Source organism: Nicotiana tabacum, chromosome 6, assembly GCF_000715075.1.
Source record: "Nicotiana tabacum cultivar K326 chromosome 6, ASM71507v2, whole genome shotgun sequence".
In the NCBI taxonomy this organism is placed as follows: Eukaryota; Viridiplantae; Streptophyta; class Magnoliopsida; order Solanales; family Solanaceae; genus Nicotiana; species Nicotiana tabacum.
The window spans coordinates 192,876,379-192,948,250 of NC_134085.1; the positions used below are offsets into that span (position 1 = coordinate 192,876,379).

Sequence of the window (71,872 nt, forward strand, 5' to 3'; positions counted from 1 at the left end):
AAACACAAACTACTTCTCACCAAAAAATACTTTTAAGAAAAGCACTTCTTAAAATAAATTAATTTTAGAAGCTTGGCCAAACGAACTATTAGTCGTTTCCACGGAATCTTACATTCCGAACTTCTTTGATCAAATGGACATGTGCATTAGTCCTTGAACCCCAAGTTAAGTAACTATAACTTGATATTAATAACTATATACCATATCCAATTAAGTAAAGATTAAGTGACTTGTTAAATGCGCTTTGATTGTTAATCACGTTCGATAATATTTTGAAAAGATATAGGTATGTACTTTTATAGTTTTTATTTTGTCAAAATAAAATCAATGTTCTTAATTATATCAAATAACCTTTAAAATCACTTATTTCCGCATTGAACACTAAGTTATACGATTTAAGAAATAAATAAAAGTGAATCAATAGCAAACCAATTACAAGACTGATTTATATACCAAAATCCTATTGTATGTGTCAGTGACGTCACGAGATTGGCATCAAGATCGAGGCATCGAAGGATTGAGAATCAAATCGTTTCTTATCATTTTATTCTAAGAAATGCGGGGACTATCAGTATACAGTCAAAATCATATGCCTCTGATTTTGTAGGCTCGAGAAGTTGCATCGAGGACAAAAGTTCGATATAGACCAAGCTCGAGCTCGAAGGTAGAATAAGAGGCTCGAAGACCTAAGTGCTCGAGGAACATCGGAGCCAAGTACGACTGACTCCGAGACAGTGCCGTTATGAGTTTGTTACAGAAGGACAAGATTCCCGCCACGTCCCCAAGATAATGACGTAAATGCTGGAATAGATTTGTACGAATTAATATAAATCCATACTAGGCGGTTATACATCTGTCCCAATAAGATTCTTTACTGTAACTGGAAATGTACCTTACGTAGGATTTCCCCTATTATACAAAGGGGACCTCAATCATTTGTAAGATGATCTAATCATTGGAAAAAAATATACTATTCTACTTTCTCGCTCATTGTTCATCAGAATTGTCCTTTAGCTTTAATGTTCTTGCTTTATTGGTCTTACCTTACTGCTCTTAACCCATCTAGAGGTCACTGTGCTCGAGGTCGATATTACTTAAGTAACACTGGTTTGATTCACTCATTTCGTTTATTTACACTTTATACTTCTTGATTATTAATTGGTATTGAACTAAATCACATATTTTTATAACCACAAATCAAGTTTAATTGTTACTCGTATTTTCGAGGTAAACATACATACATATATATATATATATATATATTATTTGCAAGTTGTTCATAGATTATATAGTGGCAGAATGTAGACTAATTAGAAAAAAGTGAACAATGAATATGATAAGCATTTTCGGTAAAGATTCCAACAATTTATTCGTGTCGAAGGAGGGACTAGAAGAGTGGAATAGGAAAAAGATAATAAAAATAAGCAAGAAATTAATTTTAACCTAAAATAGTAGTAGTAGTTAATAGTCGGTGATATTTATTGTTTATTTTTTCTAGTCATATATATAAATTTATACATAGTTATATATATATAATATATAATTTATGCATATATTATATTTCAACAGGCTATTTTTAATTTAAGGGGCTATTTGACTTAATTCTGGTGGTTGGAAATTCGAAACCAAAAGGCAAAAAGAGGGGAAAAAATATAGGAAGAAGAAAAACAACAAAAAGAAAAGGGCAAAGGAGGAAAAGCAAAAAAGGAGAAGGTGCGCGGTGCGTGGGTATAAATAAAAAGGGCAATGGCCTGGCGTTGAGAATGAAGGTGAGTGTTTGGAAGAAGGGGAATTATGGAAAATTTACATGATTCCAGCAGCAAAATAGAGCAAGAGTACCGGACGCTTCCTCCTCTTTATTTCATTTTGACGTTAATTTGGTTCGTCTCCGTCTGTTCCTGGACTTTCAACACTTGCAAAAACCGCCATTTTCAGGTCAATTTCCTTTTCTTTCTTTCCAGTCTCACTTGAATTAGTTTCTTATGCTTGTGGCAGCTTAATTTTTGGTGTTACAATATTCGTTGAGTACAGTATTTCGTCAGTCATGAATTTGTTCGTTCTTTATATTATTAAGCTCCTCGAAAGGATGTGTTGCGTATATGATTTGCCGAGGTTTAATTTAACGTCGTTAATCAATTTCTCTGAGTTATGCTCCTTTTTTTTTGGCAGTTTTTTTTTTCTGAAAAATTTATCAGTTTTATTTATCTTTTGGTGTCGAGCTATGGAATTTGTTTCTATAATCTTGTTGTTTATGTGCACTAGAACAGACGAACAGATTGCAATGGACGCTGGCTTCTGTTCCACTGATCAAAACTCTGCAACTTACCCTATCTTTCCTCTTCTGGTAAGGCCTTTTTGCCATTTTTCTAATATTTGGGATAAATAAAGCCTTTCGCCAAATTTGACAGTTTGATGCAAATTTATGAAACAAGTATTCAATCCGATGTCTGCTATTAGGAAATGCATTTTAACTACTTAATCTGCATTTTAACTACTTAATAATGGCCTGCTAAGGTCTCTTAAGAGCAGTATGGTAGAATTTCCTAACATATTAAAAGTTTTTAGATTTAACACCTTAGTTTATATTCTCTAGCTATTTCATGAATAAAACAGCTGTGTATATATATACACAACAATAACAACAACAACCCAATGAAATCCCACTAGTGGGGTCGGGGAGGATTAGTATGTACGCAGACTTTACTCCTATCTCGAGGGGCTAGAAAGGCTATTTCCGAAAGACCCCGGCTCAAGAAGACGTGTATATATATATATATTCATTCTGAAGTTAAACTTGCTCATCAGATGTTCTTTTTTTTTTCCTTTTTCTTATTGTTCTTCTATTTGATGTTGTCTTGCAGGTATTCATGCTTTTATAATCACGTATGCTCTCTGTGGATATCATTTGGTGTCTATGTTACCGGAGTTCTCTTCCAAACAGTAACTTTTGTTTCATTCCTGCTCATTTCTTATGGATACTGCATCACGTGTGAGCGTCTTTCAATACAAGAGCGCCGCATGACAGCTGCTCTCGGATCTATTTTCTACTTGACTCTTGTCGGCTACAGAGCTTCTGTACCCTATTTTTCTGTGAGTCCACTAGGTTGTTACCACTTGAAAGAGTGTGCGGCATTGCCTACTGAATTATTGTTTTTTTTTTCTTTTCGTTATTGTTTACACCTGATATTAATGTTCCATAACTGTGTATAATACAGGTACTTCTCACACTTAGCTATTTCATTTCATTTTATGTAATATTCAACCACATATCACAGAACTTAGTAGTTCTGCAAGAACAATTGACCTTTATAGAAGATGAGGAAATCTCTGCAATGCATGAAGCAATCTACACAAAGTACATAATGCTCAAGTATGCAATATTCACTAAGTTTCATATGGTCCTCTACATTGCTGGATTCAGTGTTTCATGAATTATTGAGCTTTAATTTTTTATCTGTGTGATTGTACAGAAAATTTCAAAATGCAATGCTTATGATGGCAGTGGCAGAACTGGCGGTATGAACACCCACCTTTAATGTTCTAGTAGTCACTTTCTTCTCTAAAAACTTGTAATAATCAGGTATCTTAATTGCCAGATTCTGATAAATGTGGACAATTCAATACATAACTACTGGCTCCGATTGTTGGTTCGAGAATGGGCGCAGTTCTCTATAATCTCTTACATTGGGTAAGTGAAAATTTGAGCCAATTTTCTGGTTATTTTAGTAGGAGGGCTGCCTTCTCAACTTGTATCCTGAGAGAATACATTAAACTTTTGTATATCTCAGGTGGACCTTCAGGTCAAAAGACTTGGCACCACGCTTTTCTGTTATGCCTGTAATAAAGTCTATTGGAGAGAGAATGGTGCCTCCCATCTATAGCATTGTAAGTCTCCCATGATACCAGATTCTAATTGCCTTCTTAGAGTTGACTGATCTTGATGAATATTGTCTATCTTTTGTCTGAGGTTTGATATTAGCAAGGAAAACGGAAATGGAATGAGAAGATCATGATCTCCTTGTTTGATGGAGATAATAAATTTTAAGAAAAGCATAAATGAGAAACTTGATCAGAACATAATGATTTCTCAATGCTCCTTTCTCTTTCCTGATTCCTCGCCCCTTCTCCCACATATTTGCAAGACCTTAGCCAGATCCTTATGCCCGAACATACACCTGCTGACTACCTCCAGCAAGGAGTAACTGCATATAGAATAAATGACTGTTGCCCAGTTCCTCTTTTCATTTTCAGTGCAAATTTTTATTTGGAATGTCTCGTGTGCAGCCTTCTTTTTGTAGTTTCCATAGCTTCGTGTTTTGCTATTTAACTTTAAGTAACTCGGGACATGAGTTAATGAGACTTCAACATAGACATTTGGTTTGTCTAGTTGCTGGGTTAAGGTGTATATCTCATAGTATCTACTTACACGCATACAGCTATATGATTCCCCAAATCTCTGATCTTTAGTTGTGCTACTGCAGGAAATGGATGCAACTACTTTTAAAGACTTTAGTAGTCATGGATGGCACATAGGGGTGGTGAGTATTCATTTGCCTGCAGGCTAGAATTGTTCTCAAGTTTCCCCTACCCCACATCAGGCTCCAGAACTTCTTTGTACTAATGTTATTAATTGACTCCCAGTTAGAACTTGATTTGAGTTTCTTCAATTTCAACAAGTCAATTCCTTCATATATATTTCTTGGCAGAATGGTTCTTGATATTTGTCGCATTATTTTGTTTCAGCTGGTTATATTTGATATCAGTATTCTGTACTAAATCAAATTCGATCTTGCAGCCAACTTCATCCAAGAAAGGAAGCTTAAAGAGTTCAGTTTTAGTGGTAGTTCAGCATCCCCATATGTGTAGGTTGACACCACTTGACACTCATTCTCATAGAGTAGCTTAGCTACTTATGCTGCAGATGTATATTATTCAATTGTTGCCAATCGGAACAGAAGCAAGTTTCCGGACATGTGGCAGATCAACATCCATCTACTATAGGAGCAGTATTACGACCAGTATTTTCTGTAAATCCTTGTACACATTTCTTCTGAGGAAACCTAAGAAGTTTTCGGCTGTAAACTGTACATTGGTCCCTGGATATTGCCTGCTTCAGGAATCCATTTTTGGGGGTAGAAAAGCTTTTGCTTTGCTGCAAACACACCGTCCCTCTAGTTTGCAGCTTTGTAGTTTCTTATTTTCGTTACTGCTATTTTAGTTCCTATGAAAAGAAAGGAACATTGACTGATTCAAGTGATGAATATTCCTCAAGTGTCTGGACCGTGAAGTGCAGAGCTGTATTTCCAATAATTAGAACATCGACCAAGAGTTTGCAATGCGACCTTGCAAATCTCTATATGCAAGACAGCAAGAACATTTCTTGTTTTCATGAAACTGATTACACATTCCTGGATGCAATGCTAAGGACTAAAATGGAGAATGATGTCAAATTTGATTACAATTTTTCCATTAGGCATTTGTGCTGTCATTTTACCCGTCTGTTTGTTTCTAGGAAATATTGATAAACGTTCTGGAATTTGGGAAGACACTGAAGAGAGAATTTAGTGTTCCGTTTCTTTTTGGGTGTGAAAGAATGAGAAAATGATTTGAAGATTTCCTTCTTTTGTATTTTGAATAATATGCTGTATTAAGTGTACAAGCCTAAGATTATATACAGAAGGAATGTTTCTAGGGCTACGTACTATATTGCCAAGTGGCAATGTCCTATTAGCTAGCATAAAGTTGTACATAAAATAAATACAAGGATAGAGCAAATAATTAAAATACAAAAGTACGGGGAAAATAAGTAAAATATAGAGTAACATGTGCTATGCACTATGTTCCTAATAGTGATGGACAGGGCAAACCCATAAGTGGGCTAGGGGTAAGCAGGCCTAATTCTTTGAGCATTGATGACCCAAAATTAGGCCCAAGGCCCAAAACCGAGTGGCCTCATATGTGTGCTAATTCAGATCTGTTAATCAGATCATTTCATCTTCATCGACTCCAACACCCCCCCTTAAGTTGGAGGGGATAGTGTCACACATCCTTTTTTCTACACCCCTAGAAGGTTATATATAAGGGAGTTTTTTCCAACTTAAAGTGACAATCGAAACAGGATTATTTATTTATTAAATTCAGAGTCGCCACTTGGGATTATTTTATGGTGTCCCAAATCACTAGTTCAAATCCCGAATCGAGGAAAAGATTGACTCCGTATTACAGTCCGCGAACATAGAAATCCGGGTAAAGAATTCTGTTAACCCGGGAGAAGGTGTTAGGCATTCCCGAACTCTGTGGTTCTAGTACGGTCGCTCAACTGTTATAATTGGCCTATTATCCGATTTATTACATGTTTTAAACCTATTGTGCATTTTTACTTTAAAACCGCTTTTATTTATTTTAAGGAAGATTTTAACGTCGTCTAAAACATGTCTTTGGACCGCGCCACATGAAATGCACCCGCAATCCGAAATACATTTTTGTTCAACGTTATTAAGGTTTGGATTTGGGTCACATGAAATGCACACCCAAGTTTAGGAATGTAAATTGTTAAAATAACGCGCCTAAAGCAACTACGCGTTTTTAACTTTACGAGGGCCATGAAAAATTCGCTAAACGACGCGCCTCGAGTTCTAAAAATTTTAAAAGAAATAATTAAGCGAGGGTCACGCAATTGTCATTTTTGTTTGGCATGGCGCACCTCAATTCTAATTTTAAAGGGTATTCAAACTAGATTTAGGAGGGCCATAAACTATTTTATTGTCTAATACGGCGCACCTCCAATCTACTTTGTGACAGTCTAGCTTAATTAAAGATAAAGCCTAATTGAATTCAAAAGGGTGATTTGTGTTAAAGCTTAAACCCAGAAAACGGAATAAGTAAACAAAGGGTTCATTTCTTTTAGAACCTGAACCCAAGAACTTGCGGTGACAAATGAACAATTGATTTCAAAAATGATTTGGGCCAATCCTCGATAGCAGGCCCAATTCGTAAACATTGCAACGGAAAAACAGAGACTTAGGATCGAATCCTTGTGAGTCCATATCAACTCACATAGAAGTTAGGTTCCCCATTATTACGCCAACTCTGAATATTCATCAACTGATACCACACTGGAAACATTGAGATTGATTTAACAAAAAAAGAAACTTTTGTTTTTATTTTTAAAACGGTCAGACCCCAGCCACTTACATGATTTCTAATTCAACCAATTATCCAATTAACAATTTCAAAATCAGTCTTCACATATTTTAGCATGACTCTCAACTTTAACATCGGAACGGATCATACTTGCGCTTTAATTTCTGAGCTAACTTTCACAAATAAACACAAGGAATTCAAACTTATACAGACCGTTTAAATGGTACTTCTAATTAAGTATAACAATGCAAATCCAAATTGCAGAATAGACAATGCTTCATCATAACAACCCCTAATTTCGAGCTACAGAAAACCAAATGGCATACTCAAGCAATCTACAACATGTTTAACAGTCCATTCACACATGAGCGTCCATTTACAATTACAGAGCCAAGAATCCAAGCATTCATTCCAAATGACCAAACAACCCTAAACCATTGAGCATGAATAAATAGACTAACATATTTGAAAGAAAAATACTGAATTATTTCAGAACAGGGGAAATTAAAGACATAAAAGAGCAGGAGCTAATAGAAGTTCAACATTAACCAATGCTTTTGTTCAAATTCCAACTCAATTTCTTAACTCTGTACACAGATTCAGTATGGTTCTAATTTGTAGCACCTCATTTGTTAACAATGGTATGAGGAAATACCCGAAAATTGACAGAGGAAACAAAGGTGAAGAAGCAGTAACTACAGCTGAGCAAAGACAGCAGAAATTAGCAGGAAAAAGGAATAGCACAGTGATTCCCAGCAAAAACCACCTCAATTCCAGAAAATAATGTGCAATAATAATAAAAATCAGCCAGAACTTTAGGTCAAACTCTTAAACCAACCAAAATCAAACCCTTTCAGCCCCCATATGAATTAGAAAATGTTTCAGGGGTTGAAAACTTCAGAAATCACAAAGAGAAGAAGAAATTTCAATGGAACAGTAAAGCTTTAGCCGTTTACTTTTTCTGTATTTTTCTATCTCTGGAAATTCTACCTTGAATGGCAAGGAAAAGATGCCTTTATAGGCAAGAAACCTAGGGAAGCACCAGATAATCAATATTTCCTCTTATGCCTTTTTCAAATTTTTGTTTTTGCTTAGAAAACCTTAGCCAATTTTGTGTTTTGCTCAAAAATCCCCAATTCAAAAGACCTAATTCACTTCAGTCCCCCAGCCAGCTTCTGAAAAGCTTCTATTTTCTGTTACAACAAAGATTCCTCAAACCAAATTCCTAAACTACCCCCCACAACCCCTGAAATTACCCCCAACTATTTACCTGGGTCAAGCTGACCCAATGGCCCAATGCAATATGAACAGGCTGCTCTTTATCAATTGAATCAGAGGCAGCCCAACTTCCAAACAATATACTCAGTTAAAAAATTTGCAAACTCTGAAATGGTTTAACAGATCAAACAAACTAAAACGACTCAATAACTAATTGACTAAACTAACGAATCTAGATTAAACCAATTAACAAACCAAGAACCAGTTAAAACACTAACCTAAAATTAACATGCATGAGAAAGCAATTCGGGAAAACAAAAATAACAGAGGGGTAGAGAAAACGAGAAGAAGCAGAAAAATAGAAAAAGGAAAATGAAAGCTAGATAAAATCAAAGAGAAGAATAGAAAAATACCTACTAAATAAGAGCGATTTGAGGAAAAGAGTCTGAACCCTTGGCTTCTTGAATTTTCTGGCCAACTATGACATTAATCATGTGTTCTTAATAAGAACACACGAATAACAAGTCAGCCCCAAAACTTCAAAACATACCTGAATCGGTAGCCTTTGGGAATTAGGGTTCATCTCTTTGATCTAAGATTCGAAGGATTCGGGAGAGATTCGAGAGAAGTGGGGTTAGAATTTGGAATGAGGGAAGGGAAAGGGTCCTAGGGTGTTAATTTGATGGCATTTGGGATAGGCGTCGCCGGTGGAGTACATTGGGAATTTCAGACGGCTCTAGATTTTTTTTCGGTTCATTTCTGAGATGAGAACGAGGGAGATGAGAGATGGGGGGTGTGGTACTAGATTCAGACTGTTAAGTATTAAAGCCTTCCCCACTTCCCCATCGTTATCTTAGATAACATAGACGGCTTGGATTAGAGATGACCAAACGAGGTCGTTTGGTCATTACCCAGTTTGGACTGGATTTTGGGCTGCTGGGGTGGGTGATTTTGGGCTTCAGGGAATTGAAGGGTAATTGGGCTTGAGAAATTAGAATTAAAGAAGACCCAAAATTGGACTCTCTTCTTCTTTTATTTTCATTTCTTTTCAATTTTCCCAAAAATTCTTTTTTCTTCCTTTTTTTCCAAAATAAAATTAAAATCTAAATTAATTCCTATAACCTAATTAACCAAAAAAATACTAATTAAATCTAAATGATAATTATCACATTTAACAAATTAAAAGAAAAACTACTCAAAATCAAAGTTAAAATTAAAGGTGCAAATTAAACTATTTTTGTGATTTTTCTTTTTTTATAAAATAACTTAATTATTAATTAATTCTTAAAATGCAAAGTTAAATCTTAAATTCACATGCAACATATTTTTTGGATTTTTCATTAATTAAATAAAATAAACGTGCACAGACAAATGCAAACAATTGACAAAAAAATGCCACAAAATTGCAAACAATGGAAAAATTATTTTTGCTTGAATTTGTGGGAGTAATTCATGTAGGGAAAAAATCATGTGCTCACAGCTGTCCCTCTTTGCTCGGAAACACGAAGAGTTTTCGTGCAAAGATAAAGTGAGCGTACACGAGCGATTTTTGCCCGTTTGAATACTCCGTGGGAAGCATTTTTGAAAGATTTGACCCACCCTACTTCCAAGTTTGCCTATATATCCTAGGATAAAAAGGAATCAAGTTAGTGTAGTTCAGAAAATTTTGGTAACTGGAACTACCATGAAGCTGTGATTTCAGTGTTGTTGTTGTTGCTGCTACTGCTTACTGAACCCCTTATTACACCATGACAAAACAAAAGAAGCTAGACTAAACTATGATATATGAATTACAAGAAATCCTATCTATATCTTCAAACTTGCTCTTGTGGTTCTTGTTGCTTTGTTGACTTTTATTCTCCCGATGAAATCCCTTTGTTGCCGACTTGAATTATAATATGAGATGTTTTCCCTTTTCTCCAGGTGGACGCCTGATTGCTGAACTCGAATTGTACTTTGAGATACTTTCCCTTTATCCAGGTGGATGCCTGACTGCTGAACTTGAATTATATTCCCGTGCTCTCCAGTGGGCTTCTGACTGCTGAACTTGAATTGTATTTCCGTGCTCTCCAGGTGGGCGCCTGACTACTAAACTTGAAATGTATTCCCATGCTCTCTAGGTGGGCGCCTAATTGCTGAATTTAAATTGCATTCCCGTGCTCTCCAGGTGGGCGCCTGATTGCTGAACTTGAAATGTATTCCCGTGCTCTCCAGGTGGGCACCAGACTGCTGAACTTGAATTGTATTCTCGTGCTCTCCGGGTGGGTGCTTGATTGTTGAACTTGAATTGTATTCCCGCGCTCTCCAGGTGGGCGCCTGATTGCTGAACTTGAAATGTATTTTCGTGCTCTCCAGGTGGGTGCCTGATTGCTGAACTTGAAATGTATTCCCGTGCTCTCCAGGTGGGCGCCTGACTACTGAACTTGAATTGTATTCCCGTGCTCTCCAGGTGGGCGCCTAATTGCTGAACTTGAATTATATTCCCGCACTCTCTAGGTGGGCGCCTGACTGCTGAACTTGAATTGTATTCCCGTGCTCTCCAGGTGGGCGCCTGATTGCTGAACTTGAATTGTATTCCCGCGCTCTCCAGGTGGGCGCCTGATTGCTGACTTGAAATGTATTCCCTGTTCTTCAGGCGGGCTCCTAATTGCTGAACTTGAAATGTATTCCCTGCTCTCCAGGCGGGCTCCTGACTGCTGAACTTGAACTGCTTCTCCCTATTCTCCAGGTGGGTACCTGATTTCAACAAAAATAGACAAAACAAAGAAAATTTTCTGTCCCAGTTTGGTAATTGGGCACATATGTGAGTGTTAAACTGAATCATATTACCAAATATTACTAAGAATTTGAAAGCTAGATCTCGTTATCTAGGAGGGTCCTGACAGCTCCTAGTTAAACGGCAGTTTTAAATTTAAATTATATCTCCTAAAGGTATTACTTTCGCTATATCTTGTTATCTAAGAAAGTATTAAAGCTACATCTCATTATCCAGGAGGGTCCTAAAAATCGAAAGTCAAGTTTTATCTCAAGAGTGACTATTTTACGGCTAAACTATATTACCCTACACCAGAACTTACGCTAAATTTTGTTATCCAATGAAAATTTTAAAGCTAGGTCCCATTATTCAAGAGGGTCCTCACAACTCTTAATTGAATACTATCACAAACATGCAAACTTTGAAGCCAACTTATATTCCTTGGGGTATGTTTATGCTAGATTTTGCTACTTATGATTGTTTCGATTTTTAAACTATGTCCCATTTTCCAGGAGGGTCCTGAAAATCAAAATCAAACCTGTCTGGTTCTTGTTTTTCCCCTACGGAGGGTTTCCCCGAACAATCGAAAACTTTTTGCCCCTGTTTCAATCAAAGAAAAATCTTGTCAGTTTAAAATGTGGTAGTTAGTTTGTGGCATTCTTGCTGAAAGTGGCCTCCCCGCTGTTGTGCTTTGTTTTGACTGACTTCCCCTGAACTGGACAAGAACCGCTTGACTTCCCGACTGACTTTCAAACCCCCATGACCTTGGATGACCCGAGTGTTCTATACCCAAACCGTTGTATTACATCTCGGACCCATCTGTTTGAACCTCTGCATTTCCCACGAAATTACTAAACCGTTTCACCGATGGAACTTCCACTGACCTTTTATATCCTATTCCACATCCTACTATCTCTAGCAATGCCTTGACCATTCTGTGCCTTGTGCAACTTTGGATGTTGGAAGTAAGCTTTGAAATCCCTTCTTATTTGCTTAAACAAAGCTGACATTGGAACATCTTAGAGAAATAAACCCAAAAGAAATAAAATGCAATGACTTTGAAAGTTAAGGGTAAGAAAAATCCAAAACTGGAAGACTATCTGAAGGGGAAAAAGAAAAGAGACTTATCTGAGTGGAGCAGCTGGCACCATTGATCATGACATGCATTTCGGATTAGTCGGCCAAGTCTGTCCAACCAACCAACTTTCAGTTGTCGTCCTTTGTGCCCCGAGACCTTTGAAACCTAATTTCTTTGCCAAAACCTTGACCTTGTTTGACCTGCGGTGCCCTGAAGGGTTTTCACCAACAGACCTCTCTCATTTGTTCATCTTTCAACTCACTTTCGCCTCAAGGTGCCCGTGAAGGTTTTCACCAACAAAACTCTCTCATTTTTTATTTCTCTCAGCTCCCGCCGTCTTACGGTGCCCGTGAGGGTTTTCACCAATAAGACTCTCTCATTTTTTATTTTTCTCAGCTCTCGTTGCCTTACGGTGACTATGAGGGTTTTCACCAATAAGACTCTCTCATTTTTCATTTTCCTACTTGGACCAGAGTGTTGCCCCTGATATGAATCACTTCTACTTGCTCGACTTGGCATCTCTCAAAAACTGATCAGAAGGTCTTTCTTTGGACCGTAATGTGGGCTTTTAGATAGGGTTAAAAAGAAAGGGTATCACGAAGGCTCAAAACAACTTGAATGGGTTCAAATTTACAACTTTTAGAATTAGATCTTTTACATAGCCACAACTTCTGCCCCAGTTTCTTTGCTTGGGGACTTTTGGATTTTTATTTTGATGGGACTGAACCGTGAGGCTTCCTACGTATCCTTAAAAGGAATCAGGTCAAACGTAGTTTATGTCATATAAATTGCTTTGTTGTGGTGATTTTCTTTCTCTTTCTTTTCCTTTCTTTTTCTGTTGTTTTTTCTTGTTTTTTCCCTTTCTTTTTCACTGTTTTCTTTCTCTTTTCTCTCTTCTCGCATTTCTGAATTTTTCCACTGATTTCGAAAGAACAAAATTCACTGATTAAGGAAAATAAATAAGGCTCAACGGGGTAACAAGGGATAAAGTATTTAGATAGCAGAACAAAATTCCTTCGTCATTCCAATCTTCAAAACATGCCAAGTACAAACAAACACAATTTAAACAAAGAGATCATACATAATATCTTTGGACCGCATCAGAATTGATGGCTATTTCTACACATTTGCCTTCTATATCTGTTAAATACAAAGCATTATTGGACAACACTCTCGTCACGATGAACAGCCCCTGCCAATTTGGGGCGAACTTGCCTTTTGCTTCAGCCTGATGAGGAAGGATACGTTTCAATACTAACTGACCCACTTCAAACCTCCGTGGACGCACCTTCTTGTTATATGCTCTTGCCATTCTCTGTTGATACAACTGACCATGACAAACTGCTGCCAATCTCTTCTCATCAATTAAACTTAACTGTTCCAAGCGAGTTTTGACCCACTCATCGTCATCAATTTCGGCCTCAGCGACAATCCGAAGGGACGGGATTTCAACTTCCGCAGGTATCACCACCTCAGTGCCATATACCAACAAATAAGGAGTTGCCCTTACTGACGTATGAACAATAGTGTCATAATCCAACAATGCAAATGGCAGCTTTTCATGCCATTGCTTGGACCCTTCTACCATTTTCCGAAGTATCTTCTTTATGTTCTTGTTGGCCGCCTCGACTGTTCCATTCGCCTTGGGGCTGTAAGGGGTGGAATTGCGATGTGTAATCTTGAACTACTGACATACCTCTTTCATCAGATGACTATTGATATTAGCACCATTATTTGTAAAGATCACCTTTGGGATCCCAAACCGGCAAATGATATTTGAGTGCACAAAATCGACCATCGCTTTCTTGGTCACAGACTTGAATGTTTTAGCCTCGACCCACTTGGTGAAATAATCGATGGCCACCAGAATGAACCTGTGCCCATTTGATGCTACTGGCTCAATTGGTCCAATGACATCTATGCCCAACGCAACAAAAGGCCATGGTGCAGACATTGTGTGTAATTCAGATAGTGGAGAGTGAATCAAATCTTCGTGCATTTGGCACTGATAACACTTGCGCACGAAGCTGATACAATCTCGCTCCATAGTGAGCCAGTAATAACCTGCTCGGAGAATCTTTTTTGCCAGCATGTACCCACTCTTATGCAGTCTACAGACTCTAGAATGTACTTTGGTCATGATAGATGTGGCATGTCTAGCATCTATGCATCTCAACAATCCAAGATCCGGAGTCCTTTTGTACAAAATCCCTCCGCTGAAGAAAAATCTGCTTACCAACCGCCGAATTGGTCTCTTTTGATCACCTATGGCTTATACTAGATAGACCCCCATCCTGATATATTCCTTGATATCATGAAACCAAGGCTCATCATCAAGTTCTTCTTCCACAACATTACAGTAAGCATGCTGATCATGGACCTGAATATGCAAAGGGTCCACATAAGCCTTATCTAGATGATGTAACATTGATGCTAAGGTAGTCAAAGCATCGGCAACCTCGTTATGGATCCTTGGAATATGCCTAAACTCTACTGATCGAAACCGTTGACAAGATCATGCAAACATTGCCGATACGGTATAAGTTTTAAATCACGTGTTTCCCATTCCCGTTGGATCTGGTGTACTAGAAGGTCCGAGCTCCCAAGACCAAGACTTCCTGGACACCCATGTCTGCAGCCAACCTCAAACCCAAAATGCACGCCTCGTACTAAGCCATCTTGTTAGTACAGTAGAAACGAAGTTGAGCCGTAGCAGGGTAGTGATGCCCTGTTTCAGAGATAAGTACAACCCCTATCCCGACGCCTTTCATGTTAGCAGCTCCATCAAAGAAAAGTTTCCAACCTGGCTCTCCAACTTGTTCCAACTCATCAATATGCATTACCTCTTCATCAAGGAAGTAAGTCTCCAAAGGCTCATATTCTTCATCCATTGGGTTCTCAGCCAAATAATCGGCCAATACCGGGCTTTCATCGCAATCCTAGTCACATAGACGATGTCAAATTATATGAGCAAGATCTTCCACTTTGCGAGCCTCCCTGTAGGCATAGGCTTTTGAAAGATATACTTTAGCAGATCCAAACTAGAGATGAGGTAAGTAGTATAAGATGACAAATAGTGCTTCAACTTTTGTGCTACCCAAGTTAGGGCGCAACATGTCCTCTCAAGGTGAGTGTACTTAACCTCATAAGATGTGAACTTCTTGCTAAGATAATAGATGGTCTACGCCTTCCTACCGGTGATGTCATGCTGACCCAGCACACAACCAAACGAGTTGTCCAAAACCATCAAATACAAAATCAAAGGTCTCCATGGTTCAGGTGGCATCAACACAGGTGGGTTCGACAAATACCCCTTTATCTTATCAAATGTTTCTTGACACTCGTCTGTCCACTTGACTGCAGAATCCTTCTTCAACAGTTTGAAGATAGGCTCACAAGTTGTCGTAAGCTGAGCAATAAACCTGCTGATGTAATTCAACCTCCATAATAAACTCATCACCTCAGTTTTGTTCCTTGGGAGTGGAAATTCTTGGATAGCATTGATCTTTGACAGGTCAAATTCAATACCTCAATGGCTGACTATGAATCCCAACAATTTTCCAGATGGCACACCAAATGCACACTTTGCAGGATTGAGCTTAAGATTGTACCTGCGAAGCCTTTGGAAGAATTTTCTCAAATCTCTGACATGATCAGCCTGCTTTCTAGACTTTATGATTACATCATCCACATAGACCTCGATCTCCTTGTGTATCATGTCGTGGAATATGATTGTCATTGCCCTCATGTAAGTTGCCCCAACATTTTTCAAACTGAAAGGCATGACCCTGTAGCAGTATATTCCCCATGGCGTGATGAATGCCGTTTTTTCTGCATCCTCCCCATCCATTAGGATCTGATGATAGCCCGCATAGCAATCCCCAAAAGACCCAATCTCATGTTTGGCATAATTATCAATCAAAATGTGGATGTTTGGCAGTGGAAAGTTTTCCTTTGGACTTGCCTTGTTGAGATCACGGTAATCAATACACACTCTGGTCTTTCCATCCTTCTTTGGCACAGGCACAATATTGGCTAACCAAGTGGGATACCGTGTGACTCGAATGACCTTTGCCTCGAACTGTTTTGTGACCTCTTCTTTAATCTTTACACTCATGTCAGTTTTAAACTTCCTTAACATCTGTTTGATGGGAGGAAATACCGGGTCAGTGGGCAATTTGTAAACCACCAAGTCAGTGCTTAGACCCCGGCATGTCGTCATATGACCATACAAAGAGGTCTTTGTACTCAAACAACGCGTTGATTATCACTTCCCTGAGTTGTGGTTCAAGATGGATACTTATCTTAGTTTCTCTGATATTATCGGAGTCCCCTAATTGATTGCTTCTGTATCACTCAGGTTAGGCTTGGGTTTTTCTTCAAAATGGCTTAATTCTTTACTAATCTCTTCAAGGGCCTCATTCTCATGATATTCTAATTCATCATCACACTCTATTTCTTGAATTATTATTTCAGTATTAGATTGGCTTTTAAGACTGGGCCGAAGATTCCTCATGCAGGTCATGTCATTGAAACCATCATGAAAAGAACTATACAAGGAAGAAAAAAAACAAAAATAAAACTATCAGGAAGGAAGAAAAAGGGAAATTGCATTTCACTGAAATTAAAGATAACAAGGTTTATACATCCAAATGGACGGAACATAGAATCTGAATTACAACCCTGGAATAGTCCAGATAAACTGAAAGAAAATCAAAGCAAACTACCAAAACTCCCTCCGAGTAGGAAGAGGAGTAGTTTCCCAATGGTTAAGCTTTGCACTAGGCCCAACAAACTGCATATCCGCTTCACTCGAGCCCTCTCCAGCTTCCAACATGTTCACATCGGCGAATATCCTCTCGAACTTTTCAATCAAATCTCTATCCACATCAACCACTGAACTGGGAACCGTCGTCACTGGGCGCTTTCTGGTACCAGGCCTGACAAATGATTTGGAAAGATGCAGGACGGGCTTTGGAAGGGCCCATGCCCTATGTTTCATTTTTCTGGCTCTTCTCACGTCTCCGACTGTGGGCTTGAATCCCAAACCAAATGTATCCAAGTTTTTAGGAAGAGAAACCGGATGTACGATGCCTTGCATAGATACACCCAAACCTTTACCAGGTACAAAACCATTCTTCAATATTTCAAAAGCCACCATGACTGACGTGGCAGTTACCTTTGGAACTGGAACGCCCTTCCCCTCTGGAATTTTCTCAACTGACACTGTGTCAAAGACTTGATATACCCATGGCCCCTTGTCGTCTTCAACTTCAATGAATGGTACAATGGTATTGCTGTGAGCACACAGATTATCTTCATCGTGCACCATAATTTCCTGTCTATCCCATTCAAATTTAACCATTTGGTGCATGGTGGATGGGACCGCTTTGACAGCATGGATCCGAGGTCAACCCAACGACAGATTGTAGGAAATAGCCATATCCAGCACTTGGAATTCCATGGTAAATTCAACTGGCCCTATCGTCAGCTCTAGTACTATATCACCGACTGAATCTTTGCCTCCACCGTCGAACCCCTGAATGCAAATACTGTTCTTGTGAATTCTGTCATCATCCACTTTCAACTTGTTCAACGTGGAGAGAGGGCAAATGTTCGCACTAGACCCATTGTCGACCAAGACCCGAGTAACCATGGAACCTTCACATTTCACTGTAAGATAGAAGGCTCTATTGTGCTCAGTACCCTCCACGGGTAACTTATCATCAGAAAAAGTGACTCGGTTTACCTCAAATATCTTGTTAGCTATCTTTTCCAAGTTGTTTACTGATATTTTGTCAGGAACATGGGCCTCATTCAAGATCTTCATCAAATCCCGATGGTGCTCGTCTGAATACATCAATAATGACAACAGTGAAATCTGAGCAGGTGTCCTCCTCAACTGCTCCACAATAGAATAATCTTGCACTTTCATCTTTCTCAAAAATTCTTTTGCCTCTTCTTCGGTCACAACTTTCTTCACCAGCACTGGGCTATCTTTGGAGGTTTTGGCTTTTCTTAACTCCTCGTGGGCAAAACATCTCCCTGATCGAGTTAAACCATGGGTTTCACAGACTTCCTCTCTAACCTCTTTCCCTTTGTAAGTCACTGTCACCCGCTCATAATTCCATGGGACAACCTTGCTGTTGGCTATTGGTAGATGAGTTACAGGTTTGATAATGACAGGCTATGTGCGAGCACCTTCCACAACTACGATAGGCTTGTTTGCCACCCCTGGTACCACCGTTTTTGATTTTTCTTGTTTTACTGCTACCCTATTTGAGGACCCCTTCTCGACTACCACAGATGGTTTACTGTCTGTTACCTTCAACTTGATCACTGACTCCTCACTTGTTGGCTTTTCAGTCGGCCTGACCTCACTGGACCGAATCATCATGATGGTCTGTGAAGTCTTCTTGGGCTCCCCTCCCCTATGTACTATCTTGATCATATTTGTCTCATGATGGGCCGACAATGGATTCTGGTTGATATTGGGCGCCTCTGGAGCTTGGACCTCAATCCGATGGGTATCAACGAGCTCTTGAATAGTTGTTTTCAATTGCCAGTATTTCTCTGTGTCGTGCCTCGGAGCACCAAAATAATATTCGCAACTCACGAAGTGATCAAGATTTCTCGGAGGAGGATTTGGCAGTTTTGGCTCAATAGGATTCTCCCAACGGAGTGAAGGTTTTCTTCTTATGCAACCTCTCATTCTTGAATGCTTGATTAGGCCAAAAACCTGTTCCAAGGGGATTTCGGTAGGTTCTTGGGGGTGGATAGACATTTTGTGGAGTTGGGTAGGTATTCTGTAGGGTTGGCGCACGCCATTGCGCGTGGGCAGGAGGTTGAGTGTATGTTTGGCATGGTGGACGGAAAAATGGGGGTTTGGTAGTGGGTAGTAGTGTTGTGGTGGGCTATATGGGGTATGAGGGTAGGTTTGGTTGGGGGGCCGAGGATGATGAGAGTAGTGAGGTGAACCCCTGGGTCCGAACCAAGCTCCTGAATCGATCGTTGCTACATCCTCTTTCTTCTTCTTTCCAATTACCCCCCAGTTCCGCTTTGAATGGCCTGGGTGGTTGCCTTAATAGCTGAATAACTCATGATTTTGTTTGTCTTGAGCCCTTCTTCTACCATACCGCCCATCTTTACCACTTCATTGAAGGACTTACCTATAAATGATACCAGATGACCATAATAAGTAGGTTCTAAGGCCTGCAGAAAATAATCCACCATTTCACTTTCTTTTATTGGAGGGTCAACCCTTGTTGCCTGATCTCTCCACCTAAAACCATACTCCCTGAAACTTTCATTGTTCTTTTTCTCAAGTTTCGTCAAAGACAGACGATCCAGAATAATTTCAAGTTTGTACTGGAAGTGACAAGCAAATGCCTGGGCTAGATCATCCCATCTTCTGTGATCCTGCCGAGTATACCATTCCAGCGCTGATCCACTCAGACTCTGATTGAAATATGACATTAGCAGCTCGTCTTTCCCGCCATCTCCCCTCATTTTGCTACAAAAACCTCTCAAATGCGCCACTGGATCATCATGCCCATCATACAAATCAAACTTGGGCATCTTAAACCCTGCCAGCAATTGCACATCTGGAAACAAACATAGGTCTTTGCAGGCCACACTTACTTGGACTCCCAACCCCCGCATGTCTCTGAATGACTGTTCTAGGCTTTTAACTTTCCTGAACATCTCCTCTTGTTTGGGATTTTTAGATGGTTTTTCGGTTTCCGCAGGGAGGTCAAAATGAGGAGTGTAGGAATAGGGTTCGGGAGCCTTGAAAGTGGGCTCCGGGGGTAATACTGGTTGTCGTGAATCTGGAACAGAGACTCACTAGAGAATCGGTATAATGCAGTAGGTGGGGGTGCCACAAAAACAAGAGTGACTGGTGGAGGATGGTACGAGACTTGTTTGGGTGGTGGAGCTGGTGGTGTTTGGGAAGTTGTGCTATGGTAGTGTTGGTAGATGGGAAAGCTCGAGGACGAATCAGTGGCAGGATGATCCTGAGACTGAGCCAGTTGCGGGATGAAGGCAGGGTTGGCGGGGTAAGCTGGTGGTGGTTGCCCTTTTGCCCAGGCCTGGTACATTTCGGCCATCTGCTGCTTCAACTTGTACATCTTTTCTTTCATCGAATTAATATACAACTTTTCCACCTCTCTTGAAGGATTGATGATACTCGCATCAAGTTCCTGATTGGCCATGATCAATTTGTTTTTGGAACGGGTGTTATATGAGTGAGTTGCCAGAATGTCACACAAACTAACCACCTACCTGTTACTTGATGACAACAGTAAACTTGTTAGCGATCAGGGTTTAACAGATAGGCAACCGCACATTTGGGGAATGAATGCAGCTAAGCAGTTAACCGTTTCTATTATGCATTTGATCGGTTGCTTGCATCATCCCGGCTTTTCTTTATTTCTATTTGCAACTTCCTTTTCTCTCTCTCTCTCTCTCTCTTTTTTCATTCTTGCCTTTCTTTGCTTGACTTCTCTTTGTTTTTATTCTCTCATTTCCCTCTCTTGTTTTGCCATTGTTTCCTTCTCACGGTTTCTTATTTTCTCTCCTTTCCTTTTCTTTTCGCCCTTATTTTTTCTCTTTTTTTCTATTTTTATCATTCTTTTGGGTTACGAACGAATCCTATGTAGATTGCCTACGTATCATGACCCCATATAAATCAGACCAAGCGTTGTTCTAGGGGAAATAAATGTAAAAAATGAATAACAAAATATTTTGGAATTTTCGATTTTTCATAAAAAGAAAATGCTTTGATTACAACAACTCAAAACTAACAGACTCGAAAAGGAAACCAACAGACTCCAACAGCAAGATGACAATACAGACTCAAGAACCAACTAACAGACTCCGACAGAAAGAAAATACAGAATCTAAAATAAACTGATAGACTCCAACAGAAAGAAAATACAAACTCAAGTGAAAATCAGGAATACATTAATGCTCCTGGGGCCTGCGGGACTACATGCGAAATCCCCTTGCAACCGCTCCAAATCACTTATTATCTAGCAGATGAAAGTCATCACTGCAGCAAAGAAAGTGGTACGAGTCATGTCCTTGCACGCTTGGCATTTCACGGTAATGTAGTCAGTAATGGTTTTGATCCTCTCTCGGATTCTGCCCTTTTCCTGAAGCAAATGCCCTATCTGCTGATTCCGGGCTTTCAACACCTGAGTATCTTGATGGTTTTGGCTTTGCAACTATTGTATTTCTTCCTCCATTTGAGCCATCAAATCATAACAGTGTTCCCTATAAACTTTAAAATCCTTGGCTTGCTTGGCCGCCTCATTCTCAAGGGTAGTTACTTTTCTCTTCAGATTGGTGATTGTCCCTTCATAGTTTCTTTACATTTGTTGCACAAACTGTGCTCACTCTTCCGCCTTTTTTGGCCATTGTGCCCATACTTTCGCTAGACTGGCCTCAAACTTTTCCAGGTCATCTTGACACTCAAGGGCTTTCTTTTTCAGACCGCTTAAAAGCCTTTCATCCGCTCGGCTTCTTTCCGGGTTTCTATCAGCGATTTTCATCTTCCGGATTTGAGCTTTGAGGGTTTCATTTTCCTGAGTTAGTTTTTTCTTCTCTTCCTCATCTACGGCGGCTTGCAAACCATTTCAAACTGAAGGTCCATGACTTGCTTTTCCAACTTGCTTATGGTAGCCCTGTACTCGTTTTCTTTGGTCAACCAGTCTTATTGCACCTGTGCTCCGTCGGTGAACTGTTGGATATGGGGTCTCTTTGCGGGCCTTTCGGGCTTGTTATGAACTCGAGATCATTTAACATACCAAGCAGTGTAACTAGGCTCCACCTCGCCTCTGTATAGATCTCATACTTGAGTTCTAGGCTCTAAGAATCTGCACTTATGCCAAATCCGACGCACTTTTTCTTCTGGAAAATCGGCTTTTGGTTCCAACTTAATAACCTGCCGACTCAAATCCTCATCGTGTGGGATGGTCTAGTATCGGCCTAACTGACATAGAACTCGGTGCAGAGCATAAGGCTGGATACTCCGAAAACCCATAAACAGCAGAAAACATACCTCAACCGACATATAAATTACTTCACTGACCGAGAGCCACCCGAATGTCCATTAGATCTTATTTGCAGTCAAAGATCTCAAATGAGCATGTCATGCTTCCGTACCATCCGGGAACTTATAACCCTCAACCCGTTTTTCATGTTTTTCAATGCACTCGAGGCCAGTCATGCCACAATTCAAGTATCCGGGACGGTGACAAAGGTGTTCCTCCATCCATAATTGTAACAGCATATTGCACCCTTCAAAGAACTTTCCCCTTTCTCGACAAAGGGTCAGAGCTTGGTAAATTTCTGCCAAAATCATCGGCACTATGGTCTCATTTGCCTTTTCATCATAAAGTCAGCTATCCCCACGAGTCCCAACTCTATGTTCCCGTCTTTTCTGGGGCAAATCAAAATACCCAGAAACGCCATTATAAAAGCTAATCCTCTCCGAGCTTCCCACTTGTCTTGGTTTCTCGCGTGAGTAAGACCGGTATCTGGCGTCTCGAAGCCACGGGGATTCCCGTAACGTCGGTACAAAAAGTAGAAGGTACAGAATCCTTTGGCAAAATTTCCGTCTCGGATGTCCCGACTGATGCTTAACAAGTCCAAAAATTCGTGAGGGGTTACTATTCTCAGTGCTACCAGGTATTGATTTCTAAGATTCCCCTCGAAACCGGCGTAGCCTGCTCTCTCTTCCAATGTAGGAGTTAACTCGAAATCAGCAAAGTGGAATACATTATGTGTTGGGTCCCAAAATGGTATCAAGACCTCAATTATGTCCTTTCTCGGCTTAACCTTCAAGAGCCCGACAAGACCACGCAACGCTTTTGTCACAACTTTTCTACTATTATCCCCCAAATCATGCCACCATATATGTAGCTCCAACGAGATATCTTCACGGACTGAGAAAGGTTCATTTTGAATTGTGCTCATCCTGCACATTTATTAAGGTGATTTTAATTAAAAGAAAACTATGACTCACTTTGACTCAAGAAAAATGACCATTTTTTTCAAAATTTTCACAAAAATATCCGGCTTTGCCAATACGGCCTTTCAGCACTCCGAAAATGAAGATTTTAAGGTTGTGTTCGCTAATCGGCAAAAACCTTAAAAAAGACAAAAGGTGGCTATTCTAGCAAAAAGGGCCTTCCGGCGCCCTTTTGGGGACATTCGACTATTTTAGACAAGAATGACATCACCTTATTTATTTGCATTAAAAATTTTGTTCTTTTTGGGCTATTTTTGCAAAAAGGAAGTTGGACCCGATGGGGTTGCCTATGTATCTCACACCCTGTGAGAATCAAACTGGCGTAATTCGGGCAAATAAAATAAAACCAACTATTTTTCAAAAAAAAAAAACCTTTTTTTTTCATTTTTCTCAAAAAAATTCGGCAGAGTTTCAGTACCATTTGGACATTGATTTTTTCAAAACAGGTGATTTAACTCACTTAACCCTCACATTGTTATTCTCTTTTTTCCAACTTTCTTCCATTATTCAAAAACCGGTCAGCATGCAAATCCAAATCAAATAAATGCACAAGTAGCAAGTAAGATACACCAGGATGGTCTTTTCATTTTTGGTACACCTGTCCTTGACAGACCCAACCCCTGTGTTGAGTCTCCAAAGTCAAATGCACGTGATGCAAACAAACGTTCCTACTAGGGATCCGACATGAGGTCTTGTTATACTAGATTTAAAACCTGGGTTTATTGTTTTAGACCTGGCTTACCCGGGCAGACAGCTCGAGCCGAGGGGGGCAGCGTACCGGGAATACAGAAGCTTCACCGGCTTTGCAACTTGTCCGAACCTCGTTCTAAAATTTGGGATATGACTCTAACAGAAGAGAAGTCACACGAAGTGCACACTCCTCTATGATTTAGAAGACTCAGAGAAAAGAAGGGTTTCGTAGCAGTTTATATACAGTTCACAGAATATCAAAGCGGTAAAAGCAACACTTAGCATATTAGGCCCAAACATGTAACAAAATCAGATAATTAATAAAGCCAACTATAATAATTTATCTAAGCTCAAATTCTGAACCTTGAACCAGAGATTCTGGGTTCGATCCCTAGCGGAGTCGCCAGAGCTGTCACACCTCCTTTTTTCTACACCCCCAGAAGGGTATATATAAAGGAGTTTTTTCCAACTTAATGTGACAATCGAAACGGGATTATTTATTTATTAAATTCAAAATCGCCACTAGGGATAATTTTATGGTGTCCCAAGTTACCCGTTCAAATCCCGAATCGAGGAAAAGATTGACTCTGTATTACAGTCCGCGAACACAGAAATCCGGATAAAGAATTTTGTTAATCCGGGAGAAGGTGTTAGGCATTTCCGAGTTCCATGGTTCTAGCACGGTCGCTCAACTGTTATAATTGGCCTATTATCCGATTTATTACATGTTTTAAACATATTGTGCATTTTTACTTTAAAACCACTTTTATTTATTTTTAGGAATATTTTAACATCGTCTAAAACATGTCTTTGGACCGTGCCACATGAAATGCACCCGCAATCCGAAACATATTTTTGTTCAACGTTATTAAGATTTGGATTTGCGTCACATGAAATGCACACCCGAGTTTAGGAAGGTAAATTGTTAAAATAACGCGCCTAAAACAACTACGCGTTTTTGACTTTGCGAGGGCCATGAAAAATTCGCTAAATGGCGCGCCTCGAGTTCTAAGAATTTTAAAAGAAATAACTAAGCGAAGGCCACGCAATTGTCATTTTTGTTTGACATGGCGCACCTCAATTCTAATTCTAAAGGGTATTCAAACTAAATTTAGGAGGGCCATAAACTATTTTATTGTCTAATACGTGCACCTCCAATCTACTTTGTGACAGTCTAGCTTAATTAAGAAAAAGCCTAATGGAATTCAAAGGGTGTTTTGTGTTAAAGCTTAAACCCAGAAAGCGAAATAAGTAAACAAAGGGTCCATTTCTTTTAGAACCTGAACCCAAGAACTTGCAGTGACAAATGAACCATTGATTTCAAAAATTATTTGGGCCAATCCTCTATAGCAGGCCCAATTCATAAACATTGCAACAGAAAAACAGAGACTGAGGATCGAATTCTTGTGAGTCCATATAAACTCACATAGAAGTTAGGTTCCCCATTATTACGCCAACTCCGAATATTCATCAACTGATACCACACTGGAAACATTGAGATTGATTTAACAAAAAAAGAAACTTTTGTTTTTATTTTTAAAACGGTCAGACCCCCAGCCACTTACATGATTTCTGATTCAACGAATTATCCAATTAACAATTTCAAAATCAGTCTTCACATTTTAGCATGATTCAACTTTAACATCGGAATAGATCATACTTGCGCTTTAATTTCTGAGCTAACTTTCACAAATAAACACAAGGAATTCAAACTTATACAGACCGTTTAAATGGTACTTCTAATTAAGTATAACAATGCAAATCCAAATTGCAGAATAGACAATACTTGATCATAACAGCCCCTAATTTCGAGCTACAGAAAACCAAATGGCATACTCAAGTAATCTACATCATGTTTAACAGTCCATTCACACATGAGCGTCCATTTACAATTACAGAGCCAAGAATCCAAGCATTCATTCCAAATGACCAAACAACCCTAAAGCATTGAACATGAATAAATAGACTAACATATTTGAAAGAAAAATATTGAATTATTTCAGAACAGGGGAAATTAAGGACATAAAACAGTAGGAGCTAATAGAAGTTCAATATTAACCAATGCTTCTGTTCAAATTCCAACTCAAATTCTTAACTCTGTACACAGATTCAGTCTAGTTCTAACTTGTAGCACCTCATTTGTTAACAATGGTATGAGGAAATACCTGAAAATTGATAGAGAAAACAAAGGTGAAGAAGCAGTAACTACAACCGAGCAAAGACAGCAGAAATCAACAAGAAAAAGCAATAGAACAGTGATTCCCAACAAAAACCAGCTCAATTCCAGAAAATAATGTGCAATAATAACAAAAATCAACCAGAACTTCAGGCCAAACTCTTAAACCAACCAAAATCAAACCCTTTCAGCCCCCATATGAATTAGAAAATGTTTCAGGGCATTCAGAAATCGCAAAGAGAAAAAGAAATTTCAATGGAACAGTAAAGCTTTAGCCGTTTGTTTTTCTGTATTTTTCTATCTCTGGAAATTCTGCCTTGAATATCAAGGAAATGATGTCTTTATAGGCAAGGAACCTAGGGCAACACTAGATAATCAGTTTTTCCTCTTGGGCCTTTTTCAAATTTTTGTTTTTGCTTAGAAAACCTTAGTCAATTTTGTGTTTTGCTCAAAAATCCCCAATTCAAAAGACCTAATTCACTTTAGTCCCCCAGCCAGCTTCTGAAAAGCTTCTATTTTCTATTACAACAAAGATTCCTCAAACCAAATTCCTAAATTACCCCCTCCCCCCCCAACCCCTGAAATTACCCCCAGCCATTTACCTGGGTCAAGCTGACCCAATGGCCCAATGCAATATGAACAGGCTGCTCTTTATCAATTAAATCAGAGGCAGCCCAACTTCCAAACAATATACTTAGTTAAAAATTTGCAAACTCTGAAATGGTTTAACAGATCAAACAACCTAAAACGACTCAATAACTAATTGACTAAGCTAACGAATCTAGATTAAACCAATTAACAAATCAAGATCCAGTTAAAACACTAACCTAAAATTAACATGCATGGGAAAGCAATCCGGGAAAACATAAATAACAGAGGGGTTGAGAAAACAAGAAGAAACAGAAATATAGAAAAAGAAAAATGAAAACTGGATAAAATCAAAGCGAATAACAGAAAAATACATACTAAATAAGAGCGATTTGAGGAACAAAGTCTGAACCCTTGGCTTCTTGAATTTCCTGGCCAACTATGACATTAATCATGTGTTCTTAATAAGAACACACGAATAAAATCAAAGTTAGCCCCAAAACTTCAAAACAGACCCGAATCGGTAGCCTTTGGGAATTAGGGTTCATCTCTTCGATCTAAGATTCGAAGGATTCAGGAGAGATTCGAGAGAAGTAGGGTTGGGATTCAGAATGAGGGAAGGGAAGGGTCTTAGGGTGTTAATTTGATGGCCTTTGGGATAGGCGCCACCGGTGGAGAACGGTGGGAATTTCAGGCGGCTCTAATTTTTTTTTCCTATTCATCTTTGAGATGAGAACGAGGGAGATGAGAGATGGGGGAGGGGGGGGGGGGGTACTAGATTCGGACAGTTAAATATTAAAGCCCTCATCACTTCCCCACTGTTAGATTAGATAACATAGACGGCTTGGATTAGAGACGACCAAACGAGGTCGTTTGGTCATTACCCAGTTTGGACCGGATTTTGGGCTACTGGGGCAGGTGATTTTGGGCTTCAAGGAATTGGAGGGGAATTGGGCTTGGGAAATTAGAATTAAAGAAGACCCAAAATTGGACTCTCTTCTTCTTTTGTTTTCATTTCTTTTCAATTTTCCCAAAAATTCTTTTTTCTTCCTTTTTTTCCAAAATTAAATTAAAATCTAAATTAATTCCTAGAACCTAATTAATAAAAAAAACACTAATTAAACCTAAATAATAATTATCACAATTAACAAATTAAAAGAAAAACTACTCAAAATCAAAGTTAAAATTAAAGGTGCAAATTGAACTATTTTTGTGATTTTCCTTTTTTTATAAAATAACTTAATTACTAATTAATTTTTAAAATGCAAAGTTAAATCCTAAATGCACATGCAATATATTTTTTGTATTTTTCATTAATTAAATAAAATAAACGTGTACAGACAAATGCAAACAATTGACAGAAAAATGCCACAAAAATCCACAAAACGACAAACAATGGAAAAATTATTTTTGTTTTGAATTTGTGGGAGTAATTCATGTAGGGCAAAAATCGCGTGCTCACAGGTAGAAAACACACCCAACTTTCCCAAAATATCACGATGAAGAGGCCTGGTGAGTGGTTTGGTGAAGAGATCTGCCAACTGGGCAGAAGATCGAATAAATGATAACGAAATCAGCCCAGCTGGGTATTGGTCGCGCACAAAATGATAGTCGATTTCAACGTGCTTCGTCCGTTCGTGAAAAATAGGGTTTTTGCTATATGAATTTCTGCTTGGCTATCGGAGTGAAGAGTGACTAGAAGAGTAATAGGAATTGACAAATCCTCAAAAAGACGAACCAATCATGTAAGCTCTGCAACCACTCGCCGCATAGATCTGTATTCTACCTCGGTCGAACTGAGCGAGATGGAAGTTTGCTTCTTGGATTTCCAAGAGAACGGAGAGGTACCAAGGGAAATGTAAAAACCACTCACCGACTTCCTCGAGTCCGGGCAGGTGGCCCAATCGGAGTCACAAAAAGCTAGGAGCTTGAAGGAGGAAGAAGCAGACATAACAAGCCCAAGCCCAAGCCCAGGATATATGAGTAGATAGCGAAGCACACGAAGTGCTGCATCTAGGTGTGGTTGTCGAGGGTCATGCATGTACTGGCTGAGGTGCTGGATAGTGAAGGATAAGTCTGGGCGGGTGTGAGTGAGGTAGTTAAGTTTGCCAAGGAGATGACGATACAAGGTGGGATCCTTCACTGGTTCCCCTGTGTGAGTAGACAAACGAGTAGATGAATCGAGTGGATAAGAAACATGTGACAAATGGAGAGAGTCAAATTCTTGGAGAAGGTCTAAAGTGAATTTACGCTGAGAAAGGATGAGTTCATCTGTTTCTCGGATAACTTCCATTCCTAGAAATAAATGTAAGTTCCCGAGATCTTTAATTTGAATTCTTGATTGAGAAATTCTTTCAATGCATGTAGTTCTGCATTGTCATTTCCTGTCAAGAGTATATCATCCACATAGATAGCCAATATAGAAATAGAAGAACCTGACCTTTTTAAAGAACAGGGAATAGTCGTTGAATGAGTGAGTGAATCCCTTAAAATTCAAATCAGTTGTAAGTTTAGCATACTACTAACGAGATACTTGTCGTAGCCCATAAATCGATTTCTTTAACTTGCATGCATGAGTAGGTGAAAGAGGTACAACCCCGGGTGGGAATTTCATGTACACTTCTTCATTTATATCTCCATGTAGGAAAGCGTTATTTACATTGAGCTGGTATAGACCCCATCCTTTCTTTACTGCAGTGGCCAGTATGCATCTGATTGTGGTCATCTTCACCACAGGTGAAAAAGTTTCATTGAAGTCTATTCCCTTTTTCTGTATGTCTCCTCTAATGACCAATCTTGCCTTTAGTCTTTCTACACTCCCATCTGAATGTTGTTTAACCTTATACACCCATTTGCATCGTAAAGCTTTCCTCCTAGGTGGTAATTCAACCACTTCCCAAGTCTTATTAAGTTCAAGTGCCTCAAACTCTTTGTCTATTGCTTCTTGCCACCCTGGGTGATGTGTTACATGTAAATAGTCCGTTCTTGTATATTGGACAATGTGTTTAGCATATGTTGATTGGTAGAAGACAGTCCACTGAAAGATATACAAGTAGGTGTAACTGGTGTGAGAAAGCAAAAGTTGCTAACATATGTGAGTTGGATTGCATTACAAATATAATCCTTGAGATAAGATGGAGTTGTGTGTGGTCTGGTAGACTTCCTAATAAGAACATCCATCATAGAATCAGAATCCAAAGAAGTAAAAACTAGTGCAGATGTATGTGGTTGACTAGATGTTACTGGAGAATCTGGAGAGAACCTAGAAGGAGAGATATATGGAATAGGTATACTAGGATGATTTGAAGAAATGGGGGAAGAACAGAAATCAATTGATGATTCAGTAGGCTCTTGGGAAGCTTTAGTGTGAGGTCTGATAGCAAAAGGTAAAGTTTCAAGAGTTTGGTTACTTGCAGAAACTTTAGCAGTGGGTAAAGAAATCTCAGAAGAAGAATTAGACTTAATAGAAGCAAATGGAAAGAATTCTTCATGAAATACAACATCTCTAGAAATGAAAGGCTTCAAATTCTTGAGGTTCAACACTTTATAACCCTTCTTTCCATGAGGATAACCTAAGAACACACAAGGTGTAGCCCTTGGTTCAAACTTAGTTCTATGATTTGAGAGAGTAGAGGCAAAACATACACCCAAAGCATCTAAGGTTAGAGTAGTTTGGCTTGCTTGTAAAAAAACTTCATAAGGAGTCTTAAGCTTTAAGATACTTGAAGGAAATCTGTTGATCAAATAGGTTGTTGTAAGAAGGCAGTCACCCCAGTATGATATAGCTAGGTGTGATTGGTATAACAAGGCTCTGGATATCTCTAAAAGATGCTTGTACTTTCTTTCCACAACTCCATTTTGTTGTGATGTGGACACACAAGTGGTTTGATGAATAATACCTTGTGACTCAAAAAATTCTAATTGAACTTTACCACTTCCCAATTCAAAAGCATTATCTGACCTTATAGTTTTCACCTTGTTGTTAAACTGTCTTTCTACCATAGCTAGAGAACCTTTTTAGAATAGTGAATGCATTGGGTTTGTTGGTTAGTAGGTAGGTCCATGTGCCTCTACTGAAGTCATCAACAATTGTAAGAAAGTATTTAAATCTATCATATGTAGCACTATTGTATGGTCCCTAGGTATCCACATGAATTAATTCAAACACTTTCTTGGAAGAAATAGAACTAGATGGAAAAGGAAGTTTGGACTGCCTTGCCATAGGACAAATAACACATGGAGTGGAGAATTTGGAACACTTGGATATCGAAACTGATGAAACATTTTTCATATTACTAGAGGGCATATGACCTAATCTGTAGTGCCACAACTTTTCCTTTACAATTGAATCAGAAAAACTAAAACATGAATGTAAACTATGATTGGAAACAGAATTCCTTCTTGGAATAAAAACTCTTCTAAACTTAGGTGAACTCTTAGACACTGGTGTTGTATGTCTGGATCTGAGAATGTAAAGGCCCCCTTCCTCTTTAACAATCTCCAGTGGGCTCTTCATTGAAGGGCCCTATAGAAGAAAACATGAAAAGGGTGTGAATAAAACATATTGCTTGAGTTGTCTGTACAACTTGTGCACAGACAACAGATTATATTTAAAAGATGGAATGTAAAGAACATTTCGAAGAATCGGATTAGGCAAAAGAGAAATAGTTCCTGAATGAGTGACTTTAACTCTGTAAGAGTTTGGGAGTTTTACCATGAGAGGTTTAGCCAAGGTTTTTAAATTTGTGAAAAAATCTTTGTTGAAAGACATATGTTCTGTTGCTCCACTATTCAATATCCAAGACTCATTATTGATTTGAATTAAACAGGCAAAATCTTCAAATAAATTGGTCATACCATCATAGATCACATTTACTGCATCATCAGAGGTTCCTGCACTATTTTGTCCCACTTTCACTTGCTGAAGAAGCTGCAGTAGCTCAGCCACATTTTCCTTGGTGAGATTCTGAACTCCTGATGCACTTTCTGCTCTATGTTCACTTTCCTCATTTAAAAGGAAAGCTTTGTTTGTTGGGCACCTCCCTGAAACCTTTTCTCCTTTGTGAACTTGAAATCAGCTGGAAACTCATGAATTCTATAGCACTTCTGTATGCTATGTCCAGGCCTTTTACAATAGGAACAAATTCCTACATATTTCTTAGATTCAAAACTTGTTTTCTGCATACCGTTCTCATTAAATTTTCTAAAATTTTTTGGTTAGTTTGTAGCAATGAATGAGGCAGATTCCCCTGAGTATGCAGGGGTAGCATGTATCTCCCTCTGTTTCTCATCTTGAATCACAAGAGAGTATGCCTGTCTAATGGAAAGTAAAGGCGATGACAATAAAATGTTGCTCCTTACCCCAATAAATATGTCGTTTAGTCCCATTAGGAACTATAGTAGTGTCTCATCTTGGTGTGCTTTCAAGCTTTTGACTTTTGCCCCACACTCACACTCACAAACACAAGCAGAAAATGTGTTGAGTGCATCTAGTTCATCCCATAGGCTCTTCATTCTGGTGAAGTAAGTTGATACACTTGAATTTCCTTGCACCACTGAACTAAATTCCTTTTGTAATTAGAACAACTTTGCTCCATTTGCCTGTCCAAATCTGTCTTCCAGGTCACTCCATAAATCCTTTGCACTCTGTGAATAGAGCACACTCTCAGCTATCTCTTTGGACAACGAGTTGAGAAGCCATGAAAGTACCATATCATTACACCTACCCCAAGCCTGCTAGATTGCAGAATCAGTCTTAGAGATAAATAAGAGTACCATCGATAAATCCCAACCTGTTCTTTGCAGACAAGGCAATGATAACTGCCCTTCTCCAACTTCCATATCCTTTTCCATCAAAAAATAAGGATACAAGGTTCATCCCTGGATAGTCAGAAGGTAGTAAGGGTGAGTAGAGTCAATCACTCCTGAAGCAATGGTAACTGTAGGTGCATGAACATTGGTGGTGGCATCAGCAGAAGCTAGAGTATCAACCGATTCTGGTGAACTACTCATAGCAGACAAGCTTAAGAGAAGAAGAAAAGTGAGGAAGAAAAACTGATTTATGACTGAGAAAGCAGAAAATGATAGCAGAATTAAACCTGCTATGATACCATGAAAGAATGAGAAAATGATTTGAAGATTTCCTTCTTTTGTATTTTGAATAATCTGTTGTATTAAGTGTACAAGCCTAAGATTATATACAGAAGGGATGTTTCTAGGGCTACATACTATATTGCCAAGTGGCAATATCCTATTAGCTAGCATAAAGTTGTACATAAAATAAATATAAGGATGGAGCAAATAATTAAAATACAAAGGTATGGGGAAAATAAGTAAAATATAGAGTAACATGTGCTATGCACTATGTTCCTAATAGTACTGGACAGGGAAAACCCATAAGTGGGCTAGGGGTAAGCAGGCCCAATTCTTGGAGCATTGATGACCCAAAATTAGGCCCAGGCCCAAAACCGAGTGGCCTCATATGTGTGCTAAGTCAGATCTGTTAATCAGATCATTTCATCTTCATCGACTCCAACACCCCCCTCCCCCAAGTTGGAGGGGGTAGAAAACACATCCAACTTGCCCAAAAGATCACGATGAAGAGGTTAGGTGAGTGGTTTGGTAAAGAGATATACCAACTGGGCAGAAGATCGAGCAAATGATAACGAAATCAGCCCAGCTAGGTATTGGTCGTGTACAAAATGATAGTTGATTTCAACGTGCTTCGTCCATTCGTGAAAAACAGGGTTTTTTGCTATATGAATTGCTGCTTGGCTATCAGAGTGAAGAGTGATTGGAAGAGAAACAGAAATTGACAAATCCTCAAAAAGACGAACCAACCATGTAAGCTCTGCAACCACTCGCCTCATAGATCTGTATTCTGCCTCGGCCGAACTGAGCGAGATGGAAGTTTGCTTCTTGGATTTCCAAGAGATCGGAGAGGTACCAAGGGAAATGTAAAAACCACTTACAGACTTCCTCGAGTCCGGTAGGGGCGGAGCTAGAGTACTGGGAGCGGGTTCGCTGAACCCAATAGCTTTGATTCAAACCTTATATTTGTCTTTAAAAATATATCGAATATGTACAAAATATTAATTTAGAAACCAGTAACTTAAAAAGATTAGAATTCTAAACCCATAAGATTGAAATACTAGCTCCGCCTCTACTGGTCGATGGGGAGAATTTTCAGGGAAAAGCGGTGAAAGTCAAACTTCAATTTTAGCAAAATGAGCTTGACAACATTTCAACTCTAAAGTTTTTTAGCTCATTTTAAGGACTCTTGAGTTTAGTCCCAGTCAGCATATCGATCACAAAGGTTAGGCCAAGGCCACCCTTGAGACCAAATAAAATACTAATATCTTGAATTAAGGATTACAAAGAAAAAAGAATAAAACAAAAAGTTAAAAATATAGACAACGGACCCCGAATTAGAGTTTCAGAATCAGACGTCGCTGGTGGCCTTTGCTCCTTAACAGCCCAAGTCTAATGAGGTCTTAAGTTTTACCTTAAGCATGCTGCTGTTAAAGGTATCTTTGGGTCACCGAATTGGCATATTCTGCATCATGCCTATACAAATCTTTGTTGTAAAACTCAATGTGTTTGTGTTTTGTCAATTATTTTGTTGTATTATATTAAACCTTTCAGAGCTAGACGCTCTACGTGGCCTTTTCTTGCTAAGGGGCTCAGTGGACTTGAAGAGGGGAGAAATTCAAAAATAGCCAAATTTAAAAGTGGTCATTCAAAAATTGTCACAATTTCAAAAATAATTGAAATTTAGTCACTTTTCATGTAAAGATAAATATGAATGAAAACACTATTCAAAATTCGGAAAAATACTTCAGTATAATATAATGGAATTCTAGTATAAGTATACTGGAGCTCCAATATATTATACTGGAATTTTTTAGTATAATATACCAGTCCAGCATAATATACTGGAGATTGGAGTACCGGTGCTCCAATCTCCATTATAATATACCGGAACTTTCCGTTGGAGTTCCAGCATAATATGCTGGAAGTTCATACACATGTGCACCGATCTCCAGTATATTATGTTGGAACTTTCCGTTTTACAACAAAATAGTGGTTGTTTTTCAATGATTTTGCAAACGTTGGCTATTTTTGAATGACCAGTCCGAAAACTGGTTAGTCCGTGCTATTTTTACCTTGAAGAGAGGAGCCTTGTAACTTTGGCCAATCTTTTCAACTCTCGGTGGTTTAAGTTGGTTTTAAACGATAAATTTCTCTGTTCACTTTTATTTGTTCATTATATTAAAAATACAGTTTTACTTTACTTGTTCATTTTAGCAAATCAAGAAAAAGAGAAAGAACGTTTATGTTTTACCTTATCATTAACTGCTCATTCTCCAAATTATTTTTCAAGATTTTTTAAAATACTATCATTAGTATGAGTTTATGGTAAAATTTACAATTCATTTATTCTTTCTTAAGGAGAGTACAAAGTCCATTGCGGACAAGTAAAAGTAAAAAGAGGGAGTGATCGTAAAATGTGCACTTCATTTTTGTGATTCATTTAGTCATATAGTCTTACATTTTTTACTTTTTTATTTTTCAAACATATTTTAAAAATATTTTTCTTGAGCCGAAAGTCTATCGGAAACATCATCTTTAAATTAAAAACTTAAGACGTTTTCTCAAATAAATTTCCTTTTGTCCTAATTCCTTAATTAATCATTTCAAACAAACGTCTCAACTCATAATCTTGTATCGATAAGAATATTTATAGGAATTTTTACCTCCTATAGCAAAGGTTAACACCTTATTTATTTTAAATAAATACCATTTAAAAAAATTATATTCTATAGATACCTTTTAAGGTTTATAGCAAAATATTTAATTTTGGTTTCCTCCTAGCCCTAAACCACTAAATACGCTAATCAATTACACTTTTTTCTTTCTTTCTCTACTTTGATACATCTCATTCTCCCAAAGTTTCGTGGACCTCTTCCACTAATATCAACTCTCTTTACTCCCAAAGTTTCGTGGAGTCCTCTAATTACTCTTTCTTTTTTCCAAAATTCTCATCTTTGATCAAAGAATGAAGATATGAAGAAGAACAGTGCATATGAGAATTCTTGGGCTGATCAGTGGGACTACAATAATACATAACCATATTTCAAAGACACCAAAGAAAGTAATTCTGGTGGCGGCGGAGTGGCAAAGAAGGTGAGAGATTGTGCAATTAAATATAACAGCAGTTTGTTAAGCATGATCTCGCCAGAATTGGAAGAAGTCATCTTGCCAAACAACTCAGAGTGAAATTTTCACGAAGGCGACGCGTTTTCACTATAGGCTTCCGGTGAACGGCGAATTCACCGGAAATTAGGGTTTGTTCTTTAACAAAGACGATGGATTTTGGGGTTGAGCAACTTGATTTTCTGTTAATATATTTCAATGTATTTTCATGTATTTCATTGTATTCATTGTCTTTTTTTTCATTGTAATTCAATGTATCTTGTTGTATTCCATGTATTTCATTTTATTCATTGTCTTTTTTTTCATTATATTTTAATATATCCCGCTGTATTCTATGTATTTCATTGTATTCACTGTCTCGCTATTTGCCATGAATGTATTCATAAGTTTTTTTTTAATTAATATAATTTATGTATTCAGATGTATTATATAATTTCTCTAAATATTGCTATATTTTTGGGGTATTTTTCGGTTGAGAATCTTTTTATAACTGAAAATACAAAATTTGTGTGTTATAATTGAGTTTATTGAGTTATATTCAGAGTCTATTATGTTAATTGATTCACTTTCCGTTGAAAAAAACAGTGTAATCCCCTATTTCACGTTGTGAATAAGGTCGAATACAATAATCTGTCCAGCTGTAATCCCATGTTTCACTCCATGAATACAGTCAAATACACTCGAATACAACAACTGATTAGCTGGACTTCCCTGATTCACACCTATTTTTGCTACTGTATTCATGAATACAATAGCTTAAATACATCAAATGCATCTTATAACCACATAAATATATCTATAATCCGTAATATAGCAAATAGTATCTATAGATGACTAATTACTGCTAAAAGATAGTGGTATGTGAGAATTTAGAAGCAAGACATCATTGAGACCAGCCCATTTTGTTTTTCGGCGGAGTTGGGCCACTAATTGAAGCCCAGTAAAAAGACTTCTTTGTCCACTCGGTAAAGCTTCTCTGCTCCATCTGTTATCAGACTTCCGAACGAAATCACGGTGACTAAAGCAGGATACTACAATCAACGTCTCCGGAATGAGTGCAGGTGATTTTACTCTCTATGTTTACTTCTCTCATTAGATGCCCACCATTTTTATAAGAATTTGTCACGAGTATGTGATTTTTCATTGAGAAGTTATCTTCTTCTTTTTTTCATGGAGAAGATATTTTAAAGAAGCACAAAATTAGCTTTACTGTATTTTGCACTCACCTACTTAGTAAGTGATGTAACAAAATTCATGTCAAGTGGATTACGATGGCATACTTAAGTCCAGAGTATGTTTGATTGAATTCTGTTTCAATTTTACTTGGGTTCTTTCGGTGTTCCTTTAGTTCGACAGAATGAATACTACGGACCGTTTGCGCGGGGCGGGACGGTTAAAAACAGCAAATGTTGATTTGCGGGGCGGGGCGGGTTGAAGTCTTCGCAGGTTTGCCCCGCAACCACACTGCCCTGCACCATTTGCCATCCCTATAATGGCTATTGTCTACGGTATATCTGATCTTTATAACATACCGGGAAAACTTATTGATATGTATGGTGTGTGTGTGTATGTTGCCAAACCTATGAAACTTCTTGGAACCAAATTCTAAAGAAAAGTTGCATATGTTGCCAAACCTATTTGATGTCTGAAGTTTATATGATAATCAGCTTCTTATAACTAAACAGACGTGCATCGAGTAAATTCTCTTTTCTCTTTTGAGCTAGTGATTAATGTAACTGGATGTACCATAGAAGACTAGGGTTTACATCATAGTAAAAGCTAAAAAGGTTAGGTGACTTATTCTCATCTATCTAAGCTTTTGGGATAGAGTTACCCATTAACTTTGTTGGCGGGAAGTAGCAAGTACCTAGTGATTAGTCGCAGTGTGTACAAGATTGTTCGGACACCACGGTTTTAAAAGAAATCCTAGCTCTTATATCGCCAACTCCGGTATGATTCTTTGTCCTCATTGTGAAACTTGCGGCATTTGTTTTAATTAACAAAACTGGAAGCCAAGAGGATGATATTTTGATAGGAAGTTGGAATTAATATAGTAAACACTGTATTTAAAGCAAAAAGTTTTTCAAATGCCTTACTTTGAAGAAACACAATGCAAAGGCATTTCTGGAGGGACAAAGCTGAATAAGCAATTCAAACTGATTAATTGGTAGTATAACAGCTTCTTCTTTGGAAGCACAAGGAGATTGAGCCTATTCCAAAGCCACATGTAATGTGCAACAACCTAAACCAAACGGAGCAACATGCTTTTGGTCCTATTTGTATGAGTATTTGTTTCATAATTCTTTACACGTCTTTAAAATATTTATTTCAATTCATTGAAGGGGGAGCATTTGGAGGAAATAGAGGACTGAGACCGGTTCCACCAGAGAAAGGAGTTTTCCCTTTGGATCACATGCATTTATGTGACGTGGTAAATTCCTTTTAAACTCTCATAGCTAATTTGTTTTGGTGATGCCTTCTGCATGTTACTTCCTATTTGTGTTATGAAGATGGAAATTTGTCGTGACAGACATAGGTTTTCCTTGAGACATTAAATTCCTTTTTCTTGTTTTCTGTTGTTTGTTGTCTATTTTAGGAGAAGAAGGAATACCTCAATTGTCTTAAATCCGCTGGGCATAAATCTGAGCAGTGTAGACACCTCTCCAGAAAGTACCTGGAGTGCCGTATGGAGAAGTAAGTCCATTAGTTTGGTTTTGAATACTTCTTAGACTACTTAATTCTTCTATATCAACAACAACAACAACAATAAACCCAGTGTAATCCCACAAGTGGAGTATGAGGAGGATAGTGTGTACACAGACCTTACCCCTACCTTGAGAAGGTATAGAGATTGTTTCCGATAGACCCTCAGCTTTAATTCTTCTATATCTAGTATACTTTAGCACACAACTTGATGTAGTCATCGAAGGTGTCTCAGTTGCTTTGGTCATTGCACTATATTGTTTTCGAGTTTGTATAACTTCTTAGAACTAGATTATTTATAAAGCCACCTATAACACTTGGTAAAAAATTAAATTCATCTTCTATATTTTCAATATGTGCAAATTTTGCCTTGGGATGCATCTGAAAGATGAATTCCTATAATTTTTTCTTCTAAATTTTGTCCTAGAGCGCAAAAGGTGAAAAGTTTGCTAATGTAAAACATGATCAATTATCTGAGATGGCCATATCTCAACAGTTAATTAATATGATTATGCACCTAGCAGAGGATGATGGCAGATTAGTTGGAACCATGACACTTATTCCTCTCTCAAATTTTCTTCTGTTAGGTGTTTTAATGAATAATGAGAAGCATTTCTAAGAAAGTAATGGATAGTGCTATTTTGGTGCTTATTTTGAAGTTGTTGCAAGTTAGCCCCTGCATGAGTCCCAGACTCCCAGGATCCCTGATATTGGGTATTTTAGGCGGGCCATCTTGGATACCAACAGTAGATGCTTTATTTGAAGAGAAGGGTTGTGAGTTTCCTTTCTTTAACTTGGGAAGATAACAGAGGCTTAGGATAATTTCCTAGATAGTTGATGGCTTTTAGCGAGATTGTTCAACCAAAATATGCCTGTTTATATGATTATTTTTATTAAAAAACAGCAAATCATTTATCTTAGTATGGGAATGTAGACAGCAAGCAGATGACTGTTTCATGAGCCCATTGCAGGAATTTGATGGCAAAACAAGACATGTCTGAACTTGGCTTTGGCAAGAATTTTGACGCCGAAACTAAATTAGAGGAGAAGGTAGAAGGGACGATAGAGAAATGACGAATCAGTTACTTTCCATGGATTTTTGTTGAGTGTGGCTGTAAAAGTTTCCATGCCTGCTTACCATACTTGCATGACCCACAATTTCTGTAACCTATAAGAGGAAAGGCACATTTTGCTTTCACACCCTTTTCTAACCTATTTATTTCTTTGTTCCCCTGGATCTCTCTGTAAGCTGAACGAAAATATTTGTAGCGAGAGCGGAAGAGAAACAAGCAAGGAATCGAGGAAATGCTATTTTAACTGGATATTGTCTGCACATGGGCAAAGATCACTTTTGCCCGCTGCAGAAATTATTTACAGCAGATAGACGCCGAAAATTATTTTAAGAGCGGGTATACAATGTCATTTTCCATTCTAGATTGTGAGGCCAGTCTTAACTCAATCCACTAGTTGGACAGAATCGGATTGGCATTCTTCTGGGCCATTTAAAAGTGAGGCTTTTAACCCAGGCCAAGTCGCCCCATCATTCTTATGAAATTGGGCTTTTAAGTGATTGCAAGTGGAAAATTATGGAGGTTTAAAGAAAATGTGGAATTCTTGTCAGTAATGGACTAAAATTATAACCAATTTTTATCCTCTCTTATAATCCTTCTTTCTTCTATCTTCTACTTTTCTCAATAATAAATCGTTTAATTTGAACAGAAAGACAATATTAATACAATCATAGGACAATGTAGTTTTTTTCTTTACTAGAGTATATTATAAGTTATAATATTGACGTCATGCTACTTTAAGTCGCTACTTTAAGTCGCTACTTTATCAAGTAAGAAAAAGACTGAGATACCATGCTATGTACGAGAGAATAATTTTGCTTGAAATAACTCAGATCAATGAATAATGTCATGATTTTCTTTTCATACAAATCGATGCGCATGAATGCCAAGCTTTAGGAGAGAAGAGATACTCTGTATTAATATGCTAATTTCTAAGATTAGATTTTGGTGAGTTTTGAAACCCAATCTAACGTTTTAGATTCTTAAAACCAAAAACTCAAAAATCAACCGGCTTAAATGAAATCTGCAACTATTCCCGGTTTAATCAGTATGGTGTATTTCGAATTTCTTACTATCTAGTTAGCTGAAAAGACACCAATATAGAGATTGAGACATCTCTTCCAATTAGACCAGATATTAAATATCCCGCGACTTTTAGAATTTTTATTTGAAAATGCTCTATCATACCCGATTGTGACCGATGTAAAGGGTATTTGCTTATTAACCAAAATTAATTCCTATTAGAAAAGACTTGAGTATTCAACTCAGAGGAGGATGGCATGGACTTCGTTGTGATTAGCATATTACCATATGATCTTTTCTGAGGCGAGTCTTATAATTTTGACTCGTCAATTCAGTAGCCTAAAATTCATATTTAAAAGTATTCTGATGAATTTTTTAGTGGGCGTTTGGACATAAGAATTGTAAAATTTCAAACAAAGTGAAACTTTTGTTCAAGTGAAAATGATATTTGAAAAACAGAGTTGTATTTTGGATTGTTTATATTATTGGACATGAATATATTTTGAAGTTTTGTGAGTGATCTGAGTGAAATGAATTTTTTTTTATGTCCAAACGGGCTCTTAATTTTGCGGACAAAAAATAACGATGACAATCTTAAATAGGTGTCTAAAAAAGGGTATTAGCGCAAATACCCTTCTTGTAAGTTGTAAGTAGTAGTATAGCATGAAAACGCCACTAATCCATCTTCCATTCACTCAAAAGTTGGACACAGTCACCGGCCAAGCCGTTCTTGCATTTAATTAAAATGGTATTCGCATTTCGTACGTCCATTTATTTAAAATGCACCGTCGATCGTTTACATGTGTCGGAATCTAATCACCACCCCGAACATGCACGAAATTTTGAATACAAGTCAAAGGCGGGTTGAGAATTGGTCAAATATTAACCCATAATTAATATAAACAAAACTCTCTGACCAATTAATGCATAAAACGACGGAACCCCACCATGTGAGCAGGTTGTGGGTGTTGCTATGATGCTATCCTCAAAATTCAAAAAAAACAGTGGGCCCCACTAAGCGGCTCATGCACCGGCACCAACCAACCCAAACCCAAGACGCTCTCACACGCGCCAACTTACTCTTCAAAATTCAAATTCCTCTTTTGAGCGTCTCTAATTAATCGTCTCCCTTTTGGTTGGTAAATGTGACCCTTTTCTTTAATTATTTTGAAAAAACATTATACAACAATTTAATTTTAATTTTCTTATGAAAACATTATGGATGTATATTTCATCACAAATTTCAAAAAATTTCTTTTTTAAAAAAAGTTTATATTCAATCAAATATGTTTACACGAAAATGGGACGGAGGAAATATAACATCCTGCCCTTTGTCGCAGTGAAAAAATTGAAAATGTATTATGATTTACAACTTGTACTTTGACGGTGAAAAGATTTGAACAGTGAAATGAATCCGAACCGTTGAACTTTCATTTCATCTTCTAACTTCAAACCCTCTCTTTAATCAGCCCTTCTATTTGTCTGATACCACTCAGACACACATTCTATTCTTAAATCCGAAACTAATCCGTTTATCAAATCATTGATTTCTATAAAAAAAAAATAGAGAAAAGATCGAGGCTTTCTGCTGATTGATATTTTCTGGAGGTGGGAAGAAGAAGAGAGCGGCTTTCGGTGATTGAGTTACGATTTCTGTTCGGTAAATAGAGAGTGAAAGAAAAATGAATGCAGTAGGACGGCAAAGATCTGGAACGTCGACGGCGCACCACCAGCGGCAATACTCCGACAACTTCCTGGAAAACTCATCCAATGGTAGATGGCTTCAATCAGCTGGTCTTCAACATCTTCAAACTTCAAATAACTCTATTCCTCCTCCACAGGTTTCCGATACTTCCGACATTTTTTATTTTTCCTATTTTTTGTTTTTGTTTTTCAAGCTCACTGTTGCCCTAGCTCATAGATCTAAGAACTCAGTGTTTTTCTTCATTTGATTTTGTTATCGGTTATAGGATTATGGATACTATGGTGGAGCTCAAGGCTCGAGAATGTATAGAGGTGCACAGAGGACTTACAGCGGAGGAAGCGATCTCTTTGCGGAGCCTTTGACGCCGCCGGGTAATCCTCGACAGTCAAGCCAGCGAAGGAACGGTGATGAAGAAATATCTCCCAATGAGTTCAGTCCTGGACTCTTAGATCTACACTCATTGGATACTGAGCTTCTACCTGAGGTTTGGTTTACAGATTCTGCATTCGTATTTTAAGGGGATTGGATGAACTGATTATTCTAATAATGCTATTGGATATCGCCATTGTTATGTCAGTGCAAGATGTGCAATTATTTTGCTGCTTTAGTAAGTTTTATATGATATGCGTTTGATTTGAGCTTCTCATTTACAGTGCCACAAAATTCTTGTTCACTTTTAATAAGTTTTACATGATTAGAGGTTCTTATTTACAACGCCACCGATGTTGTTACCATTTTGCCTGTTGATTTTCGGTTACTACAGTGGCAATTGGGTGTTAGAATCTCCAAGTTGACACACTTTGGCTCTTTGAGCTACATTTTATTATAGCATCATTTTGGTCAAACCCTAAACCACATATATCTGGATTTCAGCAGTTTGATGTATGTCAAAAACATATGTCATTTTGGCCCTTGTTCCTGCCATTAGATCATTTACATAATGTCAGACTAGCTTTGATTGAAATTTCGTAGTTTTAACTCTGTATTTCCTTTAGTTTGGATTTCAAGTTCTCGTATGTTGACTTCCCATATATAGATGCCTGTTGCTGGCTTGTATGATGCTCCTTCCATGCATCACTTTGCTCGAGCAAAAAGCTTTGATGACTCGGAGCAATTCCTTGCAAACAACAAGCAAACTGGTCGAGTTCGGGGCTTACCAGAGAGTAATGTTTCTAAGAGTTTTGCTGTTGATAAAGAGAAGGCCAGCAATGTTGCAAAGATCAAAGTGGTGGTATGTTTTACTCAACTCCATTACTTCTGGAGTCTAAACATTTTATTCTCAGTTTAGAGAGTGCAGAATACTTATTTTCTTAATGAATACAGCATATACACAATCCTTATTATGTGGTTTCATTATCTTTTCTCTGGCACAGGAGCCAACCTTCTTTCATGTGTATTACATGTGAAAGAAGTCCTTAGTGCTTGTTCTAGTTGTTGTTCTAATGATTATCTACTTCCAGGTGCGTAAGCGACCACTAAACAAAAAGGAATTGGCAAAGACTGAGGAAGACATCGTTGAAACACGTTTCAACTCTCTAGTAGTCCATGAAACTAAACTCAAGGTTTGTGGAAATGCAAATGATTTATCCTGTATTAGCAGTTAAATATGTCTATCCCTTCACCTACAGTCTGGTGACAAGAACGAATACTTCCGTAACCAGCAATCTGAAAATCACTATTATCAAACAGTTAACCATGGTTGCCGGATAGAATTCATTTTTCTTGAATGCCAAAAACTTATGCAGTAAGATTAAGAATGTTGAGATCTGATTGTTTGCCATGATGATTGTTCCCTTTGTGTTTTGTAAATCTCCCTCCCATGTCATGTTGCTTCACTTGGCCCGAATTTTCCCTAAATCCGTTTTATGAATTAAGATTTCTTACATCTGACTCATGTACAGGTTGATTTGACTCAGTATGTTGAGAAGCATGAGTTTGTCTTTGATGCTGTGCTAAATGAGGAGGTTTCAAATGATGAGGTGATTATATAATACAGGATTCTACATCAGACCCAAACTCTTAAGTGCATTCAGATCCTTGTTAACTTTGGTCTGCCACATGTCTCCTTAGGTATACCATGAAACAGTAGAGCCCATTGTCCCGATAATTTTCCAACGCACAAAAGCTACTTGCTTTGCATATGGGCAAACAGGTAAGCAACCTGCACTTGATCAGTAGTTTTCATCATCTTTCACCGTTATTACTCTTGGCACAAGTATTGTTGATATCACCTAGTTCCTTTTCCTGTTGATTGTCCTAACTGTGAAGAATTGTTGTTTGAATGAATTTGGATCTTGTAACAATTTGCTCAATTATCAGTGGTTTCCAATCTCTAGATGCGCTTTTCATGCGGGGTGAGTTTCTTATGAACACTTTCGATAATGTTGCCTTTAGACCCTCTGTACTGACTGATGCTAGTGAAAATATTTTACACCTGTAATCATTTGTGGCTTTTCTTTGTTATTTTGATGATCAAACTCCTTTATCAATTAGTTGAAGATCACATGAATATTAATCGGGATACGTCAAACACCATCTAGTGGTGCACATTCAGGGAGTATTACTATGAAGTTTTTGTACTCAAATTCCCTTATTGTAACAATTCCTCTCAAGTTCCAAGTCATTTAGGTATAACATAATTGTGAGTTTAACATGATTAGAGGCTTCAAACCTCACAGCTCTGCAGAATGTGCAAACCCTAACTTAGAAATGTGAAAGGGCCATCCTACATGCAATGGTAGATGCTCATTCTCCAGGGATCTAGGTCATAGCAAGTCTTCTAGCGTGTTTCATTCATACAAATTCGATTTTTTTTCAGAACCATAAGAAAATATTAATCATCTGATGATGCAATTGCTGATAATAATAACCTTAAGTTTTCAAATGTCTGCTTGCATTAGCTTCAAAATTTGTCTTCCAGTCATTTGACATGAATTTCAGTATGGTTAGTGGCTGTCTGTTTTGGGTCATGTAAGCAATATCAGTTGACTATCTCAAGTGCAAGGGATAAGAAACAACCGATGCCTAGTCAATTTTTATTTTGTCATATGCAGATTTTGCAGCCTCTTCTAGAGGTCTTTGAGTGTGCTTCCAAGTGTTTTTTTTCATAATAAATCTGGTGTCAACTTTCTGCATTTATCATACAAAGAAGCTTGGTTTTCTTGCTATTTTCTAAACACGAACTTCCCCTAAATTTCTTTTCGTCTTTGGCTTATTTAGGAAGTGGCAAAACGTATACCATGAAACCACTACCTCTGAGGGCATGTAGGGATCTTTTGAGGCTCATTCATCATACTTACCGGAACCAGGGCTTTCAATTGTTTTTCAGCTTTTTTGAGATATATGGTGGAAAGCTCTTTGATCTCCTTAATGATCGGAAGTAAGTGGTTCTGAATATTCCAACATTTAAGTGTTGTACTTTGGACTGAGGATAACTGAAACAAATTCTGTGCAGGAAACTTTGCATGAGAGAGGATGGTAAACAGCAAGTTTGTATAGTTGGATTGCAAGAATACAGAGTCTCAGATGTGGAGATGATTAAGGAGCTCATTGATAGAGGAAATGCAACTAGAAGTACTGGCACCACTGGTGCCAATGAGGAATCTTCGAGGTCACATGCTATTCTCCAGCTTTCTGTTAAGAGGTCAGCTGATGGCAGTGAATCGAAACCTCCTCGTGTTATTGGAAAGCTCTCCTTCATAGACCTTGCAGGAAGTGAACGTGGTGCAGACACTACTGATAATGATAAGCAAACCAGGTGTGTATCTACTAAATTCCTGCCTCTTTTTTGTCCTTTAAGAAAATTTTGCTGTTAAATTCTTTTTGTTCTACCCCATTAACTTGTCTTCTGTTATGCAGAATCGAAGGAGCAGAGATTAATAAAAGTTTGCTGGCACTGAAGGAATGCATTAGAGCGCTGGACAATGACCAAAACCACATTCCTTTTAGAGGCAGTAAATTAACTGAAGTGCTGAGGGACTCTTTTGTTGGAAATAGTCGTACTGTTATGATATCCTGCATTTCCCCTAATGCAGGATCTTGTGAGCATACTTTAAATACATTAAGATATGCCGACAGGTAATTATTTGTTGAATTAGATTTTGTTGCCCCAGCTACTACTTTCTGCATTCATATAGTCTTACTTTGCACTTTGCTTTAAATTTCAGGGTGAAGAGTCTCTCAAAAGGGAACAACTCAAAGAAGGACGTCTCATCCTCAACATTGAATTTGAAGGAGTCAACAAATTTATCCTTTTCTGCAGTTGTACCTTCTACATCAACATTTGAAGATGATACAGGTGATTCATGGCCTGAACAAACTGATAAAGATGAATATGATGAAGATTTCTATGAACAAGAGAAGTCTATGTGGAAGAAGAATGAGAAGCTTGACAGCTACAGCATCTCCAATTCAGAAGATAAAATGAAGAGAACAAATGTTCAGACAAAGTGGAAGGAGCCACCTAGAACAGAGGCAAAGTATTCAAACTCGGACGATGATCTGAATGCTCTCTTAAAGGTGGATCTACTTTGTGGAAATTTGAGAAGTTTCACTTAGCCTTAGTTCTGATCGCTTTATGTTTAATTTTTCAGGAAGAGGAAGATCTTGTGAATGCCCATCGGAAACAAGTGGAGGAAACAATGGACATTGTTAAAGAGGTATGTGATGAACATAAATTTGGTGTCTTATTGCATGTGTTGAAAGGGTGTTTTTTGGTAATAGCAATAGCTTTAGGCCTTCACTATGGGAGTTGAAGTGGATTTATATTCTGATGGTTTCATGGTGATGATACTGATTATACCTGAAGTCCGTAGTTGGAAAAGTGTTTCTATAATTACTTTATGTCAATCTTGGAGTCCCATAAGGGTGCTGGCAAGTACCTCTTTCCGTGGTTGCGCGTTTGCTTGTCACCTTGTAGACGAGATAATTTTGCTTGCTAGCTGGTTATTTGTGCGGATTGAGAATTCTGTGGTTTCACAATTTCAGGAGATGAATCTATTAGTTGAGGCAGATCTACCAGGGAACCAGCTGGATGATTATATATCTCGATTAAATGCAATCCTTTCCCAAAAGGCTGCTGGCATCCTGCAGTTGCAGAACCAGTTAGCTCATTTTCAAAAACGTCTAAAGGAGCACAATGTTCTTGTATCTTCTGGCCACTGAAAGCTCTAATTCAGATGCTATGCATATTTGCTTTGGAATGAGGTGCTGTTGTGGATCCATTAATGTGTTCAGTAATGCACCCTTAGGTGTTAATGTGGAAAGCAGGTGGCTTGCACAAGTTTGGAGTAGCAACATTCACATGATGATTTTCTTCAGAAGAGTTTTTGTAGCCTTCTGTTAATCTTGTCATTGTTTATTCATTTTCCATTTGAAAAGAAACATACATAGATGCTTTTGCAAGGCTTTTACAGCTTTGTGTTGTAAGATTATTGATTGTTGATTGATCTGCTGAGCAGAAGAGGCATTTGCTATGTTTTGGGGGGCTGAAATTTGTTTAATCTGGTCCAGCTCCAGCCTACAAAGCCTATAGACGATTGGTGAAGGCTCTGGTCAAGTCTGGTGTAATTGATTGCAAGGAGTTATACAACAGCTAATATTAGTTCATTTTGGCTGAGTTCCATAAGCCAAATGGGCACTTGGAATCTACTCAATTACTTGAGAATTGTGACTTTTGTATGTTGCTATTTAACGTGGAGCTTCCGAACTTAAGCCAAATCGCCGGTATTCCAGTTATTCAACATTGTCATAAGTCCCAACTAGACCACTTAGACTTGCAGTTTAATGGACCTATTTGGTGTCTCGTACACAATAGGTGTGAGTTCAAATTTAACTATTTCTCACTTCCTCTTTGCTGATCTCCTAATGTAACAGAAAATTTTAAAACGTCATGCTTATGTAAACCCTTTTCCCAACACCTGTGGATTTGGGTTTCAGAATTTTCAATGAGGAAGATATTTATCAATATTTCCATTGTCGAGTTCAATAAGAGGACGAGAGCATGATAATGAAAACCAGTTAGATGATTATTAAAATACTAGATTTAGTGTACGTGCGTTGCACGTGTATTATGCGTTATGCACAAAAGAGCGTTTTAATTAGGTAGAATAAGAATGAATTAAGTATAAAGGTAATTGATGATACAACAAATATTTAAATGGTAAACTATCTAAAATAGTGCATATTAAATTGAATAAGAATGAATTAAGTGAAATAGCATTTGACGATGCAAAAAAATTATTACATTAAAGAAATAGTTGTATTGATCGTGCAGACACTAAATTGAGTGTTACAATGAAGCATGGGTGTGATGATGTTGCTGGAACCGTTAGTCAGACTGTTGCTACCCTCTTGATGTCACCTGTGGAACAATGTTGATGTGCGCCATGAAGAATGTTGCTTCAGTTGATTCTGGTATGAGGAAGGCACCTCTAAAATATAATGGTATTGTCGATGCATTCAGTGAAATAGTTCAGAATCTGTAAAAATAAATATAATTATATAGTTATAATATATGTAAAATTCCTGTATAATATGTATAATTAATATGTGTATAGTTGAGGAAGTTTCATAAAAAAGAAAATATTGCTTGAAGAATAACAACAGATCATCATACAATTATGTTTATATGATATATGCTATGTTATGGTGGTGAATCTTACCTAATATCTCTTTGTAGACGATGTTCTTGGTATATGTTCCTTTTTTTCGCTTCGACTGCTTGGTCAAGACTAAAACCTTTGTTGTTGACATAGATATTCCCCTTGAGAGTGCAACATATAGTTGTCCATGTGAGAATACATGTTGTGGTAAGTACAGTCCCACATTAGGTATTGTTTGTCCTTTTGCTTTATTTATTGTCTTTGAAAAGCATAGCCGTATTGGAAATTATTTTCTGATGAATTTGAAAGGGTAACCTTCATTTTCTGGAGGCGAAAGTTGAATTCTGGGAATAAACACATGTTTGGAAGCATTTTCGCCCATCATTATTTTTGCATGGATGACGTTGTTGTCAAAGCCTCTACATATCATTCTTGTATCATTACATAAGCCATTTGCCGGGTCCAAATTTCTTAATAACATGATCGGAGCATTTTTCTTTAAAACCAACTTGTCAAACAACAAATAATATCTTCAAACATAACAAGCAGAAGTTCAGGTTATCATCCAAATGATTTCATAATACTCTTTCTTTTCTTTTCTTTTTTCTTTTTTAATTCCTTTAGCTGCTTTGCAAGCCACCAAGATCATTAGAATTATTCATCCCTGATGTCCATTTTTCTGCTTGATTTTGAGTATAAAAAGGCTCACAAGGAAGACGATAGAGAAATAGACATACTTTATTATGGTAACGCTAAAATTACCGGGTCTAAGAATGAAGTATGTTACTTTGTCTTTATTTCCTTGAGAGTTACCTAGAATGTAACAAACAGAATATTTTAGAAATTATAGAAAAATCCAAAAAAAAAAAACCACCATTCACACAAAAAATAATTACCTGCAAACTCTAAAATATTCAAATAAATCTGCAATTGTAGATTGTAAAGATGAAGCTACTGTATGTAATAGTTGTGAGCATTACTGTGTTAAAACAAAAATCAGAAAACAAAACTGTTAGAAGAATAAAGAAATCTAGAAAAAACAATAAAGAATCAGAATTATTCCGAGTCCACAATTTCCTTGTGTGTCCTTAAGGAATTTTAACCCCCTCACACGTTGCCAAGGTAATGGATTAAATCCTCTCAGGATAAAGCGGAATAAACCTTCCTGCAACAGTGGCAATACAAACTGCAGGATACCAACGAACTCAAAGAACGAAGCAAAATCACACTTACGAATTTGAGAGAGAGAGACTGCGAATTAAGATGCAGTTTATTCAGAAAGAAAGAAGTTCTGGAGTGTTTTTCGTATCTAGAAAATGGAGTATTGCCTCAGAATTTATAGGCAATTATCAGAAGAGGCGTCTGGAAAAGGTGACTTTTCAGAAGAATATGCTGCCTGCTGCGGTTCTACCGTGACCGTGGCAGAACCGCGGTCAGAGAGGCTCTCTGAATATGCTGCCTGCCGCGGTTCCACCACGACCGCGGCAGAACTGCGGCCAGAGAGGCTCTCTGAATAAACCTGTCGCGGTTCCACCGCGACCGCGGCAGAATCGCGGTCAGATAGGCTCTCTGAATCTTCAGCAAGATTCTGGCATATTTCCAGCAGTGACTTGGCATTTAATTAATTATTAAATAATTAAAAAAAAAAATTCAAAAAATAATCTCATCGATCATTTTCCAAATCCAAATCCAACTCCAAAGCCAAAGCCAAAGCCGAGCCGAGCGAGCGACGACGACGACGCGAGGGTTCATTCTCTTCAACTCCTTTTAAGAGCTTTAAGAAGTAATTCTATATATAAGCACACAAATGTGGTTGTCCCTCACCAATGAGGGACAAAGTGCAAGACAAAAGTTCACTTCCTCAAAATTTTCATTTTCCCTCCATTTTATTTCCTCCATTTCCAATTCACACTTCTTCTACTTTAAAGCCCAATGGCTTAAAGTCCAACAATCCCCCACATGAATGAGAATGTCTGTATTAAAGAAAGATCATAGATGAAAGCTATGTGATTTTGCAAGTAAGGATTAATTGCATCTGGATAAGTAGGTTTCCCTTTGAACTTTCCGTAGTGAACATATGTCGGATATACTCGGTCAATCGATAGATTTGATATCTTTGAACCGTCGAACTTTAGTGTATACCTAGACAGCCATATGTCACACAACCAACCCTTAACCGTCTTTTGGTTCTCATTATTGTGTTCGTTTTAGCCATGAACACCGCCTGGTCTCATAAGTGCGTAGAGAATTGGCCTTACAGAATTCTCCTTGAAGTGGCTTACACTTCACACTTATATAGGTGATTCCTAAACGTGCAATCCTTTAGATTGACACTATTTGATAGATACCTCATCAAACTTTGGTAATCATTAAAGAACGTGTAAAGTTCTATCCTTGTTACTGAACATTGTCTTCATCACGAGAATGGACCTAAGATTTTATTTTGACAATGTTGAACCGGTCAATCACAACTTTGTTTGAGCTCCTTGAACCTAGATCTCGGAACATCCAAAATTCTAGGTAGAGTTACCGCCATGTTGACTTGTCCTCGGCCATAGTCCCATTCCCTTAGATGATTTCTCAACTCCCTCTCTAGATAAGCCTTTTGTAAGCGGATCCGCCACATTATCCTTTGATCTTACATAATCAATGGTGATAATTCCACTAGAAACTAGTTGTCTAACGGTGTTATGTCTTCGTCGTATATGACGAGACTTTCCGTTGTACATAATGCTCCCTGTCCGTCCTATGGCAGCCTCACTATCACAATGTATGCAAATAAGAGCCAAAGGCTTTGGCCAGAACGGAATGTCTTCTAAGAAATTTTGAATCCATTCAGCTTCTTCACCGGCTTTATCTAAAGCTATAAACTCTGATTCCATTGTAGAACGGGCGATACACGTTTGTTTGGAAGATTTCCAAGATACTGCTTCTCCACCAACAGTAAAAACATATCCACTTGTGGACTTTGTTTCTGTTGAGCCGGTTATCCAATTTGCATCACTATATCCTTCGATAACCGCAAGATATTTATTGTAGTGCAAAGCGTAGTCTTGGGTATACTCCAAGTATCCCATAACTCGTTTCATTGCCACCCAGTGATGTTTGTTGGGATTACTTGTGAATCAACTAAGTTTACTTATTGCACAAGCTATATCAGGTCGTGTACAGTTCATGATGTGCATTAAGCTTCCCAACACACGAGCATACTCCAATTGAGACGTACTTTCACCTTTATTCTTTATAAGATGATGGTTTAAGTCAATTGGAGTTCTTGCACTTCTAAATTCCAAGTGTTTGAATTTTTCCAGTACCATTTTCACGTAATGTGACTGAGACAAAGCTAGACCTTGAGGAGTCCTCTGGATTTTAATTCCTAGAATTACATCGGCAACTCCTAAGTCTTTCATATCAAACTTACTAGCAAGCATACGTTTTGTAGCTTGAATGTCGGCAATGTCTTTGCTCATTATTAGCATATCATCAACATATAAGCAAACAATGACTATATGATTTGGAACGTTCTTAATGTAAACACATTTATCACATTCATTAATCTTAAAACCATTTGACAACATTGTTTGGTCAAATTTCGCATGCCATTGCTTGGGTGCTTGTTTTAGTCCATAAAGGGACTTGACAAGTCTGCACACCTTTTTTTCTTTTTCTGGAACCACAAACCCTTCAGGTTGGTTCATGTAAATTTTTTCCTCAAGATCACCATTTAAGAATGTTGTTTTTACATCCATTTGATGAATTTGAAGACCATACAAGGCGGCTAATGCTATTAGCATCCGAATGGATGTAATTCTTGTTACTGGTGAGTATGTGTCAAAATAGTCAAGACCTTCTCGTTGTCTAAATCCTTTGACAACAAGTCTTACCTTGTATTTGTCAATAGTACCATCTGTGAGCACGTGATTTTTGTTTACACGACAATTAATCCAAAAGAAATCGAAAAAATAATAATAAATTGTCTTTGTGTATAATTTTGTGAATTTGCTTAGCATTTTTGTAGCTTTTATCTGTGATTTGTTTAGTTTTATCAATTGAAAATACAAAAATATATGTCGCGCATAAAGTCGGGATCTGGTTCTACTATTAGGAATTAATTAAATCATAGTTGGTTTTTAAATGAATGAAAATAACAAAAATATTATTTTTGGTTAATTTTGTCATTTTTATTTTTTGGTGTGATTTTGTTTAGTTAATGTTTGATCTTGTGTGAGTCAATTTATGTCTTTTTAGTATAATTATAATTTCACAACTTATTTTAGGATTTTTGGTAGATTATTATTTAGAAAGGGAATTAGAAGAAGAAAAGAAATGGTTTAAATATGGACAAATCGAAATTGGGATGGTTTTTAGACCCAAAAATCAGGCCCAAACTCATTGATCCAATCCGGCCCTCCCCAGATACAAAAGAAACGACGCCGTTTTGGCACCCTTCATCTGAACCGTTGGTCAAACAGATCCAACGGTCCAGTTCAGGTCCCTCATTAATCCAAACGACGCCGTTTAGGCATGACCAATCAGACCCCCCCTCCCTCGCGTCGTCTCCCTCACTGAACCCAAACCCTTAGAACCCTAGCGCCGCCCCCTTTTCCCTCACCGTAAACCCGGCGGCAACAACGCCGGTGACCACCAGACTAACACCCCTAGTACACCTTGACCCCCTGAACACAGATCTACAAACCATGGGTCTCGAATCTTCCCCCACCGTCTCGAATCTTCGTTTGAAGATTCGAGCCGGACCCCAACCTATGCCAAACCCCCCCCCCCCCCCAAATCCATACCAGGTACCCCCCTGACCTCCCTCGTGACCAAATCAAGCTTGGTTTGGTCCGAATCTAACCAGAAAACCCCAAGTCCCAAATCAGGCCCAAGAACCCTAGAAATCCTGAATCTGAAGTTTTTGTCCAATTAAATGAGAAGGTTGGGTCTAATAGACCTTAATCGAAGTGTTTTGATCTTAGTTATTTAGTTGTCTGTATGACATGGAGTGCACAGGTGTTTAGTATATCGATAGTTAAATCTCATCTCTATTCTTATTTTAAACACGTAAGGCAGGTTGTTTCTAATTTGGCAAAAGATGCAATATAGTTCTAAGTCATTTAAACTGACTCTATCAAATTGGATTTCGTTAGGCAGTTTATAGGACCATGTTCGAATCCCATTAGTAGCAGCTTCTAATAGTTAATTCCATTAATCTAGTTTAAATAAGTTAGTTTAAATTCAACTCGAAGAATGTTTAGCGTGAGTTTTAGCATTTTATTAATCTTGTATGCAATTTCCTTTATTAAGTTAAAAGCATGTTCGCTCATGGAATAAGGAATGAAACAATTCCCCGCCTCATAAATAATTAATCTGATAATTAATAAGAGGCTGGAGCTGGCCAAGCACGTTAATTTAATTGGCGTGTATTTTCCTTCATTTTTAGAGACAAACATAATAGAAATGTAGTCGCTGTAGGTTTATCCTTTCAAAAAATGAGACGAGTCTCGTCAAATAAAAATGTAAATTGCGGGGCCCTCAATAATTGGTCAAGAAAATAAAATACTTAGAATTTGGGATGGACTGTTTAGTGAATTTCACTGCCTTCCCCAAAGATAATAACGCGTTAGACTCTTTAGGCGCGACTTAATTAAATTACATTCTTAAATTCGGGTGCGCATTTATGTGACCCAAATTCAAATCTCAACGGAGTCGGAATGTGTTAACAACCACGGGTGCATTGATTGTGACGTGGTTCGAGATGCATTTTTACGACGTTGCAATTCTATAAAAATAATAATAATAAAAGCGGTTTAAACTTAATAAAAAAAGCACATACGTTATAACATGTATTAAAATCAGATATTTAAGCCATTATAGCAATTTAAGCGACCGTGCTAGAACCACGGGATTCGGGGGTGCCTAACACCTTCCCTCGGGTCAACAAAATTCCTTACTTAGAATTTCTGGTTCGCAGACTTCATTTGGAAAGTCGAATATTTTCCTCGATTTGGGATTCAAGATAAACCGGTGACTTGGGACACCAAAAGCCAAACCTTTCCCAAGTGACGACTCTGAATTAAATAAATAATCCCATTTCGAATATTGTCACTTAAATTGGAAAAACTCCCTCGCGCATTTATCCTTCGGGATAGGCGCGCAAAAAGGAGGTGTGACAGCTCTGGCGACTCCGCTGGGGTTCGAATCCAGAATCTCTGGTTCAGGTTTCAGAATCCGAGCTTAGAATAATTGTTATATTTGGCTTTATTATCTGATATTTATTACATGTTTGGGCATAACGTGCTAAATGTTGTCTTTTACCGCTTTGATATTATCTGAACTGTATATAAATTGTGCCGAAACCCTTCTCTTCTTACCTCCGGGGAGGAGCTTGCTGGTCAAGACTCCCTATTCTGTTAGTGTCATACCCTGAAATAAGAAAGAGGCCGGATAAGTTACAAAGCCGGACGATCTCGTGGGTCCCCGGTACGTAGCCCCCTCCTCGACTCGAGTTGTCCGCTCGGGTACACAGTCTAGAACATATACCCAGGGTGAACCTAGTATAACAAAACCTCATGCCGGATCCCTAGTAGGAACGCTTATTTGCATCATGTTGCATTTGACATAGGAGACTCAACACAGGGGTTGGGTCCGTCTAGGACAAGCAACTCGAAATGAAAAGACCATCCTGCTATCCGGTTTGTTTTGCGCATTTATTTGCTTCGGTTCTGCATGCTGACCGGTTTCTAAAAAAAAATCAAAAAAGAGGGAAAAGAAAAATAGCAGCGTAGGGAGGTAATTACTTATTTTGGAAAAATAAAACCAATGTCCAAGTAGTGTCAAAACCTCGCCGAAATTTTCTAAAAAAAATGAAAACAAAATTTGTCTTTTAGTTTGATTTATTAAAAAAAAACATATATAATATAAAAAAAAATTTAATCACTTTCAAAATCCAAAAACAAAAAAAAAGTATTTGTTTAAAAAAAAAGGGAAAATTCAAAATTCAAAAAAAAATATTTTTTCTTTTGTAGTACCTCTTTCATTAAATTCAGACTAATAGTCCAAATACTTCCTTAAAAGATTTTTCGAAATTTCAAAAAAAAGAGTAAAAAAAAAGGGTTTTAAATTCAAAGAAAAAAAATATTTCTTTAGTCTTCATCACTTTTCAAAAAAATAATAATAAAAAAACAAAAATATAAAAATCCAGAAAAAATATTTTCTCTCCTTTTCTTTAAAAGATTGTATTCAGGAAAAAAAAGGGTTTAGTTTATTTCCCTATTCCTGATCGCCCCGAACTACGCCGGTTTGATTCTCACAGGGTGCAAGATACGTAGACAACCCTCATCGGGTCCAACCTCCCCCTTTTCAAAATAGCCAAAATGTTAGAATTTTAATTTCGTCATAAATGAGTCGGGTGATGCCGTTTTGTCAAGAATAGCCGAATATTCCCGAAAGGGACGCTGGAAGGCTGACTTTGCATAAACAACCATTTTTGGTCTTTTTTTTTTTGAATTTTGACCAATTTGCCCAACAACCTTAGAATCCTCGTCCCCGAGGCTCTGTGAGGCCGTGTTCCCAATATCGGGTCACTATTTTGAAAAAAAAAAGAGTCATAAATAAATCAAGTGATTGTTTTTGTAAAAAATAGCCGAATGTTTCCGAAAGGGACGTCGGAGGGCTGACTTTGCATAAACAGCCACTTTTGGGTCATTGTTTTAGATTTGGTCCAGTTGACCCACACAACCTTAAAAATCTTCGTCCCCGAGGCGCTGAAGGGCCGTGTTTGCAACACTAGGTTTTATTGTAATTTGAAAAAAAAAACAAAGAGTCAGCGGTCAGGTGAATACCGTTTGGGCTTTTGGTCAAAATAAGCCGAGCCAGCTTTGGCAGTGTCTTAAACCGTTCTTGCCGAGATAGCCTTAGAAGTATCTTTTAGTTTTCAAAAGGCTATTTTCGTAAAAGAATGGACAAGTTTGAGAAATGTCATAAAATAATCTCCCCGACCTCAAAATTCATGTGAAATTAGGAAGGGGCCACGTTTGCAAAAACAGCCGTTTGGTCAAAATCGGCATATAGGGGAAGGAATCTGTCATTTTATTTTGCTTGAGTTTGTATTTCTTTTGATTAGAGAATGTGAGCCTTTTGACTTTCGAGCCTATTGTTCGTCTTTAAATAATTCCAAAAAAATGTTTTATTGTTGTTTACCTTTTATGTGTCCGAACTACGTAATGATCTGATTCACGCGGCATCGTGATACGTAGGCAATCCTTATCGGATCCGGTCACATTTTAACTGTAAATAATGAAAATATTAACTATAAATAATGAAAATAATAATATAAAAAAAAATTAAAGTATATGATAAATAAAGGGAAGCCTAAAGAGAAGCCGGAATGACGCATGTCATCGTTGCAAACATGTAGAAATTCACTTAACTGTATAGGTGCATCACGCCCCAACGTGAGATTACCTGTCTGTTATTTGTTTCAAACTAACCGTTTGCTTGCTGCTAAGCTCATGTTTTTAGAAAGGGTGGTTTGGTTTGGTGGAGGTCTGGCCTCACATTCATACTTTACGAGGTCGAAAGGAAGTGTTCAGTTGCCCGTCACTAAGTCGAGAGGGAGTATTCACACTTACTTCACGAGATCAAAGGGAAGTATAGAGATGTCTTACGAAATTCCTTTGCCGACAATTCCTGTCTCCGAGGAGAGTTCAATCTCGGCTATCCCAACTCCCAAGTCAGCAACTGCTGAGGAAAACAGAATCTTGCGGCTCCGCATGTTGGAAATGTTGGATGACTGGAATAACGGAAAAGAGCCACCGAGTGTAATCCCTGGATTCCCCGAGTTGTTCTCCAGGACAAGTGGGACTTCCAACGTCCCCATAAGCTATCCAACTACCCCATTCGGGTACCCGGCCATTTCAGCCCACTCTGCTGGATCACCCTTTGAGTCTTATCCCCTGATGTCAACGACGGATGTAGCTACAAACATATTCACCACACCGCCTTGTCCAATCGTGGCACAACCCACTACACACAGGCCCAATTTTGACTCTTCCTCATTCACATTCCAAGAACCATCCTTCTCACTGGAACCAACTCGGTTTACCACCAGCATTCACCCTCAACAGCCTCAACACGAGTTTACGCTGGGGCAAGACCAAAATCTCAAAGCTTTTGAACAAGATGAGATGGCAAAAAGAATGAGGAGCCTCGAGCAGAGTTTGAAAAACATGCAAGGTTTAAGCGGGCAGAAGAGTGTTTCCTATACTGATCTGTGCATGTTCCCTCACGTGCACCTACCCGTGGGTTTCAAAACACCAAATTTTGAGAAATATGATGGGCATGGCGATCCCATTGCTCACCTCAAGAAGTATTGCAACCAATTGCGTGGAGCCGACAGCAAAGAAGAATTGTTGATGGCATACTTCGGAGAAAGCTTGGTAGGAATAGCCTCAGAATGGTATATGGCCCAAGACATTTCTCGATGGCATATATAGGATGATCTCGCCAGAGATTTTGTAAGACAATTTCAGTATAATATTGACATCGCACCGGACAGAAATTCTTTGTCAAACTTGAAGAAGAAACCCTCGGAAAGTTTCAGAGAATATGCTATTAAATGGCGCGAGCAAGCATCAAGGGTAAAACCTCCTATGGACGAGATATAAATGGTCACTACTTTCCTCCAGGCTCAAGAATCAGACTATTTCCAAAACATGATATCAGCCATGGGAAAGCCTTTCGCGGAAGCGATTAAGATTGGGGAGATGGTGGAGAATGGTTTGAAAACGGGTAGAATTTTGAGTCAGGCAGCCATAAGGGCAACCTCCCAAGCCGTCCAAAGCGGGTCCGGAGGAATGGAAAGAGGGAAGAAAAAGGAAGAGACGTCCATGGCGGCATCAAAAGCAGGAGAATATCGTAACCCCAGACCCTGTTTTTCATAAAGAACCCCACAACATTATTACCCCCACCAAAATGTGACCTATGCTCCTCAACCCTACATGGTCATGAATACCCAGCCTTATGTCCAGCCGTCGCAGCAAGCCAATCGGGGCCAAGCTCCACCTCCCAGAAATCAGTCTCCTTACCGAAACCACTATAATCCTCGACCTTCCCAGAATAACTTCCGTCCGCGGGAAACACCCAGGAGACCCAACTATACACCAATCGGTGAACCCTACTCCACCCTGTTCCCCAAGCTTGTCCAGATGAATTTGTTGCAGCCCATACCACCAAACGGGCAAAACCCAGAATCACCATCATATCAGCGGGGTGTCAGGTGTGCATACCATTCAGGGGTAGAAGGGCACGATACAAACAACTGTTGGACATTGAAACAAGCGGTAGAGAATTTGTTAGAGCAAGGGAAAATTGTGTTGAAAGACGAGGATGTCCCAAATGTGACCAATAATCCGCTGCCCGCTCACAACAACGGGCCGATAATCGGGATGATTTGTGAAGACAAAGAATTTGATCTGGCGCTTAAGGCCATAATTGCTATTGCTAATGCAGAAAGGAAGCCCAAGGCAACCCCGAAGCAAGAGAAAGAGAAAAAGAAGAGTAAAATCACCTAGACTGAACCAGAAAAGAAAATTGATGTATCCAAGCAAGCCTATGTGGTATGGGGGACGATCAAACCACCTCGGTTGAATGAGCCAGTGGTTATTGGACGCATACCACAGAAGCCAAAGTACAGTAAAGAGGAAGATGATGAGGTGTTCACGGTTGAAGAGAGTGAGGGAATATGTGAGGCAATAAGGAAAATGCTATGCGAAACACACATGGTCCAGCCAGGAGAGGGCACTAGCACCGCTGAGGTATCATACATGGGACCAAGCGCCAAGCTTCAAAACTGGAAGGCTACGCCATTCCTGATCAAGCGGGAGTCCTAGTAGACCTGTCTTGCCACTTTTTCTGCATCGCGAGCTATCCCAGGGTGTACCTCAGATGCTTTCTTTAGTTTCCTGTTTTTAATTACCTGAATGTCGACCCTGTTATCTTCCCAATTCCAAGAAATGAAATCATATTTCATCGTTCACTTTCTTTATTTTTTCAGAGTTTTGCTATATTTTCTTTTAGTTCTCTTCAATTCTAATGATGTAGCTTTAAATAACATGACATGCTTGCGGACTTCATGCCCAGATCCCAAGAACTCTGTCAGACTTCGAAATAATTGAAATATAGAGAAGTTGAGAAAATTAAAATAAAAGAATAGGAACAACTAAAGAAAATTGGTTCATGGTTTGGGAAATGTCCGTCACTGAAGCAGAGTTTGAGGATAGTGAGTGGGTCTAGACTCATATGGAACGTTGACCTTAATGACTGCAGTTTGTCACGAGCAATTGTACCAACAAAGAATGACCCGCGCCTATATTTTGAAGCAGGGCAACTGGTGTTAAGGCGTATTCTTCCTCATCACTAGGAAGCAAAAGGAAAGTTTGCTCATAATCGGAAGGGTCCATACATCATTGGAAAATATTGCCAAAAGGAGCATTGTATCTGGGTGACATCGAAAGAAATGACCCCAACACAGCTATGAATGCAGATGTAGTACTATGTCTAAATCGCTCCGGCGATGTCTTTGCACAGTTGAGATGACGAAGGCTTTCATTCCCGCTATCCAAACACCATCAATCCTTCGCAAACCCTTTGAGCCGATTACCTTTCTTTGATTACCCTCTTTGGAACCCGGAAGTACAAAAAGAAAAGAAAAGAAAGAAAAGAAAGAAAAGAAAGAAAAAAAAAGAAAAAAAAAGAGGAAAAGAAAAAGAAAAAAAAGAAAAGCAAAGAAAATAAAAGAAAAGAAAAACAAAACGGGAACAAAAACAAAACAAAAATTATTTCCTGAATTACGTCTGACTTGATTCCGAAAGGATATGTAGGCAGCCTCTCTCTGGGGTTCAGTCACACCAAAAATAAAATCCAAGAAGCTCCCCAAAAGTAAAACTAGGGCAGAAGTTATAATGGTTCGGCCATGAGACTGCCGAAAAGGTTCCAAAGTTGTAGTTCCACCCAAAATCATTTTACCCCAAAGACCTTGTCCAAGTCCTTCTGATCAATTGGCAAAGACAGAAAAGTGGAAAACGTCATTGTTGGAATCTGATAGAAGTCAAATTGAGAGAAATAAAATGAGAGAGTCTTATCGGTGAAAACCTTCGGGCACCATGAGGTGACGAGAGTAGAGAAATCAAAAATGAGAGAGGTCGATTAGCGAAAACCCGCAAAGGGCGTTGTCGGCCGAAAAGAGGATACTTCATCACTAAAAGTACTGGCAAGGTTCTCTGGTTTGGAAACACAGATCAATAGGTTCATAAGAAGCTAGAGTTTGGTGCGGATCGGGCATCCAGTCCAAGAAGCATGTCATGTTAGTTTGAAGCCAGCATGCACCCCAGATAAGTCCTTTTTTCCCCCGAAAGGGACGCTTCTCTTTAAACTCATATGCTTGCCTTTTGCATAGTTCTCTTTGAATCCCTTTCGGTTTAATTCTGATTCCATAACAATTACAAAGAAAAGGTGGCAGGACCGGTTTCACAAGGCCCCGCCTGGCAAGAGTCAAAGAAAATACATAGCCTCAGTGGTGTGTCAGTCCAATCCCGACTGACCATGGTGGTTGATTGCTTCCAAAGTAAAGACGTTCGAAAGGAAAGAAAGTCAAAGGCAAAGTTCCTAAGGGCAGAATAAAGCAAAGGACAGAGCCCACACGGGTGAGTCATCATGTAATCCTAAGGCTGAACCTGGTCAGTGTGAAAGAGATTCACCCTCAAGGCCAACAAGCAGCACAGTTCTCAATGGAAATGGGGACGGGATCAAGCGATGGAGACGATCAAGGCCACAAAACCAACCACCGTTTCAACTAATAATTTGTTCTTTGTTGAAAACAGGTCTTACTCAAAGCAACCGTGCAAGAAGCAGGTATAGCCCAAAAGAAATGAAATGCTCGAGCGTTGAAACAGCTTTGCAGCAGGAAAACAACCAAAAAGGAAGTTTCCCCAGAATTCTTTCATGCAATTTGAGAAATAAAAGGAAATATAAAAGGAAAACCAAAGAAAAGAAAGAAGACAAGAAATAAAAATGAAAACCCCAAAAGAAAAACAAATCATGGTAGCATAGGACCTCATTCCTCAATTATCCCGGTATAAACCGTGAATCTCCCTGGCATAACCCAAGGAGCTTTTTCTATCCAAATCCCGACCAAAAACCGTGGACTTCCCCGGCATAACCCGATGATTTCCCCGGCATAACCCGTGGACTTTTTTCGGCATAACCCGGTGATTTTTTCCGGCATAACCCGTTGACCTTTTCCGACATAACCCGATGATCTTTCCGGCATAACCCGATGATCTCCCCGGCATAACCCGATGATTTCCCCGGCATAACTCATGGACCTTCTTCGGCATAACCCGATGATTTCCCCGGATAACCCGTGGACCTTTTCCGGCATAACCCGATGATTTCCCCGGCATAATCCGTGGACCTTTTTCGGCATAACCCGATGATTCTTCCCGGCATAACCCGTGGACCTTTTCCGGCATAACCCGATGACTTTACCGGCATAACCCGAGGACTCTTTCCCTTTTTCGGCATAACCCGATAACTTCCCCGGCATAACCCGAGGACTCTTGCCTTTTTTCGGCATAACCCGATGACTTTTCCGGCATAACCCGAGGACTCTTTCCCTTTTTTCGGCATTAACCCATGGATCTCCCTGGCATAACCCAGGGCCCCTTTTTCTTTCCTCCCCGGCATAACCCGAGGACTTCTTTTTCTTTACGGCATAACCCGTGAACCTCCCTGGCATGACCCAGGAGCCCTTTTTCCTTTTCTACCGACATAACCCGGTCGGTTTACCGGCATAACCTGGCAATCCTCCCAATTTAGGGCTCCAATCCCTAAGTTGAACGAGCTTCCTTTAGCTGACATTAGGGCTCCAAACCCTGAGTTGAGCAATTTTTCTGTTAGCCGACATTAGGGCTCTAATCCCTGAGTTGAGCAACTTTCCTTTAGCCGACATTAGGGCTCCAATCCCTGAGTTGAGCGTTTTTCCTTTAGCCAACATTAGGGCTCCAATCCCTGAGTTGAGCAATTTTCTTTAGCCAATATTAGGGCTCTAATCCCTGAGTTGAGCGTTTTTTCTTTAGCCAGCATTAGGGCTCCAATCCCTGAGTTGAGCGTTTTTCCTTTAGCCAATATTAGGGCTCCAATCCCTGAGTTGAGCAACTTTTCTTTAGCCAGCATTAGGGCTCCAATCCCTGATTTGAGCGTTTTTCCTTTAGCCGACATTAGGGCTCCAATCCCTGAGTTGAGCGTTTTCCCTTTAGCCGACATTAGGGCTCCAATCCCTGAGTTGAGCGTTTTTCCTTTAGCCGACATTAGGGCTTCAATCCCTGAGTTGAGCGTTTTTCCTGTTAGCCGACATTAGGGCTCCAATCCCTGAGTTGAGCATTTTTCCTTTTAGCCAGCATTAGGGCTCCAATCCCTGAGTTGAGTAATTTTCTTTAAGCCAGCATTAGGGCTCCAATCCCTGAGTTGAGCAACTTTCCTTTAGCCGACATTAGGGCTTCATTCCCTGAGTTGAGCAATTTTTCTTTAGCCAGCATTAGGGCTCCAATCCCTGAGTTGCGCATTTTTACCTTTTGCGACATTAGGGCTCCAATCCCTGAGTTGCGCCTTTTAGACTAGAGGTTTCCAATCCCCTCATCAATCATGTAGATTTTTATGGCAATTAACTCATGAAATTTTCCTAGTAAAACTGGGGCAGAAAATTTCGTTCGTTTGTTTTGTTGTCTCAGCAGGTCTAACCTCGAGGCGCATGGATCGAGATGATCTACGGTTTGAGTCTCAATCCAGAATAAAAAAAAAGAAGAAAAAGAAGATGTTCCCAAATATTGGAACAAACAAAGGGCAGGTCGCTCAAAATTTGATTAAATTCCCGAGCTCCGCCAATCCCGTTTCACTCAATACTGCAGAAATAAACAAGCGCCTACAACTTGCGAGCATCAAGATTCGGATCAAAGTCTACAAGCAGAATCAGCTAAGACCCAAGATCAAGTTGCAAAAGAATTATAGATAGGAATCTTATAACTAGTGGTTGGCAGTTAGTTCAGTTTCAATTTCCTTTGTTTGTAATAAGGAGGTCGGTAAAGCAGTAGCGTCAATAGCAGCAGTAGTAACATCAAGCATTGCAATCCCATGGTAGTCCCAGCTACCAAAGTTTCCCGAACTACAGTGACCTGATTCCTGTTTAGCCCAGGATATGTAGGAAATCTTTGAAGCAAAGATTCAGTCAAATCTTTCAAAAATGTGCTTCACACGGAGTAGTCCAATGGGCAAAAATCGCTCATATCCGCTCACTTTATCTTTGCACGAAAACCTCGCATGTTTTCGGGAAAAGAGGGGCAGCTGTGAGCACGTGATTTATGTTTACACGACAATTACTCCAAAAGAAATCGAAAAAATAATAATAAATTGTCTTTGTGTATAATTTTGTGAATTTGCTTAGCATTTTTGTAGCTTTTATCTATGATTTGTTTAGTTTTATCAATTGAAAATACAAAAATATATGTCGCGCATAAAGTCGGGATCTGGTTCTACTATTAGGAATTAATTAAATCATAGTTGGTTTTTAAATGAATGAAAATCACAAAAATATTATTTTTGGTTAATTTTGTCATTTTTATTTTTTGGTGTGATTTTGTTTAGTTAATGTTTGATCTTGTGTGAGTCAATTAATGTCTTTTTAGTATAATTATAATTTCACAACTTATTTTAGGATTTTTGGTAGATTAGTATTTAGAAAGGGAATTAGAAGAAGAAAAGAAATGGTTTAAATGTGGACAAATCAGAATTGGGCTGGTTTAGACCCAAAAATCAGGCCCAAACTCATTGATCCAATCCGGCCCTCCCCAGATACAAAAGAAACGACGCCGTTTTGGCACCCTTCATCTGAACCATTGGTCAAACAGATCCAACGGTCCAGTTCAGGTCCCTCATTAATCCAAACGACGCTGTTTAGGCATGACCAATCGGAGCCGTTCATCCCTTCCAATCCAACGACTCCCAAGCTTTCCCCAGATACCCGACCCACTGAAACCCGGATTGACCCATCCCCAACATGAGACCAAACGATGTCTTTCCCTTAAGTGGAAAGATCAAGGCCGTTGATCATTGATGATCCAACGGCCATGATTGAACCACCCATCCCGTATATAAGCCTTCCCCTCTCACCCCACGCCCTAAGCCAGACCCCCTCCCTCGCGTCGTCTCCCTCACTGAACCCAAACCCTTAGAACCCTAGTGCCGCCCCCTTTTCCCTTACCGTAAACCCGGCGGCAACAACGCCGGTGACCACCAGACTAACACCCCTAGTACACCTTGACCCCCCTGAACACGGATCTACAAACCATGGGTCTCGAATCTTCCCCCACCGTCTCGAATCTTCGTTTGAAGATTTGAGCCGGACCCCAACCTATGCCAAACCCCCCAAATCAATACCCATACCAGGTACCCCCCTGACCTCCCTCGTGACCAAATCAAGCTTGGTTTGGTCCGAATCTAACCAGAAAACCCCAAGTCCCAAATCAGGCCCAAGAACCCTAGAAATCTGGAATCTGAAGTTTTTGTCCAATTAAACGAGAAGGTTGGGGTCTAACAGACCTTAATCGAAGTGTTCTCAGTTGAGAACACTTCGATTAAAGTCCGTTCAACCCCAAAAGAGGTTCGATTCAGAATCCGAGACATGGTCGTCTGATTTTCAATTCTTTAAGGTATTTTCTTCTTCTTTTCCTTGCCTGTTCATGTTGTTTGTTTTGTTAAATGTTTGTTCATGTGTTCAAATGTTAGTTGATTTATTTTTTTATTTTTTGTGTCGACTATTCTATCCACCTTGCCCGGACCTTTTATTTGGTCGAGTTTTTCTCTATTCACTGATTGAGTGTATGTGTGTTAACTATATAATCGATTGAAATAAATTTGGTCGATCAATTAGTTTCCGGGGCAAATCTTTGTTTTGACAGTACAATTTGCACCCCCTGTTAATACTGTTCGATTCTGATTCATTTGGTATTGATTGAATGTGTTGTAATTCGCGTAGTCGATTCGATATATGTCGTCAATTGGTTTCAGTTTGGAATGGTAACTAATCTGACTTGTGTTGTTTAGTTCTCACTAAGGCATTGTTTGAATCCAACTACGAATTGAGTATAGTTGTTTATAGTATGTCAAGTTAAGTCAGAAACCACTTAAGGATTGGTTATAGTTGCAATCTTAATGGAAATTTCAGAGCTTAAGTTAAGTGGACTGCCAGTTTGAGTATGGTTGAACCATTAGAATAATCTATAGTGCAAATACACCTTGGCTGACATCTTTACAGATGAGAAGTCAGGTGTAAACTGAGTTTAATAATAAAAGGCTGAAGATGCACATGAGAATGGTAGTGGAACCTGCTGTACAGCAGGGTATCCACTGCCTTTCTGAATTTCAGCAGTTTAAAGTAGAAGAAAACCCCATGCCTAGACAATCCAAAGTGGAGATGACAACCTTTAAGGCTTATTTTAAGCCCCAGGCAGCCTGTCTTTAAGGACAATTTTCTTCCCTTCTATAGATATAAAGGTGCAGACCTGAAAAGAGTAGGAAAAAAAAGAAGGACCCCTGAAAAAAACTAAAGAGTTTCAGCCATAAAAGCCTCTCTAAAAATCTATCTCCCTTTAGTTTTCAGCAACATAAAGAATCAGAAAACTAGGCAGAGACCCAAGAGTTTAAAACCAGAAAAGGATATAGAGAGAGTTTGTTTCTATATAAAGAGAGAGTTGTTTCAAGTTCAATTGAGTTTTTTTTGGTGTTGATTTTTGTTGTTGGGTTTACAAAACATTTCGGGCTTTGTTGGAGTGTTGTTTCTAGTTTGGAATTGGTGTTGCTGTTGGTTTGAATCTGCTACTGCTGCTGTGACTATAGTTTGTTGTTGCTGCCATTCTTTTGCTGCTGCTGATTTGTCTACCTTCTTCTTCTTCTTTTGTGTTTCAACATCCAGGTACACACTAGAATTTCACATCGATGTAACCGTAAAAGCATGAAATGAAAGATGCGAAGGAGTTTAATCATTTGCTGCTGTAATTACAGCTTTATAAAATGTTGTTAGATTTGTGTAATTCGTTAGTTTGTAACTCAATAGAAAATACATTAGGTAGCTTGTACTTAATTGAAACTTAGTTTGTTTAACACTGTTGATCTTAGTTATTTAGTTGTCTGTATGACATTGAGTGCATAGGTGTTTAGTATATCGATAGTTAAATCTCATCTCTATTCTTTTTTTAAACATGTAAGGCAGGTTGTTTCTAATTTGGCAAAAGATGCAATATAGTTCTAAGTCATTTAAACTGACTCTATCAAATTGGATTTCGTTAGGCAGTTTATAGGACCATGTTCGAATCTCATTAGTAGCAGCTTCTAATAGTTAATTCCATTAATCTAGTTTAAATAAGTTAGTTTAAATTTAACTGGAAGAATGTTTAGCGTGAGTTTTAGCATTTTATTAATCTTGTATGCAATTTCCTTTATTAAGTTAAAAGCATGTTCGCTCATGGAATAAGGCATGAAACAATTCCCCGCCTCATAAATAATTAATCTGATAATTAATAAGAGGCCGGAGCTGGCCAAGCACGTTAATTTAATTGGCGTGTATTTTCCTTCATTTTTAGAGACAAACATAATAGAAATGTAGTCGCTGTAGGTTTATCCTTTCAGAAAATGAGACGAGCCTCGTCAAATAAAAATGTAAATTGCGGGGCCCTCAATAATTGGTCAAGAAAATAAAATACTTAGAATTTGGGATGGACTGTTTAGTGAATTTCACTGCCTTCCCCAAAGATAATAACGCGTTAGACTCTTTAGGCGCGACTTAATTAAATTACATTCTTAAATTCGGGTGCGCATTTATGTGACCCAAATTCAAATCTCAACGGAGTCGGAATGTGTTAACAACCACGGGTGCATTGATTGTGACGTGGTTCGAGATGCATTTTTACGACGTTGCAATTCTATAAAAATAATAATAATAAAAGCGGTTTAAACTTAATAAAAAAAGCACATACGTTATAACATGTATTAAAATCAGATATTTAAGCCATTATAGAAATTTAAGCGACCGTGCTAGAACCACGGGATTCGGGGGTGCCTAACACCTTCCCTCGGGTCAACAGAATTCCTTACTTAGAATTTCTGGTTCGCAGACTTGATTTGGAAAGTCGAATATTTTCCTCGATTTGGGATTCAAGATAAACCGGTGACTTGGGACACCAAAAGCCAAACCTTTCCCAAGTGACGACTCTGAATTAAATAAATAATCCTATTTCGAATATTGTCACTTAAATTGGAAAAACTCCCCCGCGCATTTATCCTTCGGGATAGGCGCGCAAAAAGGAGGTGTGACACCATCGTCCTTCATTTTCTTCTTGAAAATCCATTTAGAACCCAACGTTTTGTTACCTGGAGGAAGATCAACCAATTCTCAGGTATGGTTGCTCAATATGGATTCTATTTCACTATTGACAGCTTCTTTCCAATATTGTACTTCTGAGGAAGACATTGCTTCCTTGAAGGTATGGGGCTCATTTTCTAACAGAAAAGTTTGAAAATCTGGACCGAATGAAGTAGATATCCTTTGATGTTTACTTCTTCTTGGATTTTCTTCATTAGGCATACCATTTGTTATTTCCTCCCGAGGTCGTTTTGACTTTTGGCAGGTCACTTCACTTTCCTTTTTATACGGATAAATAGTTTCAAAGAATTCAACATTATCTGATTCTATTATCGTATTAATGTGAATCTTAGGATTTTCTGATTTATGAACCAGAAAACGATATGCCTTGCTATTGGTTACATATCGAATAAACACACAATCAACCGTTTTTGGACCTATCTTAACCCTTTTAGGTTTAGGAACTTGTACCTTAGCAAAACACCCCCACACTTTGAAGTATTTCAAGCTAGGCTTCCTTCCTTTCCACTTTTCATAAGGAATGGACTGTGTTTTACTATGAGGTACACGGTTGATTATCCGGTTAGCTGTAAGTATAGCTTCCTCCCACAAGTTCTGTGGTAAGCCAGAACTTATTAGCAATGCATTCATCATCTCCTTCAATGTTCGATTCTTCCTCTCCGCAATTCCATTAGACTGTGGAGAGTAAGGGGCAGTTGTTTGGTGAATAATGCCATTCTCCAAACAAATTTTTTCAAAAGGAGATTCATATTCGCCACCCCTATCACTTCTTATCATTTTGATCTTTTTGTTTAGTTGCGTTTCAACTTCACTCTTGTATTGCTTGAAAGCATCAATTGTCTTATCTTTACTATTAAGTAAATAAACATAGCAGTATCTCGTGCTATCGTCAATAAAAGTAATAAAATATTTTTTCCCACCACGAGATGGTGTTGACTTCATGTTGCAAATATCTGTGTGAATTAAGTCTAAAGGACTTGAATTCCTTTCAACGGACTTATAAGGATGCTTAGCATACTTTTATTCCACACATATTTGACATTTGGAATTAATGCAATCAAATTTTGGCAATACTTCTAGATTTATCATCTTCCGCAATGTTTTGAAGTTTATGTGACTAAACGTGAATGCCATAAAGTGTTTGACTCAAGTAAGTAAGAAGAAACATTCACTTTATTGATAGGAACTGCTATTACATTTAGTTTAAAAAGGCCCTCATTTAGGTAACCTTTTCCTATATATACATCGTTCTTACTAAGTACAACACTATTAGAAACAAAAATACATTTGAATCCATTCTTGACAAGAAATGAGGTAGACACAAGATTCTTGCGAATTTCTGGAACATGGAGGACTTGATTTAGAGTCACTATTTTTCCCGACGTCATCTTCAATGCAATCTTGCCAACTCCTTCAATTTTGGCCGTAGATGAATTTCCCATGAAGATTGTCTCGTCGGGTCCTGCGGGGGCATAAGAAGAAAATAACTCCTTGTTAGCACAAACATGGCGGGTGGCTCCAGAATCTATCCACCATTCTTTTGGATTTCCTACCAAATTGTATTCAGACAACATGGCACATAAGTCCTCCATTTCATCTTCAACCATGTTAGCTTGATTCTTTTTCTTCTTATCATTCTTGGGCGCACGACAATCCATGGCCTTATGCCCAGATTTTCCACAGTTGTGGCAATTACCCTTGAACTTTTTCTTGCTTGGGTAATTCTTTGGTCCGGAAGCCTTCTTCCTTTTCTTATTTTGTGGCGCCTCCTCAACAACGTTTGCCCCCATTATTGTCGAGTTTCCACGTGACTTCTTTTCAGCATTTTTGTTGTCTTCTTCTATCCTCAAACGAACAATCAAGTCTTCTAGTGTCATCTCCTTCCGCTTGTGTTTAAGATAGTTCTTAAAATCCTTCCACAACGGAGGTAACTTTTCAATGAAAGCAGCGACTTGAAAGGCCTCATTTATGACCATACCTTCAATAACAAATTCATAATTAATAATAAGATAAATCTTATTAATAAAATTATTGATTCGGGTCATACCTTCAGCAAGGAGGTCATGCACAATGACTTGTAATTCTTGGACTTGAGTTATGACTGACCTAGTGTCAATCATCTTGAAATCCAAAAACCTTGCAGCCACAAACTTCTTAAGTCCGGCATCCTCAGTCTTGTACTTCTTCTCAAGTGCATTCTATAACGCTTTTGAAGTTTCCATGACACTATAGACATTGTATAAGCCATCTTCCAAACAACTCAATATGTAGTTTTTGCACAAGAAATCATAATGTTTCCATGCTTCAGTTACAACAAGTCGTTCATCATCCGGAGTATTTTCATCCATGACCGGAGGATCCTCCTTGATGAAACGTTGCAAACTCAACGTAGTAAGATAGAAGAGCATCTTCATTTGCCAGCATTTGAAGTCAATACCGGAAAACTTTCCGGGTTTTTCTGCCGGTGCCATAGCATGAGCTGGAGTAGAATGGCTTGACGAGGCAGCAACACTCATAACAGTAGAAATCGTTCCCGCAACACTTCTATTAGTTTGGTTTTCATTCGTCATATTTCTGTAAAGTTGAAAACAATACAGAACTTGTTAAATCAGTGAAGTTTTAATATCTTCAAACTGAACACCAAACCAACCATACAACACGTAACAATGGTGAAGTTTTTATATACTTCAAACCCGTACGTTTATTATTCCGGCAAAGTTTTTATGTACTTTAAACCGGACAGAAACAATTATAGGAGTAGAAAGCAACAAGACTTTAGTCTCCAACAAAGTATATAGAAAACAGTTTAATAATCAACACAGAAACGTTAGTAATTTATAAAATTCCGTAAGCTTGTGAGCGTTACTGTGTTAAAACAAAAATCAGAAAACAAAACTGTTAGAAGAATAAAGAAATTTAGAAAAAACAATAAAGAATCAGAATTATTCCGAGTCCATAATTTTCTTGTGTGTCCTTAAGGAATTTTAACCCCCTCACACGTTGCCAAGGTAATGGATTAAATCCTTCTAGGATAAAGCGGAATAAACCTTCCTACAACAGTGGCAATACAAACTGCAGGATACCAACGAACTCAAAGAACGGAGCAAAATCACACTTACGAATTTGAGAGAGAGAGACTGCGAATTAAGATGCAGTTTATTCAGAAAGAAAGAAGTTCTGGAGTGTTTTTTGCGTCTAGAAAATGGAGAATTGCCTCAGAATTTATAGGCAATTATCAGAAGAGGCGTCTGGAAAAGGTGACTTTTCAGAAGAATACACTGCCTGCCGCGGTTCTACCGCGATCGCGGCAGAACCGCGGTCAGAGAGGCTCTCTGAATAAACCTGTCGCGGTTCCACCACGACCGCGGCAGAACCGCGGTC

The 71,872-nt window shown here is 38.5% G+C and overlaps 4 protein-coding genes across 4 annotated transcripts; 3 read left to right on the top strand and 1 right to left on the bottom strand.

Annotated features, from left to right (window-relative positions):
* Positions 1-1,750: 1,750 nt before the first annotated feature.
* Positions 1,751-5,676, top strand: LOC107793325 (uncharacterized). The gene is made up of 9 exons (XM_075256270.1): positions 1,751-1,935; positions 2,268-2,344; positions 2,862-3,090; positions 3,216-3,370; positions 3,471-3,516; positions 3,597-3,688; positions 3,789-3,885; positions 4,482-4,538; positions 4,796-5,676. Exons 1-9 carry the CDS (start codon positions 1,795-1,797, stop codon positions 4,904-4,906), a joined length of 1,005 nt encoding a protein of 334 aa, XP_075112371.1. The 5' UTR covers positions 1,751-1,794; the 3' UTR covers positions 4,907-5,676.
* A 23,302-nt stretch (positions 5,677-28,978) lies between these two features.
* Positions 28,979-30,685, bottom strand: LOC142182254 (uncharacterized). Its single transcript, XM_075256411.1, has 4 exons — positions 30,583-30,685; positions 29,858-30,255; positions 29,210-29,720; positions 28,979-29,118 (listed from the first exon to the last, which is right to left on the bottom strand). The coding sequence occupies exons 1-4, from the start codon at positions 30,683-30,685 to the stop codon at positions 28,979-28,981; spliced, it is 1,152 nt and encodes a 383-aa protein (XP_075112512.1).
* Positions 30,686-36,816: 6,131 nt separating this feature from the next.
* Positions 36,817-39,800, top strand: LOC107789598 (uncharacterized). Its single transcript, XM_016611436.2, has 4 exons — positions 36,817-36,960; positions 38,242-38,330; positions 38,496-38,593; positions 39,574-39,800. Exons 1-4 carry the CDS (start codon positions 36,951-36,953, stop codon positions 39,674-39,676), a joined length of 300 nt encoding a protein of 99 aa, XP_016466922.1. The 5' UTR covers positions 36,817-36,950; the 3' UTR covers positions 39,677-39,800.
* Positions 39,801-42,158: 2,358 nt separating this feature from the next.
* LOC107789597 (kinesin-like protein KIN-13B) lies at positions 42,159-48,118 on the top strand. The gene is made up of 12 exons (XM_016611435.2): positions 42,159-42,536; positions 42,666-42,884; positions 43,437-43,631; positions 43,861-43,962; positions 44,302-44,379; positions 44,471-44,552; positions 45,620-45,779; positions 45,855-46,157; positions 46,259-46,477; positions 46,567-46,918; positions 46,993-47,058; positions 47,387-48,118. Exons 1-12 carry the CDS (start codon positions 42,378-42,380, stop codon positions 47,561-47,563), a joined length of 2,112 nt encoding a protein of 703 aa, XP_016466921.1. The 5' UTR covers positions 42,159-42,377; the 3' UTR covers positions 47,564-48,118.
* Positions 48,119-71,872: the final 23,754 nt, after the last annotated feature.

Bases quoted from the DNA above. Each gene is read 5' to 3' on its own strand.
- LOC107793325 (XM_075256270.1), top strand. From the start codon at position 1,795: ATGGAAAATTTACATGATTCCAGCAGCAAAATAGAGCAAGAGTACCGG. The intron at 2,345-2,861 runs GTAAGGCCTTTT...GTTGTCTTGCAG, and splicing joins ACCCTATCTTTCCTCTTCTG to GTATTCATGCTTTTATAATC. The intron at 4,539-4,795 runs GTGAGTATTCAT...TCGATCTTGCAG, and splicing joins ATGGATGGCACATAGGGGTG to CCAACTTCATCCAAGAAAGG.
- LOC142182254 (XM_075256411.1), bottom strand. From the start codon at position 30,685: ATGGTAGAAAGACAGTTTAACAACAAGGTGAAAACTATAAGGTCAGAT. The intron at 30,256-30,582 runs GTATTATTCATC...GTGTGTTCTTAG, and splicing joins AGAATTTTTTGAGTCACAAG to GTTATCCTCATGGAAAGAAG. The intron at 29,119-29,209 runs GTTAGTAGTATG...TAAAAAGGTCAG, and splicing joins TGGGCTACGACAAGTATCTC to GTTCTTCTATTTCTATATTG.
- LOC107789598 (XM_016611436.2), top strand. The intron at 38,331-38,495 runs GTAAATTCCTTT...TGTCTATTTTAG, and splicing joins ACATGCATTTATGTGACGTG to GAGAAGAAGGAATACCTCAA. The intron at 38,594-39,573 runs GTAAGTCCATTA...AGCCCATTGCAG, and splicing joins CTGGAGTGCCGTATGGAGAA to GAATTTGATGGCAAAACAAG.
- LOC107789597 (XM_016611435.2), top strand. From the start codon at position 42,378: ATGAATGCAGTAGGACGGCAAAGATCTGGAACGTCGACGGCGCACCAC. The intron at 42,537-42,665 runs GTTTCCGATACT...TATCGGTTATAG, and splicing joins ACTCTATTCCTCCTCCACAG to GATTATGGATACTATGGTGG. The intron at 45,780-45,854 runs GTAAGTGGTTCT...AATTCTGTGCAG, and splicing joins GATCTCCTTAATGATCGGAA to GAAACTTTGCATGAGAGAGG.